Here is a 72,089-nt window from a genome sequence, read left to right as displayed (position 1 = left end):
GTTAAAAACCAGGTTGGGAAATTTATCCGAATACCCAAACCAAGCAACAATTGCGCAAAAAAACGCATGGATTATTAAAATAATTTGTAACTTCGAAAAACTTACGATACCTTTTAAAGGTGATTTTTAGTTGGAAGAGTATATTGAAAAACTCAAAAGTTGGAAAAAAAGGATTTCAATAAATGCAATAAAAGGCTTATACGCGTATTAAAATGTTATTTACAAAGCCGTAAAATTATGATACCGGGTAATAAATATAGTAAAATAGGCCGGAAATTAGTAAACGTTATGGAAATTGCAAAAGGGGAACCGCAACCGGTTATTATACAGGGCCGTAAACCAAACGAATTTTCGATTAAAAAAGCAAATAATCGCATTTTAATAGCTACCAATCCATAACACTTATATTCCACGCCGAAAATTGAATTTAAAGGGTTTAACCCAAAAATACAATTATCCTCTAACGTGTAATACGATTATACCCGCCACCGATTTACCGCTCCCGGGGAATAGCCGTTTGGTGGTATAAAGGCGTATAACGAGGACCACAAAAAAAAGCCCTGGAATTAACAGATAAAAGTTTAAAAAGAGCAATTAATTACGTACGAGATCCCCCAAACGTATAACCGCCCCATTACGGTATAAAATACCACCCTATATAAACAATTACCACCTGTTTAAATACCCAATTAAACGTTTCTGTTTACCATAATAAAAACTTTTATGCAAATTTGGTATTACGGCCAGGCATACATTGGAAAACCTCAGTGTATTAGGCGCTATCGACGAAAATTCTAAATTTAAAAGAAGAAAGAAATTACAATTGACGGTACGCTGGAAAGACGCGTTTAAATCCGGGGTCAATGGACCTTTTATCCGATCCCTGGTTCGGCGTAAAGCCGAATCGTGATTCTAAGGGTAGGTTTGGGGGCCTAATCCTTATAACTGCCTCGGTTTAATATGGTATATCCGCCTCGGTTTTTCGGTAGATTTGCGTAAAAAAATTTATTATAACCAAACAATGTATAAAACGTTTTAAAATAAATTTTAACCATACGTAATATTTTATTAGCTACAATTTGCGTTATTTTCCGTTAAAATGCTGGATTATTCAACCAAAAATTCATTTTTAACCAAAAAAAACTTCCGAAAAAGTTTTATCATTAAAGAGAAAAATATTAATAAACCAAAAATAAAACATTTTAATTTTGGATTTATTTTGGAATATTTTGCCATTTTTAAAACCATTATTAATCGACATTTTTTTCGGAAAATTTTTAGGGACTAACGTATTATTTAATTGCAAAAACTGCTAAATTACCAAAAAAATGTTAATTAAATTACAATTAAATGAAAGTAAACAGCGTTTAAACAACTTAAACAGCGATTAAACAACGATTAAACATATTAAATAACGCCTAAATAACCTAAACAGCCCTTAAATAAGGCGAGCCACAATTAAATAAGGATAAACATAGCCTGAACGCGGGTAAATTTTGCCTAAACAGCCTAAACAAAAGCGGGGCGAATTACCTGGTAAATGTTAGGGATACGGTGGTGCAAACTCGGCGCAAATAACAACATATATGGCAGTAAAAGCGTACCGAAGTATCGCATTAAGGAATATTACTATCCCCCTAGGTATAAGGATAAAAAATACACGACATATTAAAAACAGAATATTTCCTACCGGGAAAACAGGTATGGAAAGAATATAAAAAACGGTAAATATAAATATACCGGACGTAATATGTTTGGGATTTTCGGGGTTGCCTGGACATTTAATTCCCCGGACGAATTGGAAATAATTAACCCGCAACGGAAAAAAAAATTTAATACGAAATGAAATATTATTTATATTTTCGTTAAATGGAAAATTAACGGGAAAAAAATAAAATTTTGGGAAACGCGAACCTATATTCGACGATTATAAAAAAAAAAAAAATAGCGGATTAGGTTATTTACGATACGGCGTTTAAAACCGAAAACAAATATAAAATAAAAAACGGTTTGGGGCGTTTTAACAACCGGTCGCCGTTTATCGGTTTCATCCACAATATAATTAAATAAAAACGGATAAAATTCCTAAATCCGGTTTTACCAGTTTAGGAACGCGTTAAAATAGCAAATTAAACGGCCAATCCCATTTTAGCAAATGTTTCGATCGCCCGATTTTTTGCAATATTTTAGGTTTCCGGAAGTATAATTACGAAACCTACGGTATTTATATATCTAATCGTATTGGCCTTTTCCAATTAAATACCTATTTAAATAATTAATTTCAATCTTATAAAACTAATTCCCATATTTAACCAGTTTTTTAATTTTATATAATCCGTTCAGGCCTTTACCCCGGTTACGTTACCCATATAAATCGTACCTTTTATTTATTTACTAGTTTTAATACCTTTTAAACTCCCTAATATTTGGTAATTTGTTTAACATTTAACTATTTTATACAACCAGCCCTTTTTAATTATTTCGTTTTATATTAGCACTAGATAAAATTAATAGCCATATAGATTATTTAAATTCGTAAAAAAAAAAAATAAAGATTTTTGCCTTTTTTTAAAATATAATATTAATTTATTAAAAGCGATGGGGAACAAATATTAGAATTATTAAGATTGCCGATATTTGCAATTAAACCCCGTAACGAATTTATTTCCGTTACCAAAGTTTTTAGGAATTTTTGGATATTTTTTACATTTTTTTTTAAACTAAGGATTAAATCGTTAATTTTTTTAATTTTTTGCCGGTAATCCGAACGACAATTCTTTATATAAGTCGGACCCGAAAAAAAATATAATAATATTTTATTTTCGGAAGAAATATTTTTATTAGAAATAATAAAGTCGATTAGATTCCCGGTGCTGTCGGAATTATCGGAGCTAATTTTTTTAATTAGTTAATTAGTAAATTTTTGCCCTATAATTAATATACGGTCGCTTTCGACACCCTATCGTTTACTATTAAATAATTTGTTGGAACGTATATTTATTAATATTAAATAAGAATAATATAGCTGGTAAGGTAATATAATTGGTAAATTTAAACGCGTTAACGTTAAATACGTTGCAATTTTTTTATTAAATATTAAAATCGGCGGGTTATTTTATTATATAATATCCAACGTACTTTTAATTTGCGGCGCAATTACTAAGGCCTATTTTGGGGCCGTCGGCCAAAATTACCTCGATTAAAAATGGGTATATGCAACAATTGGATAAGGTTTTGGCCCAATCCCGGTTTTTGCGTTTTTGCCAGAATTTCGTCTTTCGAACCCTAAATTCGAATCCCCTATTTTTTGGCGGTCCAAAAACTGGTTATTACGTTTATAATAATATTAGATAATTTTTAAACCAATTTACGCTATTAAAATGTCGCCATATTAGCAAAACTATTTTGTAAAAACGTTTACATTTTAATATACCCCAATTTGGTATAATTAAATATAACTCCTATATAATTAAACCGATATAATATTTGTACTGTGGTTTTAACCTGGAAATAAATATAGTTTATAAGTTTTTTTCCTTTAAACAATATTTTTATTGCGAATTTTCCTATTGTACAAAAAGAATAATTTATATACCTATTTTCCCGCTTTTTTTTACCAATAATACCGGTAATAAAAAGCCAATTTCCAAAAATTTCTATTGTCTTTACCATTGTTATAGCCGTTATCGTTATTGGTAACGGCGCACCCATACCTATTAAAATTTTGGTTATCCGTAACGGCCCCGAATTTAATATTATACGCGCGGCGGTTTACGTAGAGCTCTTCCTAACAATTATCGAAATATATATAATTTTTGCTATTATTATATTATTAATAATTTTAACGGTTATATATATATTGGTTTCGTATATTGTACGTTTTTATTCGTGATTTTTCGGGTTAAACCCCGAGACGTCGTAAATTGTGGCCAATACATTTTTTAAAGCTATATTAAGGGACTTTTTAACTCGTATATATATTTTTTTACAGCAATTAATATAAAATTTAAGGCAATATATTTAATTGTAAAGCCGGTACGGGTAAATAAAATATTAATTGGGCTATGGATATATTATAATTTATAAGATTTTTACCGCCCTTTATATTTAAAACGGGTATATTTACCCCAAATTGTCCGTTTTATTAAAAATTTTATTGTTATTTTATAAATCCATTTAAAAATTGGGTTTTATTTTTGCCAAATTCTACCGTTTTAAGGTAATACTATTAAATAAATACGTAACCCGACGGCTAAATAACGGTTTTACTATTATAACCGAAAAATAGGCATTTACCGAGGTAAATAAAGAAAAAAACAGGTACATTTTTTTGGAAACGCTGGCCGAAAATTTCCCCGATATTATCGAATTTCGGTACCAAATTTTAAACGTACTATTCGCCGGTCCTAATATTACGGTTTCATTTATTAATTATGTATTTTATAACTTCGCGCGCGATCCGGCCCGGTATTTAAAATTGAGGGTAAAAAGCACGGGTAGGAATTTATACCGGTAAATTTGCTTTTTATTTTTGTATTTTTTTTTCGTTTTTATTTCGCGTTTATAAATAATAATTTAATACGTTTTTGGCCCGTTTATTTAATTTGGTAGAAGATTTTAAATTTGCCCCGGCCAATAGTCGGTATTAACCAAAATTACGTACGTGGTTATAAGGTTATTACAGCGATTCGACCGGATAGAAAATTGGGATTTAAAGCAAAATACGACGGTTATAATGTATTTTGGAACGGGGGTTAAGGTTAAATTATATACGGGGGGTATTTAAAAATAGGTTTTTAAGGTTTAACGCCACTATTCCGTTTATTAATTTTGAAATTTTATTTACAAACCAAAAAAAGGAAAATTTTGGAATATATTTAATATTGCAATTGCTTATAGCGGGTAGGTTTTATTATTATAAAATCGGGTTTTGAAATTTTTGGAATTAATTATCCAAAAATTCTATTGTAGCGATATAGTTTTTGTTATTTGGGTATATTAGACTATATTGTTTAAACGTTTAAAATTTAAAAATTTTTAACAGGTTATAAATAATTGGAATTGTCGATTATTCGGTAAAATTAACGGTTTTTCAAGGCGGATATATTTGTTTAAAATTTAAGGCGTAATATTAACGGTTAATATAAAAAACCGTTTTACCAAAATATCGTGCCGAATTTATTGGATCGCTTTAAATTACGAATTTGTTTACAATTATTATTTTTTTTAACGTTTACCTTTAAATTTAACAAACGAATGGCTATAACGGTTATTATTACTGCGGCTTGTCCGGGAGGACGAAAAAGACGAAATGCCTTTTTTAGGCTATTTAAAATAATATATTAAACGGGTTTTTAAACTGTAATTATTTTATAAATTTAAAATTTAAAATATTGGGTAATATAAAACTTTTACCGGAGAGTTTTGATAAATTATACCGATAGCGGAGGCCTAAAATAGGATTTGGTCCTATTTAAATAAATTCCCGCCAGATCCGCCGTGGTTCCGGCCATTTAATCCGTTCGAAAACATTTTTTATCGTATATAATTTATAATAGTTATTTGGTATAATTTAAATGGTAAGTAAATTTGGGTTTAAAGGTAATTAAAAAATTGGGCAAAACGTAAAATAATATAGGAATTTTCGCGTAATATAGCAAAAAATATAATTTTGGGGACCAAATATGCGAACGGGCTTTTTAATTGCAATTGTCGTTTCGTTTATATTTATAAAAAACGGGTAAATTTTGGAATTAAGCTATAATACCCGTTATACGCCACATTTTGCAAAATTAGTAATAAAAGTAAACGTTATAACGTTATTTACCGTAGCTTATTAAGGCATTAAAATACGGTTACTGCCTTTTGTTTAAATGCCTACAAATTGCAATTAAGCGAATTTTATTTAACCCTTTTCCGACTGGAGGTTATTCGTACGTTAGCCGGCGGGATGTTTTTTCATTTTTATTAATATTTATAATTACGGCGCAAATAACGTATTCCATATTAATAATACTTATATAAAAATTAAAGCCTACAATTAAATTTAAATAAAAAGTATTAATCGTATAAAAACCAAAGTTAAAATACTAATAGAGTTTATTTATTTTCCGTTTATATTTCGGATATATTTTTACAATTTATTTAAATAATATATCATTAGGTTTGGTAATTTATTTTTTATTTTCGTTCTTTTATAACCCGTACCAATAATATTACGAAATACGAAAGATTTTATTACGAACGAAAATAGTATTTTAACGGGGTTTCGGTGGCGGCGGTTTGGGTACCTTGGTCGTATTATACGCGTCGCGTATTAAATTCGGTTGGATAATTTATATAATTATTTTAGAAAAATAGTACGTATATACTAATATAATTAATAAAAAAATTAAACTTTATTTTTAAATTTTAAAAGGAGGTTTAAATTAAAATTTACCGTTTTTTTTGGCAATTTTCCCTAATTTAAAAGGTTTAAAATATCCGGTTTTCGTATAAAGGTATTAAACGAAAATAAAAGATAAAATAGGAGGGTAAAAATTTAAAACGAGATTTTGGAATAGATAATCCCGATAAATAGGAAACGTATAAAATTTATACAATTAAAAAATGCAATATATAAAAAAAAGGCGGACGATTCCGGATTTTACCGTAATAAGATTTCGTTGGGCATTTTAGCGTATTGCAAGGTTCGTTTTAAGGGTTTTAAGGGTTTAATACGCAATTGCTGTGCTTATTTCGTAATAAAGGAAAGTTTTAATTGGGAATTTGAAATTAAATAAAAATGGTAACAAAATCGTTTTTAATTATATATTATATTTATTAGCGAATAATATTTTTATTATAAACGTTTTCCGGGCCCAGGTTACGACTTTAAAAAACAAGCGAAAAAAATTATTCGGGAGTAGATATTAAGCGACCTTATTAGGTTAAAATATGTAGGGATTAGGGAAAAGTTTGGTAATATCGAACGATATGGTAAAACTATTTTAACGCAGGTATTTAAATTTTTTAAAAATTTTTATTATTTTCGAACCTTTTTTATATATTTATAATTTACGTTTAAAACCGGGTTGGTAAACCGTAAATTTTTTAGGGAAAATTTTTTTAGCAGGTATTGTAAGTAATATTTTCGTTTTTTTTATAATCGTTATTAATATGCAAAAGGGTGGGAAAATGGGTATATAGCTGGTTTGGCTATTTTTATATATTTTATTCGAATTTATTATCGAGCCTTTTATATTCGACGAACGTTTATTTTACGAGATGGTATATTTAAAAAGGATTTAAAATGGACCGACGAAGGGTAATTATAATTTTAAAATAAATAATTCGATTTGTCGTTAAAAGGTCGTTATTATATATTGTACCGGGCTGGATTATTTTTTATTTTAATATTATAATATCGGAAATAATTGTACATTATTATTGGATAAAATGAATTTCCCAGGATTTCGGTTAATAATAATATTATTATATTGTTAATATATATATATTTAATTTTAGGGGAGCTAATATCCGGATCGTATTTTCTATTTTTATTTAATTAATTAGGGCGTATATTAATATTAGGTTCCAAAGTACATTTTCTATTGTCCACAGGTGGTAATATGGTAATTTTAACGAACGGGTATTCGTAATTTTATCGTTCCGGCTAAATTTAATACGTATTACGTTGCCATATAAGTTGCCGTCGGCTTTGTTTAACCTGTAATGCCCGATAAATAAAGGCCTTTGGCAATTGTTATTTTATTTGCCGCTAACGTAGTTAATTATTCCGGTTATATAACGGGATAACGGTGCGTTTTTTAGTACCGAAACGTACAAATTTCGGTTTTTCCGCAAAATTAGCAAAATGGTTGGAAAAGGTTTTTAAATTGGCCTAAATAGGTCTTAAAACCACAAAAATAAAAACGAAATATTTAATTTTATTGGGGATTTTTTAAAAAAGGATTTGCCCAGCGTTTCTTTTTTTAAAATATTTGGAAAGGACCCGAAAATTTCCAAAAAAAATTAGGTATAAAAGTTTCCTAAAATAAAAGCAGGATTTCGAAACGTAATTTTAAATTATATCGAAAAACGGCCCGGGTAAAAATATGGTTATTTTTAAAATTTAATAAAAAATCGTATAAAGCAATTTATATTTAGTACGAACGTATTTTATAAACTTATCGAATAAGAAATAAACGTTATCCGAGATTTTTAAAAATATTTATTTTTTCTATATCGTTAGGTTTAGGACGGGTTTAACGTATTCGAACGTTCGCAATTAAAATTACTAAGGGCTATTATTAATTCCAAAATTATCGACTATTATTTTTCGTTAATGGTCGAAAATTATAAGTATTATTTATACGCGGGCGAATTAAAGCTATGGGGTATTATTTAGAAGGACAAATGGTCCGGGGCTAAGATTATAGGAACAATTACCAAAAGGTTAGGGTAAAAGATAAGAGGGTGGGTAAATATATATTATAATTGCGGAACGTTTTCGGTTATTAACAAATTTAATAATTTTAAAATACATTTACAAATACAATTGCCTACAGGTTTTTATTTATAATTTCCAATACCTTTTAATCTTTTAATTTTACGCGACCATTCGAAAAAATATTAAAAATTAAAACTGTTTAATTAACATATGGGTTATTCCGCGTTTAAATTAGTTTTACGGGGTTAATATTACGATACGGAAAACGTTAAATATATTAATTCGGTATGGATAAATACGTATTATTGGCCAATTAAATTGTCGTTTAAATATTTAAATCGGGGAATAAATGTAAAAGTTTAAATATTAGTTTGGGAGGCCCCGATAAAGGTATTACAATTTAAATAATATTAGGTTATTACATTTAAACGAATACCGGCGTAAATATAATATTGGGGCAGGGAGGTAATATTGGTATACCAATAGTTAATTTATTAGCTGGTCCAGTTTTTAATTTAGGAATAGCACGTAATATGGAACGTAAAAAACGTTTACCGATTTAATATTTAAAATTTTAAAGCTGGAAACAATTATAACTGGCGTTAATATAAATAATAGAAAAATAAAGTTTTACATTACCTCGGGTCCGAAAACAGGAGAAAAAACTTTAAATTCCTAAAATTAAATTGAAAATGTGGGCCCACGAAATCTTAAATGCCAAATTTTAGCTGTGAAATTTATATTAATTGTAAAAATTCGGTACTAAATTTGTTTTTAATTACAATTAAATAAATGGAGGGTGATTATTATTTTAGCCTATCGCGGAGTCGTTACGGCCCATTTTTGGGCCTTTGGTTAAAATTACCCCAACCAGAATCGGTATGTCCAGAATTGGGTAAGCCCTGGTTTAATTTCAGTTTTTCCATGTTCCAGGTTATTTTCGTCGGAATTCTAACTTTTTTTGGGCATTCCAGAATTTGACCATTTTATTAATGTAAATCCAAATTAACGGTAAATTGTTTTTGGAATTATAATATGGAGTTTAATAACGAGTTTTTCGTTTTAATTGCCTAATTATCTTTTCGGCTTTGTACATACCGTTTTAAAGTTTGTAAACTTTACCTAAAAAATACGATAATTGTATTTAGTTTTTCCCGCATTTTTAAAATAATTAAGCGATATTAGAGATTTAAAAGGCTAATTAAAAAGGTATATTCTCTTACTAGATTTGAATTTTAAGATTTATTTTTTAAATGTGCCGGTATATTATAACGGATTGTTAATATATATAATCCTTTTTTTTACTTGGTTACCGTTTTTGGAAAATTGGCTTATAGTGTTTTTTTAAGCTATTTTACACATTCCAAAATAATCGTGCTTTTTTATAATTTTTTAGGGTATTTTATATTTTATTATTTATTTAAGGAAAAATACCTTTAAGTACAATTTCTTTATATACGCAATTATTTTTTACTGTAATAAAAATAGAAGCAATGTTTTTTATAACCCGATTCGGTACAGGAGTTTTACGGGCAATTAGCCCTATATTCGTACCTGCAGGCCCAATCCCTTTGGTTAAAATAACCTGGTTTGTATATAAATGGCCGTTAATACAGCTATTTAGTTTTATTAATGCTATAATATTCGGTTATAATGTTAATAACGTTGCTAATATTTAAATACCTATCGTAACCGATTTTGGTAAAATCGAATTGCTTATTTGGGTCGTTATCGGTTATACAATCGTTAATTTCTGCGTCGTGCCGTTTTGCCGTAGGCTGTATATATTTGGTAATACGAAATGGTATATTTACATTTACGTTTACATTTGGATAACGGGTATTACCGTCGCGGGAATTACGATAAATATGAATTTTATCGTATTCGGAAGGGCGATTATTAAAATTAGGGATATTGGGTTATATTAAGGGTATTTTTATTTTTTACAGGTTATTTTATTTACAAAAAAAAATATTATTGTTAATTTTAATTTTAAATTTTAATATTATATTTTACAATTATATTTTTTTTACACCCGCCGAAACCCCCCGTAGCCAGGCCCTAATCGGTATTGGTTTTACTATCGGTTTATTATTTGGCCCCGTCGTCGGCGGCGCTTTTGCTAAAAATTATTCGATAATTTGGCGTTGGGCCATATATATTAATATTTTTGTCCTGGTGTTTTTCGTCGTCGGTTGGATTGTTTTTTTACCCGTTTTATATTTGGGTTAAATTACGGGCTATCCAGCCGTTCGGTTTTATAATATTAACCTTTTGGGCTGGTTATTATATAACGTTTTTTTTATTATGTTATATTCCAGCCTTATTTTTTCGGGTACGCGATAGAAATGGGGTTCGGAATTATATACCGCCGCGTGGGTTTTTACGGCCATTTTGGGTACGGTATATATGGCGTAGTAAATTTTTTGTATTTTTATTACGTTTAAAAATAGGATTTTTCCCGTTAGGGTATTACGCGAACGTATTTCGGCGTTATTGGTATTATCGGTAATTATAACGGCGGCCGCGTACGGTATTTCGCTATATTATACGCCGCTATTTTTTACGTTTACGTAGGACGTAACCCCGTTCGAGGCTGGGTTGGATTTTATACCGTTTATCGGGAATTTTATCGGTATTACGATCGTCGCCAATATTTTATTATCGCGGTTTAGGTTAAACGCGCCGCTATACGTATTAAAAATGGTATTATTATTATCGGTTCGGCGTTATAAAATTTCGTAATAGTAAATAATCCAAAATCGTTTATTTTAGGAAAATTGGCGGTTATCGGTGCTGGTTTGGGCCTGGTATTCCAAACGGGAAAAAACGTATTTAAAGCGGTAACCGTAAAAAATATAATTAAAAAAGGCGATTATATTACGGCGTTTATAACGTTGCAAATATTAGGCGTTACGTTATTTATTTTTATAAATGGTTATATTTTCCAAAATTTTGGGGTGAAATACGTACGCGAAACGATTAAATAATATATATATAGGATATTAATACCGAACGACGGGATTGTACGAAAAATATTGGCCGGTTTGGGGTCGGAACTAATAAGCGGTTAGCAATTAATTGTAAAATTACGGAAAAAAATGGCCAAAAATATTACGGAAATTATTCGTAAACTATATTTTATTATAATTATTATTAGTACGGTAATTTTATTATACGGGTATTTTATACCGTAAGGAAGGTTAAATTTTATATCGGCCGATAAGGCTAAAATAAATAAAATATAAGAAATGCGTGGAAAATTAGCCTATTTTATACGTTTATTTAAAAATCCTATGATTAACCGAAAGGTAATCCGTAAAGCCAGTTTGCGCAAATAGTCCAATAAAATCGCTAATTAATTAGAATTTTTTTTAAAATAATATAGTATAAATTCGAAATAGGTGGTTTATTATTAAAAAACGATTATTTTCGATATAGGTAAAAAATATATAATGGCCGAAATATTTTTTATATTTGGTTGCTTACGTATAATCCCAAAAATATCGTCATATCTTTATTTGGATTAAAATATTAACGAAAACATATAATATTGAAATAAAGCATGGATTGGTAGCTTATATTTACCGATATTATATGGAAATAATCATTAAATATTATTAATATAAACCGGCCTGGTAAAATTTATTATTGCTTTTATTTTATAATTTCCAATATAACCATTTGTTAACGTTTGCTTTTTTAGAGCGGTTTTATAACGGTACGGATAAAGATTTTCCACGGTAAGCGGTATAACGTATCGTTTATAGCCAATATTGGATAAAGATAAGGCGTTTTTAATAGGCGTAACGAACCTTTTTTATTTTTTTCTTGCATTTAATCGGTATTTTCGCGCAAGATTTTCCGCAATATTTCCGGTTTTTTTGTTTTATTGCTTTTACCCAATTAATTACGCCAAATAGGGTTTGGCGCGGCTAATTTTTATACATTATAAAATAATTTTAAATTTCGGCCGGTAAAAATATTTTTTTATTTATTTTAAAACCGAATTTTGCGGCCAATTTAACCAGCTTATCAGTTTCGGTAAATATATTAGGGGTATACATACGCCAAAATAAATTTCGGGCGTAATTTTTGGTTATATTGTCGAAATAAAGTTTTAAATCGACGCGGCCCGGGCGGATAAGGGCTTTATCGAAATTTGCGGGTTTATTAGTAACCAGGATAAAAACGCGACCTTTTTAAAATACCGTTTTATTAAACGCGTTAAATATATTATCGATTGTAACGCTATTCTTTTTAATAAGCTTTCCGCTGTTTTTTTTACTTTGTTTTAATTTTTTAACTTTAACGCGTTTTAAGCCGATTATATCGATATTTTCCAGCAAAATAATACACTTTTTAGGTATATTGTTGGCAAATTTCAATAAAATATTATCGGTTAAAGCCGGTTTAACGAAATTAATAATGTAAATATTAAATTTAAAAAAGCTTGCCAAAATTAACGATAGCGATATTTTTCCGGTTTTTGGGGGTCTATAAAATAGGTTGCCCTTACGTAAAGGTATTCCGTAATTCGCGTACCATTTTTCGCTTTTCGGATCGAAATAAATTTACATATCGGTAATAATCTTTTCTAGTTTTTTTTTATCCAGCACGATTATTTTTATGGGGCGGACCAAATTTTTGGCGGCTTTAATCCAGTTTTTTTACTATTTTATACTAGGTATGGAAATAATAGTTTTTCTAATAGAATTCTTATAGGATAATGCCGTAATATCGTTAAATAATTTCCGAATTGGCGCTGTGGAAAATATAAATGTGGAAATTTTAAAAACGTTTTTATACCTAATTATTTTTTCGTTTTTATATATTAAGAATTTAAACCATTTTTTAAATATAAAATACCGGTTTTTATACCGAAAAAAAAGGAATTAGGGGGAGAAATATATCGTATTATATATAAACGAGGCAATTATATTAACTGTAACCTAAAATTATATAAAATAAATAGACGATAATATTCGGGATTTACTTTTGCAATTTGGGAAAAATTTATACGTTCGTACCCATTTTCTATAAATTTTACCGGAATTATTTTTGCAAATTTATTAATTGTTTCGGCGGTTTTAAATTTCGAATTTGCAATTTTTCGCTTTTTAACGAACCAATCGGAAAAATAATCCAATAGCTTATTATTAATTGTTTATAAATATATTTGCAATCGCGTATTTAAATAAAAAATCGTACCAAAAAAATATCCATAATTGTCCTATTAAATGCCATATATACCAAAAGAATTTTAAAACTGCTACCAATATCGTCGGGTTAATATTAAAATAATTTATAATTTAATTAACGAATAAAAAGGTACGGTTAAACGATATAAATTGGGCTACCTTTTAAAGGGGTATTAGGTTTTCGACGCCGTAGTTACCTATAGGAAGATTTTGGGAAATGGAAATATTATTAAAGGAATAATTGTTTATAGTATTTAAAAATTTAAAGTTGGTCGAAGACGATAATAATACCCTAAAAATCCGATTTAAATCCATTTTTTTAATTTAATTAATCGTAGGAAGGTATTTCGATAAAAGGAAAGAAATATTATATAAAATGTTAAAGTTAATTTATTTATTAAAAATCCAAAAGTACGGCGAATAATTAAATTTTGCGAAAGAAAGTTTTATTTTTATATATCGTTTTTACAGTAAGGCCGCAGCGTTTTGACGCGGGAGTGTGTATTTTGGCCTGTTTATTGCCTATTTAACGGTGCCAGCGGTAATAAAAGGTGTATATATGGTAGGTTTAAATTCCAATTTTATTTTTTACCCGCATTTTGGGGTAAAATTAACGTTAATTTTTTTAAGGGTATTTTTTGCGACGTGCTCATTTTTATTGGCCTTCACCTCCTATAAAACTTAGGGTAATTTGGGGTAATATTTTGGCAGTCGATTAGGTTATTTCTATATAGATATTACAAGATTCCTCGCCTTAATTTTTTTACGAATACGGTTTAAGTTAATAAAAGGAGGGTATGCAATTTTTTAAAGGTATTGCCGTTTGTTATTTTTGGGCATTGGGCTAATATATAACGAATAATACCTTTTAAAGGAATCCAACCTTTATACAATCGTTGGCAAATTATACCAAAAAAAAGTAATTATTAACAATTTAAATTGGTTTGGGCGGTTCCAGGATTAGGTTTTGGCTTTCGCGGCTAATTAAATTTAAGCAATTTTAAAATAATACCGGATATATTTTTAAATAATCGTCCGGTTTCGCCGAAATTATATTGCCATTTTTATTTTTTTTCCATACAAAAAATGCGAACTAAACACGAAATTTTTACCACCGTTAATATTATTTTTAAACTTTTGGCCGCAGTTTTTCCGGACGTTGGCTCGTATAATAATATAGTTTTTGGTTATTAAACCTCGTTACCATTTTATTTACGACAATGTTTACGTGGAACTTATTTTATATTTGCGAAAATATTATTTTCGAGCTTTTCCAAAAATTGGTACGGTTATTTATCCGAAATTATGCTATTTTTATAACGAACCGAAATGGGATATAATTGGCCAAAATTGTAAAGATTTTATATTTGTACTAAAGGCGTTTGCCGCCGCCCTGGTTACCCATCCTTTTTTTCGGAATTTACGTCGGAAAGGAATATTAAAACGTATTAATAATAAAGTTTATATTTTAAACAAAAATAAAAACCGTAATTAATTTGTACGTTTAATATGTATTTTTCAATTTTTACGCGTTAATAGCCGGATTTGGCCATATTTTACGGAATCGTAAAAAGATATTTTTTACGGTAGGCGGGATAAATAATTTGGACATTAGCTACGGTTAATGGTCCTATTATACGGAAAAATTTACCAACCCAGATTTGGTAATACAATATTTTATATAAAATTTGCAATTACAATACGGGAAATATAAAAATTATTTGTAAAATATAAAAGAAATGTTTAAATAATGTTATAATCGCTATTTACCGGGTATAATAAATATATTAAATATTTATTACAAAAGACTTTTCAGGTTAATTTTCCGTTTTTATAAGGCCAAATTTAACCGCAGGTAGTTTTAGGCTTTTTTACAATTTAATTATAATTTTTTGTTCTTTTTATTTATTAAAAAATGGAAGTTCGCAAATATCGAATTGCGGTTACCAGCGGTTATTTATTTTGGTTCCAATTTTACCGGCCGGAAACGTTCGTTTTTATTACTAAAAAATTCGTCGTCCGATAATCCGTAATCTCCCCATTTACCAGTAAAAAATACGCATTTTTTTTAAAAAGAAATTATCCCAGGGATTAAAAACCAATTCGGAATATTGTAAAATATTTTGCGGCGTTTCCTTTGGGTGGTCGGGATTTTAACCTTATATTATATACCCCGAAAACGATAATTTATTGGGGGTAAAGGAATTACGGCGGCGAACCCGTATTTCCAATACTTTTATAGCTTATAAAAGGTACCTAAACATTGTAACGTTTTTTATTATTAATATTTTCCCGGTCGATATTCTCGAAATAGGCATAATTTTTTATAAAAGCTTTTTAATATAACTGCGGTTTTAAAAAAATTTTACCAAATAATATGGCTACTTTTGGTTATTATTTTGGTTATACGGTTCGATACCGTTATCGCGGTAAGGCGGTATAATTACGTTTTTTTTAAATTTTCGGATATTACCAAAATAGGTTACAAATAATATATCCGAACTCTTTAGCCATTTATTAAAATTACCAAAGGCGTTTTTTGGGTTATATATTTAACATTTCGTCTAATATTAGCCCAAAACCTGTTATTTTGGGAATATACCAGGTAGTAAAATAAGTTAATAAAACAAATGTTTTAATTATAATAATATATTAAAAATATAATATAATATTTTATTTTGGCCATACATAAAATTAAAAATATTTAATTAGGGGTGGCGGTTAAAAGGTATTTTAACCTATGCGAACAATTATACCTGTGGCGGAACCTATATCCCGGTTCGAATACAAAAACTCGCATAAAACAATTTTTTTTATTTTTTAACCTTTTTTACATTTTTATAACCTTAGGTTTCCTTACTATTACCAGCCCAAATTTTTAATTTATAATAGATTAGGTATTTCCCTTTTAATTTCCATTTTTTTGTTTACGTTACGCAATTTTCTATTTACCGACCCAATAAAAATTTTAAGCTAGCCATTTCGTTTTTTCCTATTACGTATAATTTATATTTTCGAAAAGCCGCAAAACGTTATTATTGTAAAAATATTTACTGGATTCGAAAAATTTGGTACAAATAGATGGGAAATATTAGGTATACAGGCATATTTCGAAATTTGACAATTTTACAAAAATATTTCGGAATTATTCGCAAAATATTTTATAATTAACTAACATATTAACGGTTTAAATAAACGATATCGAATTGAATATCATATATAAACCGGTAATTTTTATTATATATATCAATATTGGCGAAATGGGCGTAAAACAAGCTGTCTAAAAAAGCAAAAAACGACCAAAAAGTTAAAAAAAATAACTTTAAATCTTTTAACCAAAAATATTAGATTTGGCGGGGACGGACGATATAAACCTTCCGATATTAAATATTTCCGGTCCATATTTTTCCAAATTTATTTTATATCCGGTTTATACGTCGAATATATCAATCGTAAAACAGTTAATTTTGAAAAAACGGCCTAACCGCATTTTATTTATTAATTACAGTTATTTTTTGTCGGAAAACTTATAATAAGGATCGATTTTTTGGTTATAAAAACTGTTTTTAAGGCAACGCGTACGGCCGACAAAAACCTGGATATCGGTAAAAAGGTATACCTAATAATAATTAATACGGCCAAATATATTAAAATAATACGCGTTAATCGTTTAACGTTCGAAAAATATTCGCGCCACAATAAAAAAAATTATAATTAAAAACGCTAACCCGGCCGCCCATTTACTAAACCAAAAAGATTTTCGTATAGCCCTTTTTGGTTTTTAATCTTTTCGAAATCTTATAAATTTTATCGATAATAATAAAAAGGACGTTTGGTAAAATTTGGAAACGGTGGGTGGGTTACGGTTTATTAACCAATAATTACCAGTACGTATATTTTGTTTAAATTGCCGTTTACCAATATACTACGGTTAATAATAAATACGCGCCGGGAAAAATTATGCGGCCAACCAAAAAGGTATGTATTCCCTATATAATATAATATTACCAATTGCAAACTATGTTAAATTTAGTAAAAGGTTTTATTAAATTATTATCGACCATTGCAAACTAACGGTTGTTTTTATTTTTTCGATTTCGTAATAATTGTAACGACTATTACCATATATATAATGTAGGCCATTTGTAATTGTTTTCGTTAACCCTACGACCTGTAATTTAATTATAATATTGCAATCGCAAATAGAATTTCCGAACTATATACCACGAATTTGTCGACCAAAATATTTAGAGTTAAGGCGTCGAACTTAATAAAATGTTTATAATTTATAGTTATTTTCCAACAATATTATTACGTAAAAAGATATAGGAATTTGTCGGTTTTAAATATTTATAAATTTGGTATTTAATATATTACGGACAATATTCCCGTTCGTTTAATTTTTGTTTTTCCTTTTTTCCGTCCTTATACGAAGTAAAATTATTTAAAGGCATTTTTAAAATTTAATATATTCCATTTTTTAATTTTATTTAACGATTGCCAACAAATTTACTGCAAGCAATTTTAATGCGATGGATAATATCCAATTTGTTAGTAATTTTTTTTTAGGCAGATTTGCATTTTTTTTATTAATTAAAAAAATGGCAGGGCTTTAAAGCGCCCATTATAAATTTAATATTAAATCCCGAAAAAATATTTAGGCTAAATACCCACCTTCCCCGACGTTCCCCTAAATACCAGCGAACCATTTTTAAAACTAATTAAATATTATAAATCTTTAAATAATGGTAAAAATTTATTTTATTTTATTAATTATCGGAAATTTAGCTTTTTCCGAACCGTTAATTTCCAATTTTTAGCTTTTTTAACAGCGAAAAAAAACTTTGAAAATTCCTTATATTCGGGTTTAGCGACCAACGATAACGTTAACTCCATTTTAGCACCCGTTTCCAAAAACAGCTATATTATAGCTTTAAATTTACAAAAAACGGCATACCATAACGGTATCCGGCCATTACTATTTTTTATATTTATTTTCGCTTTTGTTTTTAAAAATAGCCGTATAATAAATTCGGACCGATTTTTTACGGTAATCGATAATAGTATATCGCTACGGTGGTTTTTCCAATTTATTTGGGCCTTTGATTTTAAAAACAACCGTATAACGGCTTTGCGTTTAACTCGAATTGCGTGCTATAACGCCGTTCGGCTATGGCGGTTTTTTAAATTTATTTTCGCCTTTGTTTTTAAAAGTAACCGTACTACAGTTTTAGAATTATAAATTATAATAAATATTAGCGGTATTTTACCTTTTTTGGTTTTAAAATTTGTTTTCGCTTTTATTTCCAACAGTAATTTTATAACGGATTCGGATTTACGTTTAGCGGTAAACGATAGCGGTATTCGGCCGTTAGTTTTATTATTTACCAAATTTACGTGGGCTTTCGATTTTAAAAGCAGCCGTACCAGGGCTGCGGATCCGGAATCGACGGCATAAAATAATAGTGTTCACCCTATTTTGTTTTTCCAGTTAATTATAGAATATTTACTAAAAGGTTTATCGTTTTTCCGGATATCGAACCGCAAATTAACGTCCGTACCAGCTTTTAAAGCCTTTTCCGTAACCAATATTTTCCCAATTACAATTGCCCAAATTAATACTATAAGCCTGTCGTTTTTCGAGTTTTGTCGGTATAGCTTTTTAATTGCCAAATAATTAAAATGCCGGCTGGTTTATGCGAAAACAGCAAAATCGTACTAAAATATAAATTTTGCTATTTTAAATTTAAATTCGTTAGGGAACGACGTTAAATTATATTTGGGCCCGTTGGGGAGCGATATTATATTATATTTAAATTCGTTAGGGATTGAGGATAATATTTTTTTATTTAAGCTAAAACCTTTATACCATTTTTCGATAATTCGTTGGATAATTTTACCTGATTTTTCTTTATACCAGGCTCCAAAATTTTATTTATCGTATAATAAAAACCTTTTTTTCCGAGCCAAAATAAAATTATCCTAATAAAAATACGTTTATATATATTTATAAAAATTGCGAAAATAATAGTAGTATATATAATCGCCAAATTTGCCAAAAATATCCCCGTATTTTTAGTAAATTTGCTCGAAAAATTTAAAAATACGATTTATAATAATAGCACAATTTAATTATCGAATTTGGAAATTAGCTTTTCGATAGGGCGTATCGCGTATTCATTACATTCGAATTTCGTATTTTTAATTATCTTTATCCTTATTTTAATTTATTTCCTTTTCGTTTTTATTTTTGTAAACCTTTGCGAAACGTTTTTCCAAATATTTTTTTTTAAATGGTAAATCCCATTTGTAAAAATGTTTTAAAATATTATATACCGTATTCGCCGCCGATTCGGTTTCGGGAAACCGAATAAAATAATCGTTACGTTTTATTATAGGTGGTCCAAAGGGGTTATCCGGAAAAGGCCTAATTAAATATAGGATTCGATATATAATAATTAAATTAATTGGATAGGATATAAAAAATTAAAAGATTTTTTATTTCCAAAATTGTGGATAGGCCATTAATTTTGGAATAATAAAAGTTAATATATTTGGGTAATTGTATTTTTTTAAACGTCGTATTTTGGGTTAAGTATAATTGTTTAAATAATTTTATTCCCTTTTTATTTTATTTTTTTCCAGAGTTTAGGAAAGAATATTAATTAACTTTGGACCGGAATAATATTAGGTTAATAATAATTATTTTACCAATTTATTTGGGGTAAATTTTAATATTTAGCCCATTTATAAAAAATGGGCTTTAATAGTTTATTGTTAAAATATAACCCAAATTTGATATTTTAGGACCATTTTGGATAAAAACGGAGCAAATATGCGAATATTGTTTGGATTGCCTATATAATACCAGTACGACAAAATAATATAAACCAAAAATAAAAAAACCCTAACATTATAAATTATTATACATACGATTTACCCTATTAAATGGTTTTTGGGTTAGGTCCCAGTAAATATTTAGGGATTGGTAATACCAATAAAGTAGGAGTTGGGAATAAGAGGAGAGGTAGGCGATAATTTAAACCGTTATAGTAAATATAGGTAACGTTACGCACCCCCTATTCGGCACCCCCCCTATTCGGCACCCAAAAATAATAACATTTTTATTTTTATTTTCCAACTTTTATTATAAATATCTCGATAAATCTTTCACTTTTGGATTTACTTTTTTTTAATCTTAATTCTCCATTTTCCAATAAAGCAATATATTAAAAAACAGCTTATATCTGCAATTAACGACGTTAATAATGGCAATCCAATTGCAAAAACCTCCCGAAAATGGGGAATACCTAGGTCTACACTTAAAAATTAATTTAAAGGTTCTTAACCTTATAAAAAAATATAAAGCCCTTTTTAAAGGCTTTTTACGGAATAGGAAAAGCATTTGGCTAATTAGGTATTTACCCAAATAATTTTAGGGCTTCCGCCAACGCATTAAAAATTACGCTTTTTTGCCGAACGAATTCTTTAAGCCGCCGGAAAGATAAAAGGCCTTGGAAAACGTTGGATAACTCGTTTTTTGGCTCGTTATCCAATCCTTAAAACCCAAAGGCCCCGTCGAATAAATAACGCCCGGGTTAATAACGCTATTACGGAAATAATTAAATTTTGGTAGCTTTATATTACCAACCCGGTTGTTAACGTTATTAAACCGAAAAACCGTTGGAATATGGACGAAACCGGTATAATAAAAAGTAAAGGATTTAACGGCCTGGTATTAAGGTTTAACGGGATCCGGCCGTTATAACGGAAAAAGCCCGGAACGCGGGGTTGGACGACTATAATCGAATATATATCGGTTACGGGCGTTGCCTTTTTTCTTTTTATTATATTTAAAGGAAAAAACGTATAATAATAATGGTTTCCGACGGATTTAAGCTTTTTCGATAATTGGTAATTTTACGTAACCGAAAACGGGTAAACAAATAACGAAACGGTTATCGAATGGTTAAAAAAGGTATTTATTTCGTATACCCAACCTTTAACCCCTAAAAAACGGTTATTAATTTTGGATGGCCATAGATTATATATAACGGACGAATTTATGCTTTTTTGTTTGCAAAATAATATTTAATTCCTATATTTACCCCTTTATTCGTTATACGTTTTTTAACCATTGGATTTATCGGTTTTTGGGCCGTTAAAAAAAGCTTATCGACGCCAATTTGGATTTATTAGCCAATTTTGCTATTTAACAATTATTGGAAAACGAAATTTCCTATTTTATTATCGAAAAACCAAATTAAAAGCATTTATAGCAAAAACCATTTAATTTGGTCGGCGTATAACGGGGTTATGGCCGGTAAATTTGGTTAAACCACTTTTAAACCCTTTTTTATTAAAAAATAACAACGCCAACGTTATAAAAAATAAAAATAACGGTTTACAAAGGGATAAATACCGGAAAACCCAGCCCAAAAAATTAACGACCCGTTTTTATTTATTTGGAAAACCCCTAAAACGACCCGAAATGTCCGATTTTAACTATAAAAACTTTCCCAATCCAACAAAACTAACGCTATTTTACGTCTTTTATTTGCAAAAGTCCAAAAAAGTTTCGAAATTAAAAATACCCTTTTGGCTAACGCCCAGCAAAAAATCAGCCTATTGGAAATATAATTGGAGGTAATACGGCCGGCTAAAAGGAAAAGGGTAATTCCGGATTTAAACGAGCTTTTGGTTAATAAACAAAACATTATTAGATTATAGGAAAATAATATAAAAAATTTGGAACCTTTAACTGATAAAAAAGAGGTTAATAAGCCGGAGAAACGTGAAAACGATTATATTTTTGTCCGTTAATAATTTTATATTTAAATTAATTTATAAAAGTAGGCATTTCGTTATTAGATTTTCAGGGTACCGAACAGGGGGGGTGCCGAATAGGGGGTACGCAACGTTAAACACAGGGGAGGGAAGGGAAGGGAAGGGAGCTTTTCCGTCCTACGCGTATAACGTATCGCCTTAGGCATATTCGATAGGTTAAATTCGCCAATGGGTATTCTTATACCTATTCGTTTACGCCTAATTAAATTCCGCGAAAAAAGGTCCAAATATGGTTTTTGGTGATTTTTGTAATAATAATTTTATTACTTTTAATTAATATTGGTAATATGTAAAAATAACCTATTCGGTATTTTTACAAGGATATAAGGTATATTTTATACAATTTTTAACCAATAGGCGAACCTATTAGTTTTTAAATAAACTATATCCGCGGTTGTAAAATCGAATTATAATATCGGTGGCCGATTTAATGTAGAATAAATAACCGATTTTTGAATAAAAAATATACGTCCTATATTTTGTTTTTTGTTTTTTTGTAAACGGTTTAGGTATAACGCCTAATATTTTGGCCCTATTATTTTTTTGTAATAATTCCCGTTACGTCGAAAAAAAGTAGGAACGCGAAAATCGTAATATTTTTTTATTAGTCCCAAATTTTTCGGTTTTTATTACCAATTTTGTAACGTTTAATTTTTTGCGGCGAAATAACATTTAAACGAATATTAATTACAATTCCATTTTTTCGAATTATATTACCAATATTTTTTTTTTTATCCAATACGGTAATTATTTCGGCGTTACCGTATAAAATTTATATTATATTACCAATTTTACGCCAAACCCGAAATTTTAGGCCGAATATTTATCGCCGGTATTAAAATAATACCAATTTAACCTTATTACGGAAACAAAAAAACGTCCAAAATTGTAATTTTATAATATTATTCGTTATAGTTATTTACATTACATTACCAATATTTTATCCCTATTTTGGTTACGTATAAGTAAAAATTTGCATTAAATCGTTAATATGCGTAATATATAAAAAGGTTACAATATAACGTTCCAATATTCCGTTAACGGTAAAATCTTGGGGTTATAAATCCTATATGGTGTTAAACGTATATACGTTCCGCGCAATATATTAAGGGTTTAAAGGATTATTAAATTTTTTCATTTGCCTTACGGAACGTATGGCGGTTTAAGTGTTTTAAACCTTTTTGCCTATGGAGAATGTTTTAACGCAAATAGTCGAAATGATATAAAGGTTATTAATTCCGCGGTTATATATTTTAATTAACCGCACCAATTTTAGTTTTTCCGAAGATTTTAAAATGAAAAAAAATTTTTACATTAAATCTTTTTGTAGCAAGTAAATTACAATAATAATTATCCCTAAAACGTTAGTTTGTTTCCGAAGCCTGTCGCGCCAATTATTATCGGTTCGTTTTATTAATATAATAGAAATTTAGCAATACAAACGGCCAAAATACGCCAATTTCGAAATAATTAAATATTTTAATTAAATTTACCTTTTTTTTACATAGCGAATTTTTTCCGTTAGCAAATTTACATTTATTTAATAGTTAGTTTATTTTACTTTTTTTAAAAAATACCATTTTATTAGCGTGTTTTATAAGAATTTTTAAGTTTATTATTCCTGGTATAAAAGGTTCGGTATTTCGCCGACGCGTTTTTATAAAAAGATTATCCGTTACCGCCGCGGTGGTTGGTACTTTAAAACGAACCAATTATTTAATACGGTCTTCCTATCGCTAGGATTCGACGTTATATTAGTAGGTTCGCGAGTTTTTAAGCCCTGCAACGGTAAATTCGGCGGATTTGTACATTGTATTAATATTATTAAAATCGGTGGCGTATATTATTTATTCGATATGGGTTTTGGTGGATACGGTCCACCCAAACTTGTATTATTATTCGAGGGAACGGGAGGTATTAAACCGAACGGTTTACAGTATATAAAATTTTAAACGGAAATGCGAATAGTAAAATAGGCGATTGTATAGCAGGTCGATTAGATTAGGCGGTTATAGGTATATTAATTCCGACGTGGCCCTGGTGAGGAATGGTAGCCAATATGTTGTTTTAATTCGGATTTTAAGTTCCTGCCCGAGGATATCGAGATTTTAAATACGTATAATATAAGCCGTATATATTTCGTATTACGTAAATTGTTGTTTTAGCGATTTATAATATTAAATGAACCCCTAATTATATTTGGGAGAACGAATATAAAGGATATTATAGATGGCGAACTGGACGGTTTTATTGTATTATATTAAAATAGGTTGAAATGGCGGAGGGAAGGGAATTTGAAATTAAACCTTAAATTCCGTACCGAAGCGGAACGTATTAAGGTTATTCGGTTATATTTTGGAATTGTTTTTAATAAAAAGGAGTCGGAAGGAATTAAGGGTATTATAAATAAGATTAGGGGTTTTTGGTTTGGAATAGCTTTTAACGATAAAACGATTTAATTATAGCCTATTTTGTGTTTTATATTTATTATGAGGGCCTATTTTAATTCTGTTTTAACGCGAATTCTTAAAATTAATTTTTATATTCTAGCTCGTATATTTTAAAACATTTAAGGAATTTTTTTTTCAATTGCAACGTTATATTATATGTTTTAAATCGCTATTAGTTAGACGTCCCAATTATTCGCCCGTAATATATGCTTTGTATAAAGTTTATTGGGAAGAAAGCCGGCCGCGGAAAGGCGAGTAGGCTATTGCGTATGTCGTTCGATTTTCGCTTTAACCACCTATAATATACCGGCGGGGCTTTCGGATACAATCCAATTAATGGAAATTCGTCGATTTGTAACGTGGTTTTTATATATTTATTTGTTTTTTTCGAGGCGTAATATATGGTTTGATGGGTTTATTTTCGTTATTATCGTTTTAATAAAGGTTTCCAAATAAAGGTTGGAGGATTTGTTAATAGGATAATATTTTATCCATTTAAAATGGTAATTGGCTAATTTTATTTGCCAAGGTAAATAAGGTAGTTTTTGTGGCCAAAATAAAAAATGACGAATAAAAAATACCAACAATATTTAATAAAATTTAAATTTGGTAATATTTAAAATAAATTCGAATAAAGTATTTTAATTGTTTTCTAAATAACGTATCGATTATTAAATACGTATCGGCGTTTAGGTTTTGCAAAATATTCGAAATATTACCAATTATCGAAAAAAGTGTAAAAAAGCAATGTGGGAAAGGTGTAAATAAAACCCCAAAAGATTATTAAATTAGAATAAGCGGAAATAAAACGTTAACGAGTTATAAAGCGCTTTTTACCTTTATTTTTTCAGTGTTGATTATGTGATTAACCAATTTATATTTGCCAATATGCTAGCAAAAGTATTATTTTTATAATTTTAAGGTTTTGGCCCATTCTTTATTGGTTATATCCCATATTTGTCGGCAAACGTTATTAAATTTAATTTTGTATAATTATTAGTATATAAAAAATCGAAATTGTTAATTGAAAAAATGGTTTAATTACCCGCGTTCCGAAATTTTTTTAAAATATAGAGCCCAAATGGTTTTAAAAGCAAGTACCGTAATATAAAAAACCGCCAGTGTCGAATATATTAATTTAAAAAAGGCGGATTACTAATCCGATTTTATTTTATGTTTAGGCCGGCCAAAGTTAAAGGTGGTTTATTAATACCAAAAATTAATATGAGCCGGAAGGAAATAGATGGAATTTTTATATTTGTTCGATAATTGTTTATATTATTTCGGTTATTTTATCGTTTGAGGGCCGCGGTTGTTTTTTAAATAAGCGATCGAGGGCCTTTATTATATTTAGATATTTATTAAGCAGTTTTTCGAATTGCGACGGGTGGATGGTTATAGGGTTTTGTTTATAATCCTGTTTAATTTTATTTTGTAGGTTTTGGAAATTAAAACGTAAGCCGAATTAACAAATATCGTTTATCGTTTCCAATTTTAAATAACAGTATTTTTAAATTAATTTATTTTAGGTTATATATATATATATTTGCCGTTAAGTCGTTTTATTTTTTTTTAAAGTTTTTGCTAATTTATTGGACCATAGTCGGGCTGTTCCACAAGTCCTTTTCCAGTCGTCGCGGTTTTGCTGCTTTGGCCAATGTATCTTTTCGTAGTCCAGTTAAAGACCCAGTCGTGCAGATATCTTTTGTTAATATATAACGTCCGGAATTTTTACCGCAGAAATTTATAATTAGGTTTTTTTTTAAAGTTTAAATTGGTTAAATAATCCGAATAAAAGAAAAACGTATTTAGGAGCCGATCGCGAAGAATATTTAGGGGAGTTTTAACCAATTCCGACTACGTTATACCATTACGGAGGTAAACTAACATCCGGCCCAATGTTTTTATATCGTGGTAACAAGTTGTTTAACTAACGTTAATTAAATATCGTTTATAGAAATTTAAGAAAAATTATTTTTTATACGTTCCGTTAATAGCCGAAATTAAATTAAGGCCAGTTACGTAAATAACGTTATTTTATATGCCGATGCCGATATAAAAATTGTTAGGTTTAATATTCCCGTGGACAAATAATCTTTTATATATAAATTCCAAGCGAAAAATTACCTGGTTAATAATAAGCAAAATCGATTTAAAAAATAATTAACTACCGTAATATTCGAAAAGGTTTTAAAGATTTGGCTTAAGTCTGGTAGTAATAATTAGGTTACCGTTTAGTTTAGGGTAATTTAAGTGAAGAAAAGGGATGCCAATTCCGCCTGCAAATAATTTATACGTTAAAATTTTACCTTTAAATCGGTATTTTTTAGGATTTAATTTTAGGTTAATTTTTTCGCCGGTAATTGTGTTTTTAGCGTTATAATTTTTAAAGTAGGAATATATAATGCGGAAGTTGTAAAAGATTTGATTTTTTATATTAATATTTGTAGTATTGGAAAAATTAATAAATTTTTTTTATTTTGCGATTATAAAAAGAATTAATGGGATCGAAATAAAAGTTAATAGCGGGTAAGGTTAAGGTAAAAAACTTTTATAAAAGGGAAATGGAATTTTACCAAAAAAGAAAGTAGGTAACCAGGTTATTAATATATTTTACGTACTTTTGGTTTATAACCTTTTTCGTTAATATTAATTTAACGACGGTAACGCGATATTTGGGTATGGGTAATTACGCAGAGGTAAACGAATATCCCTAAATAGGCATAATTATCCGGCTAGTTTTAATAATACGATTATATTAATATATGTAAAGATTTGCCTATAACCGCAAATATATTTATTAGGAAGCCTTTTGATAAATTGTACCTGTTGTAAGGATATAAATTGGGGAGTTATCGACAATGGAGTTACAATACGTGGGTATTTCGTTTACAAATTGTAAGGATATTTTAAAGATTCGGGCGCGTTGCCATTATTTTTTACCCCCAATAGGTCGCTATACATATATAATCAAATATAAAGTTGGTTGCGAGTTACGGGTTTATAACGAAGGATTGGGGGTAAAGTTGATGTTGGTTAGGGGCGCGTTTTGTGACAGATTCGTTCCTATTGGCCTTTCCTTCCACCGAGCCTTTTAAAAGGGTAACTTGGGGTGGCATTCCGGCAATTAGCTAGGAAACGTCGGAGAGCAACAGGTTTCGGCTGTTAATCTGTAAACAGAAGCTAAGCCGATGCAAAGAAATTGATGTGGGAGAAGGAGTAGATGGCAGACCTTTCGCTGGAAACAGATAGTTTTCGAGCCAGAACTCTTTGGTTAAAAGTACGGAAAATTACCACAGTCAGAATCTAGCAAGCTTCCCTATGCAAAACTTTGACTGCTATACTTTTAAGGCACATTAGGGGGGGGGGGGGGGGGGGACCTGCAAGCCACATCCGATAGACTGAAAAAATAAACTTTTAGCCGAGTTTACCGCTTGTCGTACTCGTCAAATAGCGCCTGCAATGCAACCCAACAATCACTAAAAGCGCCGGAAAAATTCTAGATTGCGAATAAGCACGGTGGTGTGATGTGATTGGCGACAGGACGAAAGTAGAAAGTCGTGGGATTAAAGCCAGGCCTTGGACATAATAAAGGCTGTTACACTGGTTCTCTTCGGTCAGGTAGGTTTCGTAAGGGGTACGGTGTATGCCGGGTTTGTTCCTATTTGCCTTGCCCTCCACTCAGCTTATTGGGAGGATGAATTGGGGTAACATTGCGGCAATCAACTGGGTTACATTATGTCAATCTGCACTTTACAAGATTGTATACCCTATCTGGTTTACAAATAAGGTACAATTTGGCAAAAGGAGGCCATGCACTGGGCGGATATACATTAAACTTCTTTGTTAACGCGCTGTAAACTTACAACAGAATTCGGCCATCCATTGTTGTTGTTTTTGTTTCTCCCCCACCTTCCTGATTTTGCTAGCTTTGGTGGACTTTACCTTTACGCAATAATACCGGGTGGACTAATAAACATTTCGTAAAAGGCTCAAACGTATGCATGGCACCTAATAAAAAGGCTTGGTCAATTCGCGAATAACGAGCGCCCAGTTCGCTTGTTTTCAAAGGTGCTTAGGGGCCAAAATAGGTATAACTGATTAATATTCCGGGCGTCCTGCGACGCAGTATCTCGATAACCATATGCCAGTCCTGTTGGCCGCCTCCATAGCCGGCTGTTCGAAAGCGGACGCACAATTGATTATAAAACAATAATCGAACTTTGTCCCCGACGAAAAAGATCTTGGGAAGTGGGAGGAAACTGTCGTCCGCGCTTGGGCTGTTATCTATGATGTCCAACCAGCAACGCACCCATAGATCTCCTCATTTGTATACAACGTTTTAGGAATCCTTGAACCCAAGACTGCGCCCAATTGAGCCCCCGACCTTTCTTTGGTTATAGCACTTTCAAATTTCTCGGGTGAGACTCAGGATATGCTGGCCTTAGGCTAATATCATCGTCTCAAACTGCCGCACTATGGTATGATTTAAGGGTAGTTTGCCAACCATGCGCTTGCTCCATTTCATTTTATGAAAACCGTGATTAAAATATCTTCCACATTTCGAGTTTATGCGAGGCTGAACCATTGTCCAAACACATTGTTAGGATCATAACGCTTCTTCAGCTCCTGGAAACGGGGTAGGCTGGAGCCATAAATGGCGGCCAGGTCTTCGTCCCCATGGGCAAAATTAATATAACTACAGCAAAAGGGGCTTTTGTGAGCTTCTGCCATTCCGAAACTAAGTGGGAAAAAAAGTGAAGAGAGCACTTACGCAGGGTTGCGTTTGCCGCCGGCAGGACCGCTCCAAATATCACGCACTTGGGAAGCAAAGTCAAGGGCTTGGCCATCGAGGGCCGCGTCCTTGTACCAAGGAATAACAACGGCCTGACCGAAGGAATTGAAGCGCAGCTCATCGTGAACGGCGGTAGCACCGCGACCAACGGACTGAGCCTTGGTAAGGTTGTAACGCTCAACAAGGACAGCCGAGTTCTGGGCACCGGGCAGCTTCTGGAAGCTGTCGTACAAGTCCCAGACGGCGGGCCAGGACAAGGCCTTCATGTTGGGGAGGGCAGTGGTGAAGGCGGGCTTCCGGTCGCCACGGGCACAGAAGAAATCGTTGGGGGCGTTCCAACCAGTGTACGGGGCGACGTGGGAGCTCTGGGTGAGCGGGGAAAGGGCATAGAGAGGTGCGAACGCCTTGCGGCCAGCCTCCTCGCTGCCACCGCGGAGGAAGCCAGTAACCATGATGGCCGAGTTGGAAAGGATGAAGAAGACGACCTGCTTGGGCAGGAGGGGTAGGTCTTCCACGGCCTGCGCAATCTCGGCGACCCTGGAACCCTCAAAGGTCAGAGTCATGAGCCAGGCGTTGCGGTTGGCGGTGGGGACGGCCTTATAGGTGGCGTGGGTGACGACGCCGAAGTTGGGGCCAGCGCCGCGCATAGCCCACCAAAGATCCGGGTTGGAAGACGGGCTGACATTGATCGCCTCCCCGGCGGCGGTGATCACCCGGAGGGACAACATGTTGTCGACGGCCATGCCCAGCTCGCCGATGAGGTTACCATAGCCACCGCCGAGGCCGGCGCCGAGTGCGCCGACGCAGTTGCAATTGCCAGTCTGGACGAGCACACCGGCCGCATCAGCAGCGGCGACCACGTCGGATATGATGGCACCGCCGCCGACGCGGGCAGTCTGCTTGTCTGCACTGACCACGACTTGATTCAGGCCCGCAAGGTTGAAAATAACGCCAGGGGTATTAAACTTGAGCGAAGCCCAGCCATTGCCGCCGTTCTGAGGGAGGAAGGGGACCTTGTTCTTGCTGCAGTACTTGACCACCGCTTTGATGTCGCTTTCGCACGTGGCGTTGACGACAACAACCGGCACGGGCGCGTCGAACTCACTCCATCGCTGGCGCACAGACACGCCCACGGTGGAGTACTTGACAAGGCGCTCTAAGTCGGTGGCGACAGCGCGATAGCCAAGTTCGACTGCCGCAGATGTTACCACTGTGATGAGCTGCAGGCCAGCCAGAAGGCGCTGCAGGTTCAAGACCGCCATTGCGCAGTCAGGATTTTCACGCGAGGGTGGAAAAGAGTGTATAAAGTCGGGATGGAACGAGCGTGGGTTGGTGGCCAAGGTACAGAGGTTGCTTTTGACAGAGGTGCTCCGGTGGTTGCGCTTTTGTGCGGTCCTTGAGAGGCACGGACTGTGTTGTTGGGGTCCCCTGGAATGGACACGGTTCTTGAACCGCCGCGAACTGACCAATGGTTACTGCGGAGACCCGTTGATACCTTTGACGGGGGACCCTTGAGCGATCCAGCCCAGCTGGTGTCTCGTTCGACGCTGTTCATCAAAAGGTACACTGTCTGCCTTGCCACCGACTGCAAGTTGAAGGGGGTTCGGCAGCGTCTGTCAATCCCGGATGCTACCAATTCTGAACTTGCCCTAATTATTGTCGTGCGTTATTACATGATACGAGATTCTTGGATTATGTATAGAGAGGGGATGCGCCACTTTTCGGAACCCCGTGGCACATTGCCTACCTAGACATTCCTGAAGTAATTACTGACGCACACTAACGTACACGTGCAGCCTGAATTATAAGGTAGGAGAGCCATGTATTGGGTTCAGTAGCGCTAGCCAAAAGAGCGTGGAAGCTCTTTTATCCTGCTCTTATCGCTGACTCAGCGCTAGCTGTCATGTGACGACTGAATCTATATGATTATCTAATGCGACAATTACAGTACTGCGCGTTACCAAGGCCTAGTCTACAGGCCTCTTGCCAGCAACCCCATCAGTAATCGTACATCGAGCCTACTCCCCAGGGCACAATCCAGCCTCACCTGACCGCAGGTGTGAAATGCTAGAGCTGCCCGCAAGTTCCACCGTCTGAGATATCACCGTCTCCTTGAGAATATTCATGCCAAAGGGCTGCCCCCGCCTGGAAGACTCGGCAGCATTGAGTTCCCTTTCATTCAGCTCCATGTATGTCTTATTTTTAGTGTTGTTCCTCCTGGGAACCTTCCTGCTAGAACCGTAGCCGAGCTCGTACGAGGTGTTCCCGGTAACAGTTTTCTTGGGATAAAAATGGGTCCAGATAGGTCTTAGCGTCGGTAGGCAGGCGCAAATTACGGCCATTGAGAGTTCAATGTTCGTCCAGTAAAAAACCGGAGCAGTATAGTCTGGTCATCCAAATATCAGTTCCCACGGATGATTCTGATCAGAGCAGTGGCTGATCTTACAAATGATATCGTTGGGATGTTTGGTATATTCCTGGGCGACGCCGTAGATGGCAATCACGCGGGTGACACTGACGGCGCAGGTTCTGTGAACAATGTGTCTTGTCAGTCGAGGCTTTCCATCCGACCACCAAGGTCTCTTGTCAACTTACGCGGCACCTAGACTTAGCATTCCAATGACAGCGATCTTGGTCTTGAGCTTAAGCTGGAGGCGCACCACCAAGGGGATCGGCAGGATCAAAATCGCAAAGTCGGCGATGACGTTGGTGTATAGGACCGTAAGGAACATGGCCGTCTGGTTAACGCAATTCTTGCCCTCGAAGAAATCGATAAAGGTCGTAATGGGGGAGCAGGTGAAGAGGTGCGAGAAAAAGAAGCTGACCGTCCATGTGATAACGTAGACGAGCATGCCAAACACAACCCTCTTAAATAAGGCGTTGGGAAAAAGGTGGAGGTATAGGACAAGAATGGACGACTTGACCAGACCGAGGCCGAGAATCGATAGCATATTCATGGCAAACTTAGACTGTGCAGCGGATTGATAAGTTAGTCATGTATTCGACAATGCGAGCAAAGGAAAATGGGAAAAAACGCAGGATAAACAACGGAATCGAGCTGAACGAACATCTTCAAAGAATGCTAGACCTGGATCGTTCATGTCGGCTGTTCCATCGGGGAGTAATGGCTGGTGAGCACCCAAGTGTCCACGAAAGGCCGCTGCGGGGGAAATCAGTGTCGTCCAAGTTTAGATAAACGTTCGGGCGCGATCTGCTCACCTGCCAACTGCAAAGAAGAGCAACAGATGGAAAGGATTTGCACATGCCATATTTAGCAAACAAACACAAGAGCCAGCTATGCGCATCTAATCAAGAGACGTACGAGTGCTCCTCCAGCGAGGTAGTCATCCAACATAAAGCGGCTGATCAGTAGCCTAGCCCATACTCGGAGTCCGTAGAATATTATGGGAAATATCATAAATACAACCGCCAAAGCGATCACCTGCTCCTTGGAGTATTCCGTAGACATGGAAACCATGGTGTCGACAGAGCGGGTCTTGGGGGACCTGGAATACAGGAAGAAAATTAAAAATTGACGTGTCAGTGCACGTTTATAGAATTAAGGGGGGATTTAGTAGAGGTGGGCCAACTAGAAAGGCTTGCTTAACGTTGGACAGCACGATGGTATTTCGACCATGACCTGGGAGCTTTGTATATAACGCAGATGCCAAACCACTTTTTAAGGATATATATCATCTTACTTGTTGGGCGCGGTAAGATAAAAGAATCCCTGTGGGGAAATATCCCGACTCGGGCTTTTGCTCATATCAATATATCATTCTTCAGAAGGCGAGGCCGTGGGAGGTTGACGTGATGACAATGCTTCTGTGATAGGGCAGGCTGCCTAATTTCAGTGGTGAAAAGAATCTCCCCACTTGCGAAGTCACCTTCAAATTTCAATTCAAACAGCGTAGGGATTCCTAATGTCGCAAGTGCTTTTTTTTTTTGGGGGGGTGGGGGGTTGTTATTGTATGAGAACTGTCTGGACCAATTTCGAAACCACCCTGGACTCCCGAAACTTTATACCGCTTGAGGGCCGAACATTGGACAGGATTTAGTGGAAACAGCTTTATATTAGGACATTTACTTCCAATCTTTCGGCTATGTCCGCTTCCCTTTGCCCCCTTTTCCTATTCTTCATATCTCTGCGCGAACAAAAACGCTTAAATATTACCTACCTCTTCCTCTTTACCTTCTTAAATATTTTGTTACTGTCGCTCACGCTTTTTTTTCAATCATCAATAATAGTAATCAGAAATCTATCACATTTACCAAAGTTACGCAAACCGCAAATCAAAATAAACGTAATCGATAAGGCTATTGGAGGGATCGTAATGGAGTAAATCAGGGCGGCGCCACCGGATGCCATACACAGGGACCAAAAACGGCAACGTAATCTCGGGGAGGCCGGAAATTGACACTTGGGAACACATCCGGCCTCTCTCTGGAATTACTTAAGCCCAATCAAACGCAAAAGCTATCAGTAAACTGCAGGCGAGGACGCCGTACAGGTGGTATGGTTATATGGGGCGTTACCGTTGTAACTTCAATTTAGACTTTTCTTTACCCTTCTCGACTAAAACAAGCTGCGGGAATCAAATTGAACCAAGCCACATAGCTGCTAGATCATCTTGATTCATTCCACTTCAGCGTCAAATAGCAGTGCAACACACTCTGCCATAGCAGGGAAAGTTTCGCGTGCACTGGCTGAATTTACGCGCAGGAGCTCGAGGTATGGGGGTCGGAAAAAGCCGATGCATGTCGCCGTTATATAGGTTCTTAGGGGCTCATTTTGGCGGGACATTCAGTATGATTTTCAGAAAGGCTAACAAAGCCAAGCTTAACGTTGGGCCCCACATCTCCGACCCCCCTAAAGTCCGGCCCCTAAAAATATCTACTCAGCCACATCAACCCTTTGTTTTATTTTATAAATATCTAGACGAATTTTTCACTTTAAAACTCGATTTTAAAAATTCTTGCTCCAAACCTTCCAATAAAACAGTACACTGAAAATCAGCTTTTTACTGCCATTTCTAACATAAAAAATGGCAAATCAGTTCACAAAACCTCGCAAAAATGGGGTATTCCTCGGAGTACCCTTTACGATCGTTTAAAGGGGACCCAATCAATTCAACAAACGAAAAGATTTTGTCAAAGGCTTTCACAGGAGCAGGAAACCTATTTGGCAGATTGGGTACTTGCGCAGGCCGCGTTAGGCCTTCCGCCAACGCATTAAAAATTACGCTATTTTACGGAACGAATTCTTCAGGCCGCCGGAAAAGGAAAAAGCCTTGGGAAACATTGGGTTAACCGTTTTATAACCCGATATCCAATTTTAAAACCCCAAAGGCCCCGGCGAATAAAAAATGCCCGGGTTAATGGGGCTACAACCAAAATAATTAAATCTTGGTGGTCCTATTTGAAAAATCCCGTTATCGATACTATAAAACCGGCCAACCGTTAGAATATGGACGAAACAAATATAATAAAAGGCAAAAAATCTAATGGCCTGGTGTTAGGGCGTAATAAAATCCGGCCATTACAGCGAAAAAAACCTGGAACGCGGGGTTGGACGAGTATAATCGAATATATATTAGCTACGGGGGCTATTATACCTCCCCTCGTTATATTTAAGGGGAAAAACGTACAGCAACAATGGTTTCCAGCTAATTTAAGCCCTTTCGATACCTGGCAATTTTATACAACCGAAAACGGGTGGACAAATAATAAAATAGGTATCGAATGGTTAAAAAAGGTATTTATTCCAAATACCCAACCTTTAATTCCTAAAAAGCGTTTATTAATTTTCGACGGCTACGGATCATACGTTACCGACGAATTTATGCTTATTTGCCTCCAAAATAATATTTAGCTTTTATATTTACCTCCTTATTCGTCGCACGTTCTTCAACCGTTGGATTTATCGGTTTTTGGGCCGTTAAATGGAACTTATCGACGTTAACTGGGATTTGTAAACCAGTTTTGCTGTTTAACGGTTATTGGGAAACGAAACTTTTTACTTTACTATCGAAAAACCAAATCAAAAGCATTTATAGCAAAAACTATTTAATCTGGTTGGCGTACGACGGGGTTATGGCCGGTAAATTTGGTAAAACTACTATTAAACCCCTCTTTTATTAGAAAATAGCAACGCCAACGTCGAAAAAGGTAAAAATAACGGCTTTTAAAGGGATAAAACACCGGAAAATCCAACCCAAAAAATTAACGACCAATCTTTGCTTATTTGGAAAACCCCTAAAACGACCCGAAATATTCGATTTCAATTATAGGAAATTTCCCGGTCCGAAAAAAGTAAGGCCACTTTACGGCTTTTATTTGCAAAAATCCAAAAAAGTTTCGAAACCAAGGATATTTTATTGGCTGAAATTCAGCAAAAAATCAATTTGTTAAAAGCAAAATTGGAAGCGGTACGGCCGGTCAAAAGGAAAAGGGTAATTCCGGATCCCAACGAGCTTTTGGTCAGCAAAAAAAAACGTTTATAAAACACAGGAAAATAATAGGGACTGTTTAAAGGATTTAAACGATAGAGAAGAAGTTAGCGAACCGGGAAAACCTGACAATAATTGTATTATTGTACGTTAATAATTTTACATTTAAATCGGTTTATAAAAGGGGTATTTCGTCGTTACATTTTCCAAGGGGGCCGGACTTTAGGGGGGTCGGAGATGTGGAGCCCAACGTTACTTAAACTAACGTTGCGTACCGCCTTTTCGGCACCCCCCCCCCCCCCCCCCGTTCGGCACCCCTTTTACACCAAAGATTACTATATTGGAAACGTTATAACAAATCGAATAAAAATCGCAACAATATTGCAAAACCATCGAATGAAAAGACTTTTGCCTCTGCAAGTGTTGGTAGGCCCCATCTCCCAAAAGAATATAAATAAAGCATCCCCAAGACTTAAATGGCCAAAAAGCACTGCCCGACCATTCTGCTCTCGGTGGCACCTAAATAATCAGCACAACTCTGAAAATCGCGTGGAAATCTCCTGCCTGGTGATCTCAGGGCCCGAATATCATGAATCATTGTACGTCCTCTTTTTTATCATGGCCGACCATCCCTTCCACATTACTCAAATGGCTTGGAAGCCGATTGCAATTTCTGGTGGCGTGCGCCCGACTTCTATACGCAGCCACCCAATGGAATAAAATACTACAAACGAACAGCTACCGCCGCCGATTTTATTTACAAACATAAATTGTCATTTTAAAGATTTGTTTGCGTCGTTCCCCATATTATCTCCACCTGCGTCGTAACGCGTTCGAAACACAGCAAATTGAAACGAAATACATTACTTCCTCGCTCGCAGCTGAGCGTCCGACCCGGCTCAGCGGAAAGTAAGTTGGTAGCTTCCAAAGACAGGACCAGCTCGTCACTGCCAACATAACGCGATATTTTTATTCGACCGACGCTAATTTCTGTGAAATCGATATGCAGCGACAGAAGCCCAAGTTGGAGGTCGAGCAACGGCAGGCTGTAATTGAAAATGACGACCTCGTACGGCAAATCGTTTTCCTTTACCTGCAGCGTCGCGGCTGGTGAGTTAGTTGTTCCAACGCCGGCTACAAATCCGGTATTATTGCATGGTCCATCCGAAGTTGATATTCCCACATCGGGGTATGGATTGCTCTGTGCTTTTGCGAATACTAATTCTGCAGAAGTTGTGCTCCCTGTTGGCGCCTTGACTGTGCTTGCATCAACGTAAGCGGGTGCGTTCGTCTTCGCAGTGCTGTTAGGACGGATTGTTTTCATAGATGTTGAGCTTGACCCCGATGCTATAGAAAGCAACGTTGCCGTCGACGGGCCAGATATGAGCGAAAGAGCTGGGCTTTCGGCTACTTGCACTTTCGCCCCCGCACCAAGCGTCTTCAGCTCATCCCGAACCTGCCGTAATGCGCGTGCAAGATCCTTTGCCTTGCTATGCGTCAAGCGTACCCCGTCTGGGACTGTCCATTTGGAGTAAAGCTTCCCGTGGCAAGCCGAGAGTGACCAGTGCCCAAGCCGGCTGATGAGAGCATGGCAGAGGAAGCAGGCCGACTTGCTGCAGCCAATCGCCCTGGGTGCAGGCGAAAGATTCCGAGATAAGTAGTGCATCACGAGCTGCACCTCTGCGTGGACATGCAGCTTCCGCCCGCCCGCCGGATCTCTGCAGGTGTCGGGCATTGCATCGCACCTCGCCACTATAACGCTCGAAAATAGGGGCTGGTAACTCTGGCGCCGTGCCAGCTTTGCAAAGTCCTTGCAGACGCCGTAGTAGCGTCCTAGTTTGTCCACCTGCCGAACAGCGGTCCTGCCAGCGAGACCCAAGCCCGCAGGCCCGCAACGCCTCAGTTTCTCCTCCAGCTTTCGTGGCGTCTCGGTAGCAGAGGCGTCGTAGGCTGCCAAGACGATGTTTTGGAGCGTCTCTCTTAAATCTTTGCTGTCATGTTTTATCGTATTAAGGTAACGTAGGTGTTCTCGCATCTTCTCCAGCGCATGGAGGGTCGTTGCAAACCGCCTCTGCAGGGTTTCAGTCAGCAGAGCCCAGTCATTGTCGAGACTCTGCAAGGGAGATGCCTTCTTCTCTAGCCGGTGTGGTTTCTTGGCCCAACATGGCCGCGTGCGTTGTAGTATGCGGGTGCCGCACAGGTTAATCACTGTGGCAAAAGCTTCTTCCATAAAGGCCTCGCGATGAATCTCTTTTTGCGCCGCAAAAGGTTCAGTTAAGTCTGATGCATAATTCAGCCTCGGACATATCAACTTACTACTACTGGCATAGTCGGCGAGACTGCTCGCTATCTTCTGAAGCAATTCCACTGTTTCGTTACCAGGACATTTGTTGCTTACTAGGCGTATAGTCAACTCATTGCGATATTCTTCGAAGCACACGGCAGAAACCTTATCACCGCCCTCCTCGGTACAAGCTAAAAATGCCAGGTTGTTGGCCAGCTTGAGCTCATCATATGGCGCCAACGTGTATTCTTGACAGGAATTGTTGAAAGAAGGAAGCCTGTCATACATTTTTCCATCGAACTGACGCTCGTGGAGATTCTCAGCTAGAAGGTGCAGGGAATTTTGAACCTCGGCAACCCAATAAGGTTCACCCATTTTAATTGATAAATATCAAATCAAATAAATCTACTACGGTATTTCATTCTGGTAATTGCGTCAAAAAGCAAGTGTGGTAAATGCAGTTCGACAATAAGGTATAGTAGGAACGTGGGAAATCAAGGCCTCACTACGCGTTGCCGCAATGGGAATGATTGGGTATCCAGCCGTAATACCATGGCTGGTGAGCCCGCATTGCAGGAAACCTCCAATGAGAAATGCTGCAGATGATGCGGAGAAGTCGGTTCTAGACTAGATAACGATAAAGTGCACAGCTTGGGAGAAGCTAATGCAAGACAAAAGGCGGGTAACAGCATGCTCCATTCTTTTGCCTAAACCGCTAAACCCAACTCGGAATCAAGTGGAAGAAATGCCCGCAGGAGCAGTCCATCAAAGACTGGGATTTCTGTTCTGGTTTTAGCGGCTTTTGTTGCCGCTGGCCAGAAAATATCGTCCGCCTTGCACTATGGATTCTGGCGACAGCTGCTATTCGCCATTGATTTATGGGCTCAATTCTCTGCCCTTGGGTCGCAAATGCAGGCGCCCCAGCGACCCGCCGTCGCCTCTCGGACCAACAGCAACGGACACAACCTTCGCGCCGTACCTTATCGGGGTTTTTATTGGGCCAACGCCTGATCCTCACATGGGGTGTATTTGCATGGGTGGGTTACAATTTGCGACATACCAATCTATTGGATGACTGGCACTCGCTGGAGGCTCGCCTGGCCCACTCCAGATTAATTGGTGTGAGTATAATCCCGGCTTCGACAGCTTAGTGCTTCTCCGCTCTCGAATCGAAAGAACCATTGTCAAATTTGCAATGCAATAGGCATTACACAGGAACCGTTTCCTATTGGTCTTGGACAAATGAAACCATGCCCTTCCTACACTGCAACCTTACCACACACCTTTCAGCCGACTTTGGCACACCTTAAGCACATATCTACATACAGTAGTGCGTATTTACACAAACGTAAATGTTTTAATCCAAATTCCAAGACTTTCAGTCAGCGGTAACGAAAATGTTTCCGTAAAAAGCGCAGTTTTTGATAGGTCGCGCGGTAAGCTCAAAGATGTTTGTGCAAGTACCCAGTCTACCAAATAAATTTTTTTGTTCTGGTTGGTCCTTAGTAATGAAGCACCAAATCCGAACAGTCCATACCAATGGGAAAAAAAAACGACTCCGGTTTGGCTTTTACTTGAGTTCAGGTGGAAGCATCTAAAAATCGATAAACGCCGCAGATATTAGTTGTATTTTTTCCGCATAGCCAACTCTTTACATATAGGGGCAATTCGGCTGACAAATAACTGTTCGCGGATTCGCCCATCGTCGGCCACGTCTTCTCTAGTGTTTCGCCAGGCACTTTTATCTTAAATGAGGTTTTTATGGAAATATCACAGCGTATCGCTAATTTAATTGGCTGCATAAATAGAAACCTGTGGAGTCATCATACGGCACTGGCCAATTGGAACCTCCGTTCCAGGTGAATTCTTGCGAGATGACACGTTTGAACCACCTCCAACTTTTGTATGGGCGCGGCGCCCCACCTACTTTCAGCTCGGAAGTGCGGAGAGTAGCATTTAGGGGGCATACCAGTAAGGATTAGATCCCATAGGGCTCAAAACTGCAGCATTGAGCAGGTTTGTCTCGCTACCGACTTTCTTCAACTGTAACGTGGTACGATATTACCCATGCTGTTAGGAAAATTAGGCTTATGTGTGCCTTGGCAGCATGGGTCATTTCCTTTTCCTAGACCCTGCCACTTTGTTTTCCGGCCCAGGCTGTGTCTCGTCTCCATCTGGGCCTTTTTCTGACGACGCTACCGCCTGTCGATGTAAACGATAAAGGCTTTACAGCGGCTGATAATTGGATTAAAACACTTAGTCCTATTTTATTGGTTTCTGCATTTGATTAAGCTGTTAGTTGTGGGTGTGACAATTTTTCATGACATTACTTTCACTTCTTGCATGTTTTACGTCTCCTTAAGGATTACCCGGTCTAAAGTTGTTGCCCCCGTGTCATCTCTCTAGGCTCCCATAGGACTCCCTGTGCTATAAGGAAATAGTTTCGACCTAAGATTTTAAATCAAGGTCTTACTCTTTAAAAGGGTATATAACGCCTGCTTGTGCGTTACCAGTTAAAAAATAACTTTGATAATAAGTTTTAACTTACAATTCTTAATCAACATTAACAATCAATTTTCTGCTGCACAACCACCGCTATTGCATATATCTTATCAACCAATCGACTGCTACTGTGAGACTTAAATTGGTATTCAGCACCTTCCTCTTATACGGTTCGACCGCTTACAAGCATTAGAATATGTCATACTATGTGTATTTGGTCGAATATCTCGGCGCTCCACGGAATCACCATGCTATATTCATCGAGACCGACGATAATCAATCTGGCTACCTGTACCATGTCAAGGGAACCATTCAAGACGGTATAACGTATAAGGTCAAGCACCGTCCCAAACCGGAGGAATCGACTACATTCGTGCAAAAGAAATACCTCGGTTAGGTAAACGAGGCCGACTATTCTCGCGTGAACGACATCTGCGGAGGTGTCTCGCCGCCGAAAAAGCAGTTCCACAACGGCAGGAGACTAGACCGGCGAATGCCCCTGAGACGCTGTCAGAAATGGACCCAGGATGCTATCCAAACGTTGAAAGATGGTGGTGTTTTGCAAATCCAAGACGAAATAGCCGAGGAATACTGGATTTGGAGCCAGGAACACAACGACCACTACCATGTTAACAGCGATAGAACATATCAATGGGCAAATCAAAGGCAGCAATCTTAGGGGATAAAGGAAACGGCGCAGGCACAGCTGGGCCCCAGGAACTAGAGGCAGCACGTTTATTTCCTTTGTATAATTAAGTTGCCATTCTCGTTTCCATATAAATATGACGGCGGTAAAAAAGCAGGCTTTCATCCAACTTAAAACTATCCTGGTCTGGCACGGTTTACCCTGCAAACATCTCTACCATATTTTTCAAAAGCGAATCCTTGCCATTTAAAGCAATCCAAAAAGAAAAATGTTACGAACGAATTAGGGCAACCGCTGCACCACGAAGCAAAAGCTTCAGTAATGACACCGCTGTCTCATTAGTTCCGATTCCACCCTTATATGCACGCACTGGCAGGGGCCAACTGCACAGTCGTAACAACAAAAGACAAGGGTTGTAACTAATTTTCCCGTCTAATCCTTTACCGTCCCTCTCTCTTTCACGGCTTACGTTAAAAGATGATTAAAAGACGATTATAAACTCACGTAAACTCTATTGATCATGAAACAAGCAATGACAGGCACTTTAACTCAACACCACAATTCATTGAACATCATGACCATCCAGCCAAACTCGTTTAGGTGCTCATCGAGCATTTTGGGGACCCAAAATTGCCAATCGTCGTTCCAATGGCAAGCATATAATGTGATCACATATTCCCAATAGCTTGGGTACCATGCGGCTGCCTCCCAATCAATAATAACCACTGTTCCGTCGCTCTTACGAACAACGTTTTTCCGCTGGAAATCACCGTAAGTGAAAACCGGGTTATGGTTTTTTATTGCCATAGGAAGGACCCGTGCGTAATATTCGGCCTTATTATAATTGCGGTTTGTCTATCGATACTTTTCAACAATGGCGTCGAGCATTTGCCTTTCCGAGTCGAATGGGCCTGAAAAGACCCGCCGAAACCCTTCGTCGTCGGTCCAAAACACCGGGTGATCGAACTGCTGTCTCCCAAGACCCCCGAAGTAGCCATGCGAGGGTATTTGACGCAGCTGTTCAAAGCACTGGCGTAACTGGCGGGCCATATCGCTTTTGGCTGTAGGATCGAAGAAGCTCCAGCCCGACTCCAGTAACTCTCCGGCAATATTCTCCATAACGATGTACACGGTAGGCCGTTTCTTGCCCTCTTGGTGGTGAGAATAAAGCGCGTAGAGTGTTGGCACAGGTACAGCCGAATTCTGTCTGACGAACAGCATGTTTTGGCCTTCTTTCAAGTTAACATTCATTCCATACTTGACGATGAAATGAGGTCCAATTCGGACGATGCGACGGCCGGTGCTTGCTTTGAGTAAATCCTGCGATGTGGCGATCTCTTCGATTGTCGGCAAAGGGGCAGGGAGGATATCAAAGGCTGCGAAGAATGGATAAGGTGGCGGAGTATAGTTGGGATCCATTGTTTGCCGTTGCGGACTGGCAATGCCAGACGTCGATTGCTATCGGCGAAGCTTGGGTGGGTGGGAAAATCAAATACGGGGAGATTCGATAGAACTTGAGTCTCGAATCCGGGTTCTAAAGGTTTCCGGGGCAAGGCGCGTGCTTTCAAGAGCTAGACGAAGAAGTATTTTTTTACAAGACAAGATTTAAAGAAAAGAGGAATGATTTCTTCCAGGGCAAACGCTGCGAAAAGAAATGGGCTAAGTTTTAGGTCGTAAAAGCCTCCTTACGTAGGGGGGCACGTGCTAGATAAGATAAGCGGGGAACAATTCCAGCTATATGACAGCGCAGGGAAAGCGCTCGACTCTATCAAAAACATACTGAAAAAGTCGGCGAAAAAAAGATTCGTGCAATGAATTTTTCAGCAACATTGACACCTGGAGATCAACAAGCAGCTTCGGGCCGCTAAATGCGAGTTAGGAGGCCTAACGTGGATGTACATGACCCCGGCCAGGACATGACCCCGGCCACTTTTCTGTTTACTATCATCTTTCAACTACGACACGTGTCTTTTCCACCATCAACCATGGAGTCGTCAAATTGTGACGCGCAAATCATTCATGCGTTCAATGAACTCCGATAGAATAAAAAACTAGCATTCGAAAAGTCGCTAAAACTTTCAATGTACCTCGCTCGACCCTCCAAAACAACGTTCGGCGCCGTTCCTTTGGCCGACCGTCAGTCTAATACTTAAAAATTAACCGAAAGCGAAGAGGAGGTGATTGTCTAGTATATATTGGACCTGAATTACCGAGGGTTTCCGCCTAAAACTGCTGATGTGGCCGCAATGGCCGACCATATCCTCGCTGCGCGGGACGCGCGACCGGTCGGGACTCGCTGGGCAAATCGCTTCGTCCAACGGCGTGCAGAATTAAAAACGCGTTTTTCTCATGCTTACGACTTCCAAAGGGCCCTTTGCAAAAATCCCAACGCGTTAAACGCGTGGTTTCGGCTGGTTGCCAATATAAAGGACAAATATAAACCTCCGTTAATAACCGAAAAATCGGTCCTACGGCCGTTAACTGCACGGAATCCGGAGCGAGTGGGTGGTGTAATAGAACTTCCGGGGCCGGTTTGGTTTGCGGGGCGTGGGGTTAATTCGGTATCGGTGTTTGAGCCGGTATTCGAGCCGGTATTCGGACCGATATTTAAACAGGTATTTGAACCGGTATTCGAACCGGTACTCGAATCGGTATTCGGTTTATATCCGGTTTAAATTCGATTTGCAAATCGGGGCGGTTTTTTAACGATTTTATAATAACCCGGGTTATTTGGTCGTGCCGGGCTATCCATTTCCGTTACACACCTTTACAAACATCTTCGTAACCGATATTTATCGTATTACCGCATTGGTTACACGGGTGGTCCAACGGTTTAAACGGGGCTAATAATCTAAATCGGAGGGCTTCCGTTATTTCCATATCCGTTAATTTTGTCGATTTATGGGTAGGTAATATATTAAGCCATTTTCGACCTAAATAACTAGCGTTTTCGGTTAACGCGTTTAATTTCGCAAGTGATAAATCGTTACAAATCCTACAACGTCGACCGCAGGCATTAGCAAATCCGATAAACCGATATTCTCTGAAAAAATAGGCTGCCTTATGCTAGAATTAAGGCAGTTATTTTTAGCCTTTCCAAAATACTAAATAAAAACCAAGCTGAAATTAAAGCGGGAAAAGCGCGGCAATGGCGGACCCCTTGCTAGGAAGATCTCGAAGCAGGATTTTGTCAAAGGTACCACAATTACAATTTAGCAGCTTCTCGGTGCTAAATTGTTAATTGCCATACTTTTAAAGCATATTAGATGTGCAAATTTGCAAACGATTATGCGGCTTTACGCCATCCTTACCAGGATTATTGTTTAATTACCTAAACCGATCGTTTTTAGTAATATTATACTTTTAAAAAAACAGTGATTTAATTCCAGCAGGGAAAAACGAAAAAGGATATAAATACAATTAGTAAAGGGTAGCTTCGTTCCGATATGCTTTTCTTTGGGTTTTGGTTTTGTATATATAACCACACAATTTCCTTTTTATATATAGGGATTAAAATTTAAACCTATTTTTATAAATAGAAAATTTTAATTTTTACAATTACCAATGGACGTTAAATAATAATACCAATATATTGCAGGTACGGCCACGTTTTAGGTCGATATATGGTCCGTTTGGATAAGGTATAAATATATCGAATATTATATAGGAATCGATTTTTATTGGTACCGAATAAGGGGTATACGCGCCTTTATTATACCGTAATACCAATGGATACCTTTATATAAATGTTCGTCGAATTTCCGCTCCAAAGAACCGGCGAATACGTAATACGCCTAAATATTTTTCTGTAACAAGTTAAAAATAAACTATAAGGTTATATTGCTGGTCCAGGTTTACATTTTTGCGCCGTTATCTAATTTGTAAAATAATTGGTAAAGGGTTTTAGTGGATTAAATATAAAATGCATATTAGAAAACTTCTACCAAATATTTCGGAAAAGGCGCCGCCCTATTTAATTAACCTGGTTAAATATAATAAAAATAATATTTCGACTTTTTACTAACCGAAAAAAAAATAGTAAGGCTAATATATATAATATAGCCGTTTATTTATTACGGGCCGAAACGTTACCGTCGGCGCGGATATATTTTTCGGTATAAGCTAATAGTAATTTTAATGCTAAAACCTTTTTCTTTATATATCGGAAAACCATTTTCGTTTCGGTTTATGGGTAATAATACGGGATGGATATCGTTATATAAGAATAAATTAGCCGGTAGGAATATTCCCGGTAACGTTTTGGGAAGTTAGTCAAATTTACAAGATAGGGATTATTTTTATAACCGGTAGGCGATTATATATTAAGATAGGCTTTTCGTTTAAACTGGGCAGGCAAATTTTTAACAATTTTACCAAGCTAATATTTATCTGTCCTAAGTTTTTTAATTGTTAACATCTCGTTACACCGCTTTTTTAATTAAGGCCTTCGTCCAAAATACCAAACATCTTCCACCATTTATAGGTTAGACCCACCTTTATTAGCGATTTATACCCAAATATACCAATAAGTTTAATAGTTAAAGAATTTTCGCCTTCCGGGCGCCGGTTATTATAGTTTTATTAAAGGTTTTAAACCGCCGCGCGCGTCCGTAAAGTACGCCGTAGGTTTTACCGCCGGGCCAGGCCAAATCGGAATACGTATTTTTCGATACGCGTACCGTTAATACGCCTAAACCGGCCGGCCGCGAAAGGTATTCCAATTTTCCGGCCCTAATTATTAAAATATTACAATAAAAGTTGGAAAACGTAAAAATAATTGGTAATTGGTTCGAAAAAGTTTTTGCAACCAAATTCGAAAATTTACAAACCCCGGAAAACGCCGCGTTTAAAAAAATTATTTTCGAATTTAATAATATAATTAACGGTTAGTTTTTTAATCGTATTTTCCCTAAAAAAAAACGTTCGCGTTTCCCGTCGCGTTCGCCGACCAATTTTAACGAAAAATGCAATATTTTAATTATAAAAACGGGTACGGCGTCGTCGGCTTCCAAAAATAAAAGCACGCCTATTAATAAATCGGTTATATAGGCCGAACGAGCCGTTACGTTATTAACGGCGGCCCTAACGCAAATATTAACCCCGGTTACGCGTTTGTACCCGATACGTACGACGCCCGGTAATATACCTAATAATTCCGTAGCTTTTTTCCAATTGGACCGGAACCGTTTCCAAACCTTAAAGCGTTTAATAGAATAACCGTCTAACCGTATTTTAATCCGCGTAAATAATAAATTGCGGATAATAACGAAAGAACTATACGCGGTAATTACCAAATTGGCCAAATTGGTTTCGGTATTATATAATAAAATTCCAAACGCCAAACGTATTTTTACGGGTTGGGGTATTACGGTGGTTTTTAAAGAAATACGGCAAAAATTTTTTAACCCTAACGCGGTTAAGGTTATTATAAATATATTAAACGCGCGAAAAGTTATTATCCCGATAATTTAATATATATACGCCGTTTTTGGAATGTCCCGAACGTTTAATTGTTTGGACGGAAAAAAGGACGTATATAATATAATCCAAAAAAAAATTACCGTGGTAATAAACTAATAACCAATTAATTGGTATATTTTCAAATATAAATATAACCCGTATACGGTTAAGGGTACGTGGATAATATTTTTTTTTTAACCCGTAAAGTTTTTTCAGCTTTTTGGAATGTCGAAACGTACGCGGAAGGTTAAAAAATTACGTAAAATTATATATTATTATAATAGTTACCAAAAATATTACGAAATACGTCGTTACGTACGGTAAACGCGTTACGGTATATATGGTAAAATAAAATATACGATAAAGGAAAAGCCGTATAAAATAGCCCCCAAATGCGTTAATTATTACGGCCATTTCCTATCCGGATATAAAAATTGCTTTGCCCGATTTTTGGTAGTAAATAGGAAATTTAAACGACCTTTATAACGTAAATTAAAAAGGATTTGTAAAATCGGACGTATTAACCGTACCGCGATTATTAACGACCGGGCTAAGGCGGCCCGCCGAAAACCAATATTTGTAATCCCGGTCCTAAATATTTTATCGCAATATTCGCAAATTTCGAATTTCCGATCGAATATTTTAAATAAAAAAACGCGGTTATATAAAACGGTAGGGGCGAATATCCGTAATTTTTTATAAATTAAATAGGAATACGTATACGATAAAATCGTTTGGGTAACCGAAATGGAGGAAGACGTAGCGGTTACCGAATTTTACCCCGCTAATATAATAGATTTGGAAATAATTTATCGATTAATATAACGAAATATTCGTTCGGTAATATATAACGGAAACGTTTCGACGTAATTTGGGCTAACGTAAATAAAAAAATGGGTATATATTTAAGCCTATTGGAGTTATATTACCAAAAAAAAGTGGACCTGGTTAACGTCCAAGAGCTATAATACGGGTTAAAAACGATTATATAAACGTATCCGGGTTATAATATTTTTACGCTAATAAACGAATGGTATGCGAATATTTACGAAATTATAATTAAGTTCCGGCCCCGGGTATTTATTTACGTTAAAAAGGGGGTAATTTTAGGGGCCGTATAATAACGGTTACCGTAAGGCCAAAATACGCGGAACGTATTTTGGTTCGAAATTAACGGAATATTATTTATTAACGTATATAGGGTTCCGGGTATTAAAACCGCGTTAAAAATAATATATAATACCGTGCCAAATAAACTTACGGTAATAGGCGGCGATTTTAACGTAACGGTTATTATATACCAACCAAACCGTACAAACGCACGCGGAAGGGATTAATTAACGGTATAAGCGTAAATCTAGGGTATATATTTTACAGGAAATATCGGCGTACCTACTTACCGCGACGGGGGTTTATTAAATATGGTTTTTTCCAATTTTCCCAATACGGTAATTATAATTAATAGTAGTTTTTATACAAATTTCGACTACGAATTTTTTTATACCACGTTACGGACGCGCGGCGTCCCCCGCCCGGAAGCGATTAACGTTTCAATTAAAAATAACCGGTTACCAAAATTCGCGGAACTATTTATTTTTAATATATAAAATATACCGGACCCGGGATCCGCGGCCGATAATTACGTATTGGACGCGTAAATAATTAAATTTACAATTTTATAAAAATAAATAACGTATATTATGGGTACGCCGGCGGGAAAAAAAGCAATTCGGTTCTTTAATAAACCGAAAATTACTAACGGTTTTAGGCCAAATTTTAACGGGTTAAACGGAACGTTATAAATAGGGCAAACGTTTTTACCGAAAAAAAAATTTATACGAAAAAAATACGGGCCGCGAAACGGAAATATTAAAAATTCCGGATTAATTAATTATACGACGATAAAAATTTATAAAATATAATAAATTGGTTAAAAACCGGATTACGTTTTCGGTCCCCGCCGTTGGTTATTAACGGCGAATAAATAAACGAATTTTTAATAAAAACGGAAATATTATAACGGGAAATATTTGGCCGATTTTCGGCGGAAGATAACCTGTAGAAAAACCTTTTAAAAACCTGGTCGGCGGACGAAATTAAAATCCTTTGGAATATTTAAATTAATACGGAAAAAACGGAACGTTTTTATATTAAAATTACAAATACGTTCCCGAGTATTAACGGAATAATCGTCCGGTTATTTAAAACCGGATAGGTTTCGTTGGCCGAACCGGTACGTAAATTTTACCAACGTTATTTAAAATTCGGATATTTTCCAACGTTTTGGAAAAAGGCCGAAATTGTAATATTACCGAAAACGGGGAAAAAAAACCGGAATAACGTTCGATTTTAACGGTTTATAACCCTTTTTTCCTATATCGGAAAAAATTTCGAAAAATTCGTTATACGCCGGATAATTTGGGCCATATACGATAACGGGTTTTTTAATTATACTTACGGCGGTATTTTATTTAAACGATTGGCGACGGATTTAATTTATATTTTCGCTTATAATATTAAATAGGTTTTAATTTGCGGGGAGGAAATTACCTTTATTGTATGCGACGTTTAAAGCGTTTTTAACGCCTTTTTCCATAGGCAATTAATACGGAAAATACGGAATTTCGGGTTTAATAAAATACTTTTTAAATTCGTAATCAATTTTTTAAACGGCTATTAGGCCCGAATCCGGTTAAAAGGTACGATTACGGGTTTTAAGCGGTTTGGGTACGGTATCCCGTAAAGGTTTCCCTTTTCCCCGATTTAATATATATTATATTTGGCGTATTTTGTTAAAAACGGTGCGAAATAACGGTTGGTATACGTAAATAACGTATTTATATAAAAATCGTTACCCTCGTTAGAAAAAAACGTACGTTGGTTGGAAAATAAATTCCGGAATATATACGAAATTACGGCGGAAAAAAAAATCCATTTTACAGCGGAAAAAATAAAGGTAATTTATATTATTAAAAAAAATACGGTCGCAACCCGGAAATTCGAATTAATGGTAAAACGGTTACCCCGGTCCAATTACCGGGCGGTTAAAGCGGATAAAACGTTTCCGGGGCCGAACGTTATCCGGATATACGTTAATTTGGTTTTTAATTTAACCGACGGTTAAACGGGCGCCGTTACGTAACCGAAAAAATTATTAAAATAATAACGGTCGTTATTTATTTTAAAGGTTTTGGGGTAATAAAATACGAATTGTTTACGGTTATATTTCGTAAAATAACGGTAATATACGTAGGTTTATCGGCCATTTACGTAACCGAAATATAATATAACCTAACGTACAAATAAAAAGGATTTTTTAAAATATTAAATAAACCGTTAATTTTAGCGGTACGGGTAATTTTTCCGGCGTATAAAACCACCCTTTTATCCATTATTTTTAAAAACGTAGGATTATTTTCGGTCCGCGTGGCGTTAATTTATACCCGTTTAAAATACGGCGTCCGATTAAAATTTACGGATAAAAAGTATTTTTTTATTAACCGTTTACGTAAAATACCTTATACCCGTAATTCGGGCCATTCGGTTACAATTTTATAAACGGCCGTATAATTTTTCCCGCGGATCCGGAAATTAAAATTATACGTATTTTATAATACCCCGGATTTTCGTATTAATCCTACCGGAAAAATTTTAAAAAAAAAAACGGCCCGCCGTTTTATTAAATGGTTGGATATAATATTATTTAATAATATTATAATATATACGGATAATTCGGAAAAATACGAAAATAATTGCGTCCAAATAAGGTATAAATAGGCCGTTTTTAAAACGGGTTTGGAATTTACCGCAAATTCCGTATTTATTACGCCGGAAAATTACGTTTTCGACGCCGAAACGATTAACGCCCTAAAAAGGTTATAAACAGTAATTAAAATTTAACCAAACGCCCGGATTTAAATTTATATAAATAATATTTTAATTATTTGGGGTTTTAAAGGTAATACGCCGCGTTCGATTTAATAAATTTTTTTTGAAATTTTATAATTTTATTAATTTATTCCGAAAATAAAATACCGAAATTCGGATCCGTTAATACCTTGGGTACCAAAAAATTTCGGAAAACGACCGGGTTAATAAATTGGCCAAAACCGGTTCCGCCGGACCGCCGGACCCAAACCCGAAAGTTTAATAAATTACGTATAATAGTACCGGTACGGTTTTTAAAACCATTTTTTTCAAATATAAAAAAAAATTAATAACGTAAAAAATTTTGTAAACGGTTTTCCGTATATAGGAAATAAAAATTCCAATATATACCGAAAAAAAAACCCGAAAAATTACGTTTATCAAAACCCCTATTGGGCTATTATTTGGTTATAAAAACCGGTTACGGCAATTTTAAAGCCTATTATAACCGTTTTAACTATTAAAATATAAATATTTCGTATATTTGGTATTGGAAACGGATTTCCCCTAAATATCCGGTATATTACCGTTTTTCGCGGGCGGTATAAAAAAATTGGCCGTAATTTAATAATAACCGGCCGGTTGGGCCGTTAAACCGCGGTTAACGCCGTAAATTTTTCCAAATAAATTTCGGATAACCGAAAAATTTTAAAACGTTTTCGATAATTACTAATTATTTTAACGCCCGCCCCAAAACGGTCCGTTAACGTTCCGCGCGTTACAAATATATTTTACGTTTAAAAATACCGATTATAAACGATTTAAATTTAAACGAAAAATAAATTTATTATTTCTTTATTTATATTTTACGGTATAAACCGATAAACGAATTTTCCGCGTATTTTAGGCACGGGGTTATATTAGTAAATTAACCCTTTTAAATAAAACCGGGCCCGAACCCGGTTAGGTATAATCCGTTTTTACCCTTTTTATTTTCCTTTTATATAAATAAAAAAGATAAAACGCGCGTCGAAATATTTTTCGGAAAATTGCTAACGGCCGGTTAATAAGCCGGGCCGAGCCCGGCGTTAAATAATATTATTACTACTACTATTATTATTATTACTAATATTGGACGGAATAACGACGAACAAATAAAAAGTGGGAATACTGTATCGAGCATATTGCCTGTTAAGGAGCTAATGGGTTATCAAGGCTTAATCTAGCAAACAATCAAGTAAAATTCGTTTACAAACGTCGATGTTTAAAAAAATGTAATGGAATAATAATATTGGCAAAACAAGGCGAACAAATAATGGGACTAATTATTTCCCAAACCATTACGTCGATATCCAGCTTACTCGCGTAAACTAATTTGTAGGGCGCATGTAATGCGGCCCCGTACCCCGCGTATTACAGGCGGCAGATGGAACAAAAAGCAACGAGAAAAATTTTGGGGGGCGGCTATTTATGTTGGGCATATTAGTTAAATGGGCGGTCATTTTTTTTTCGTTTACCTGCAATTATATCCCGATATGAAAGTGGGGAAAGGCGCGCCGCAGGGTCCGACAATTACGATTAACTAATTAAGTTACTCTTTCCGTAGATTTTGAGGAAAAGTTCCATGTCTGGCCAAGGGAATTTAAGGCCGGGAATTAACTAAACCAGGTTGTAAAGGAAAGCCAGCTGCTGCACATCGAACCACTGCGACAGGAGAAATTACCCGATAATTTGTATGCGGACTTTGAAGGAAAAGACCAAAATACCGCAAATAACAGGGTTTCGTAAAAATAAAAGCTGCTAAGCGCCAAATCGATTATTTTTATCGATTACGGAATAAGCATCCATTCTTATTACCAAAAAAGGATCTCTTTCGATCCAGGTCGCGATAAGGTTCCGTATTTTTTTAATTTCCAGGTTTCCTTTTTTAAACCAAAATTCCGGGTACGGGTAAATTTTGGATAATTTAAAATATTCGTCGATAATTTTCGCAATATATAAACCGTTTATACGAAGGTTCGCGGCGGCGTTTAGGCGGTAATAGCGAATAACGTGGTAAACGTCGAGGACGATTTGAAAGGCAAAGTAATACCACAAATTGAAATTTTTAATAGTGTAATATTCGACGAAATTGGCGGTAATTTCGTCGCGTACAGGTAAAAGGGCGCCAAAATTTGCAACCACGCAATATTCGGGAAAAAGTTCCAGCAAAAAAATTTTATCCTTATTAAATTTTTCGATAACGGACATTTTAAATCGATCCGTTTTAGCGTTATAATTGCCGTAATAATCTAATTTATAAATTGGAATATTGCCGTTTTTAATAACGTCGAAAAATAATTGTAACAGGACTCCGGTAGGAAAGAACGCAAATTCAGCGATATTTAACAGTTCCTCATTATATGGCAGGCCGCCCTATTGTGGTAGGGGTAGGTGCAATGAAATCCCTGCGAGCTGGGCAGCCACGGAAACAACCAATTGTTGCAGGCCTATTCCTCCTACAGGGAATTGGTGCTGGTGGTCCTCCAAAACATCTTGGACCAAATTTCGCGCCAGCTGCAGGGCGGTGTCTGTGACTACAGCGGCAGTCGCGAAATCGATTTTGGAGCAGTTATATTTAATCCATTAAGCAATATTAGAATTACGAACGGGCCCCAAAAGATGTACTGGTAGTGGTAGGATTTACGGTGTCGGACAAAAAGCGTTTCCAGTTTGACAAATTATGGAGCAAGCATAAAATTCTGAAAAAGGGCTGGGACAGGAAATCGTTATCAGGTTCCTTTGCGTCATTTTCGACAATTTCCAGCTGGATAACATTATTAATAGTTAACGTTGCTAATTCATTTTCAGCGTTTTCGACAACGAAAGAAGCAAACCAATTAACCCAAGCGGGCGCGGACGAATCGTAATTTTCGACTACGCCAATAGGTTTTTTATCGCGGTGGGCAATGCTCGTTAAGCCAAATGACGGCGTTGTTTCCCAGGAAAGAAGCTCGCAAATTTCTTCCAAAACCTGAATAAAATGGGCATGTCTTTTTTCGACGGCATCGCGACCCCGTCCTAAAAACCACAAAATCACATTTTTACGGAATGTAATAGCACGTTTGGCAACGTTAAGCATCCGGGAGGGCGCTTTAAGGCTGGTATTAAAAATAGCTCGCGCGAGCGTCAAAAACTCCCCTACAGTAATTTGGTATTTAGCTGCCTTGGATGCAGAGCCTGTGATTAAATAATTGTAAGCTTTTAAGCTATAAAGCTCCAAAATCCTGCCTTGAAGCAGCGTAAACTCAGGCGGTAAAAAGACCTAGGCTGACCGGCATCTTTTTTCTTCCTTTTGGCCGCTGGAATGGAAGAAAGACAGGCAGGTTCAAGGCCAACCTTCTTCGCAAAATTAACCAGCCATATTGCGAACCGGTTAGTGTCGTTTTTGTACTGCCTGTAACTATTTTGGAGGAAGTTAGAAAACATTGCAGCGGCTATTAAGCTCTGCGTGTGGGATGACTGCTTCAGTCTAACAGGACCCGATTAAAACTCGCAAGGTAAAAAAAATCGCGACCGCAGCGCGACCATATAAAGTGGGTATTAAGTTTACCGCATTAAAAAACCCCCCGTTTTTATGATAAGGTGGGGTTAAGGGGTTAATTATATTACGTTAGTTTGTATATCCTGGGACTGTGATCGGAGATTAGGTGTTCCAACTATATAATCGTTGGACCAATGTTACCTCGTCATACCACTTACTTGTCCTTAATACCTTTATTATACCGTAAAAAGTTTTCCAAGGGACTACAAGAGATACGAAATTCGAATCAAGTTATTGTCACGGCCAAATATACATTGGAGAACTTAGTGTATTAGTCGCTATTAACGAAAATTTTAAACTGAAAAGAAGAGAGAAATTACAATTAACGGCGCGCTGGAGAGACGCGTTTAAATCCGGGGTTAGTGGACCCTTTATCCGATCCCTGGCTCGGCGTGGAGCCGAGTCGTGATTCTGAGGGTAGGTCTGGGGGCCTGATCCTCACATTTAACATATTTTAATTATTACCTAGTTATCGATGTGACATTTGGACCATAAAATCACCAGACCCGACCCTAACCCCTGACCAACAACCCACCAGGGTGATATTTTCATCGACGTCGCGTTAAGCCCAAAATTTGTTTATTTGCTTTCTTCTCCTCAAAGTAAAATCTTCGTCGATAAATGCCAATAAACTAGCTTCCGTGTTATATTTACCCTGGCCGTAATATAATTCTATTTTTAAAAAAATCGTTGGCCTAGCGATTACTAAATAAAACGCAACAATTTATTTTTACGCCGCTGGCAAACGACGAAAATAAATCCGCACCCGATAAACCCGACCCGACCGGAGTTTAACAGGGACGTTAATTCCAGTCCCCGACCACGACCGATCCAACCTATGCCCATATTAAAAAACCATCCACCTGCGAGCAGAAAATTACAAAAATTAATTACGAACCAGGCGGAGCAAATAAACCGCCCCATTAACGACCCGACCCGATTAAAAAGCGAAACAAACTTTTACCCAGGCACCAATTCCAATATCGAGGACGAGATCGAAATTGCATTTTCTTCGCGGTTCCCGGAGCTTAACGTAAACGCACAAAAAATAACCCCAAAATAATGGGCGACGCAAACGACCCAACCAACGAAATCGCTAGGTTAAAAGCGGAAATATTTAGGTTAAAAAACGCGTTAAAAAACGACATATCCAGCCCCAAACCCTACAAAAAATTAAAACACCGAGAACGACGTTGCGGCAATTGCGGTAAACCTGGACATAATGCACGCACCTGTCAGGAGGATGCAGAAATGTCTGATGTACATATATCCGATTGAATTAAGGTAAATTGAACAACGCTGGCGTTGCAATTGAAATTGGAAATAGTATTGTGCAGGAAAAGTGTCCGGGGTCCTGATGAACCACGTTATATCTATTTCCGATTATATTAAGGTAAAATAAGTAATGCTTGCGTTGCAATTAAAGCTGGGAGTTGGACCGACCGAAAAAGTGGCCCGGGTCCTGATGAACCACGTTAACTATTTGTTTTATTTATTATTTGTTTTTAAAACAGAATAAACGTTTAAAACATTGGCAGGCGTTTAACGCTGGTTATTTATTTACTGCATATTTAATTACAAAACGTAGCTCTAATATATAATCCAGCTTTTTTTGACTGTTTAATCAAGCCCACACCTTTGTTACAGGATTATAGAGGATTGTTACACTGCCGATATTTGGGGCGTCGGAAGATGAAGGCACATATGGTCGGCATGGCGAAGATTATGCGGAGTAGCCGGATAACCCTCTTTTCTCGGTAAGTGGCTCTCGAAACAGTCCCCATAGCTTTCCGCCAACCCAATTTGAACCATGGCGAAAATGGTAATAATAGTTAGGAAATGCATTCTCTTTTAAAAAGGACCCCGCACTCGGTTTAACTGGTTAAAGATGGTTAGCGTATACGCGTCCAACATGTTTTATAAAATTATAATCCTGATATTGTTAGGGTGGATGGTATATGTTGGCAACATTTTAAAAGTGTTTTTATCAGGCTTACCTAATTTAAAAAAGCGGACAAAAAAGAGTAAAATCAAGGAAAAAGAATAGTCGAAGAACTTTATTGGCCAAACGTAAATTGTGTGAAAAGCTTTAATGGGAGGCGGTTATTTGTTAAAATAAATATACATTATTGAATCCTTTGCCAACTTTTACGAAGGTGGCTTTTATATTATATAAAATCATTAGGTATTTTTAAACCCATAAAAATTTATTCGGGCGTCGTTTGAAAGTGAATACTGCATTAATTAAAATGTATTAACTAATATATGCAATGTGCGTGAAATTAAATTTAATGCGGCATTAGGTGAGTTCGAACTTTAAATCCTCAACGTATTTTAATTATTACCTATTTATATCAGGTGTTAAATTAGAATCGAATTACCGCTTTACGAACCTTCTTAAAAATATAACACTCGCATTTTTTATCATATTTATAGTATATTATTTTTGTTTTAATAAACTTCAACACCTTTTTAATATGTTATTATTAAGGGTGTAACTTATATAAAAAATGTACATTTTCTTTTACCCAGGACGGATATTTTAATATCCGCTGGGGTTTTATAATTATACCGGGGCTATACAAATAATGTGACCGAATTTGTTTTATAAAAACTTGTAACGTGGTTCATCACCGAGTCGCGCATACCACCTGTCACGGCCAGGTATATATTGGAGAACCTCAGTGTATTAGGCGCTATCGACGAAAATTCTAAACTGAAAAAAAAAAGAAATTACCATTAACGGAGCGTTGGGGAAACGCGTTTAAATACGGAGTTAGTGGACCTTTTACGCGCCCTGGGCTTAGCGTGGCTGGTAAGTGGAATGGCGATTCTAAGGTTAGGTTTGGGGGCCTGATCCTCACATAATCCAGCGTTTCCCAAGGCGTTTTGTTTCTCCGGAGGCCTGAAGGATTCGTTCCGCAAAATAGCGTAGTTCTTAATGCGTTGGCGGAAGGCCTAACGCGGCCTGCGCAAATACCCAATCTGCCAAATAGGTTTCCTGCTCCTGTGAAAGCCTTTAACAAAATTTTTTCGCTTGTTGAATTGATTGGGCCCCCTTTAAACGATCGTAAAAGGTATTCCGAGGAATACCCCATTTTTGCGAGGTTTTGTAAACTGATTTGCCATTTTTTATGTTAGAAACGGCAGCAAAAAGCTGATTTTCAATATACTGTTTTATTGGAAAGTTTGGAGCAAAAATTTTTAAAAATCGAGTTCCAAAATGAAAAATTTGTCTGAATATTTATAAAATAAAACAAAGGGTTAATGTGGCTGAGTAGATATTTTTAAGGGCCGGACTTTAGGGCGGTCGGAGATGTGGGGCCCAACGTTAACATCAGGGCATTATTTAGGTTTGTTGATAAGTTGCTGGCTAACCAAAAAAAGAATGTAAAAGGTAAAAATAAAAGCAAAAACAAAAAAAAAAAAAAATGGAGACAGAATAAACATAAACACCAGTCAGTCGCACTAACCATCAACGGTGCGTAGTCCAGCTAAGGAAATTTGAACCCATGTTTTTAATCCCACTAGGAAACCGGAAACGACCAGGAGCAATATTGCTGTCGTATAAAGGGCAAGTTTTGAGTCTTTGGAAAACCCCATAACAATCGCAAGCCGCAGCGAGTTTCAAGAATTTATATTCTTATTCCAAAATTAATTTCATATGGTGTCGCTTTCGAAGAGGCAATAAGGAAATATAATAATGGAATTTAAGAAAATAGAAAGGTTTGTTTCGAGGTCAGCCTTTATATTCTATTATTTTCCCCTGGGTATTTCGAATAAACTGTATTTCCTGCCGTGCAATTAATTTGATAAAAAGGCCAAAAAAACAGATTGTCGATTGCGGGTTTTTGGTTTTATTTTCAAATTATCTATTCATTGGTCCACGTTGTATTATTGTGCCGGCCAGGCCGTTCCTATTTTTCTGACGGACGTTTAAACAAAGTTTGTATTAATGTACCCTGTGGTTTTGAAATCCTGGGCCGCCAGGCGGTATAGTTCTATAACGGTCGAACCTAGAATGTAAATACAAGGCTCTTAATCGCTGTTGTTCAAATATACGCGATTTTACCTTAGAAAAACTAAGTCGACCCACCCCTTTACGGTCACCCCCCTTCACGGATACCACGTTGGCCCACACCCGTGTTTCTATACGTCGAACGCGAACGCGAATATCTACACCATTTCGCGTCATTTTTTATTATTTGTAAGCTTATTTAATTGTTATTTACGCCATGTATCGATATACAGAAACTGATTTATACGAAGCCGCGGTAGAGGTTCGGAATAATGTCCCAATCGCTACAGCCGCCAAAAATCACAATATTCCGACCACCACTTTTCGAAGGCGATTCCAAAGCCACCCATCCCGCGCGCAGTATAATGAGTCACGCCAAAAGCTTTCTAACAGCCAGGAAACAATGCTAGCAGAATGGTGTTTGGGTTAAGAGATTTTGGGCTACCCTCTTACCCACAAAAAGATTAAGGAAATCGCGAACCGGATCCTCCTTACCTCTGGCGACGAGTCCGGGGTTGGGAAGCATTGGATTAACCGATTTTTGGCCCAGCATCCAATCCTTAGGACCCAAAGACCCAAGACTATGGATCACGCACGTATAAATGGTGCAATTACGGCTATAATTAAGGAATGGTTCTAACATTTCGAAACCCCCCTTATAAGGGCCCTTAAGCCCGAAAAGATCCATAACATGGACGAGTTTGGAATTATTAAAGGTATGGGAGAGAATGGGCTTGTTGTAGGATCCCGTTATACCCGTGGGATTTAGAAAAAACAGCCTGCAGGTCGTAATTGGACCTCTGGTATACAAAGCATATCTGCGGCCGGCAAAGCGACCAACCCGCTTGTTATTTTTAAAGGCAAAAGCGTCCAACAACAATGGTTCCCTATTATTAACTACGAGGATTTTTAAGGATGGAAGTTTACCGCTACAAAGAACGGCTGGACTACCAACGAAACCGCATTGGAGTGGCTTAAAATTATTTTTTTGCCAGAAACTACTCCAGCAAACCCTACAAAGGTGCGATTATTGGTTATGGATGGCCACGGTAGCCATACAATAACCGAATTTATGATTTTATGCGTACAGCATAATATTTATATCATTTACCTGCCTCCTCATACCTCTCATGTTCTCCAGCCTCTCGATTTATCCATTTTTTCCGTGTTGAAAAGAGAGTACAGAACACTCATTACGAATTTGGGTTCTCGTGTTGACAATACGGTTATTAGAAAGCGATGGTTTCTACGGTGCTATGCAAACGCACGGAAAAAGGCCCCAACAAAATCGAATATCCGGTCAGGCTTTAAAGCGGGTGGTATTTGACCTGTCAATATGGCCAAACCGCTTTTCAACCCCCTTTTGCTCGAAAACGTCACTCGACGACGAAAAAGGCTTCGATTAAAAATTATAGGGTTGTCAAATAGTGAAAATAATGTATCTTCACCAGCTTTAATTGACCAGGAAGCTTCTGCAGTCGTTTGGAAAACCCCGTCGGGGTTTGCAGATTTGAGGAAGTCGTTCGTTAAATATTATGCGATTGAAGGTATAAATTCAACATGCAGAACGTTGTTCCGGTGTGTGGAAAAAGGCATGGCCAACAAAAACGTCGAAATTGCTTACAAAACACGGCAAATTGAGATATTAAAAGCCAAAATTGAAAAGCTACAGCCTCGGAAGCGGAGGAAGGTCCAAACAGACCCAAATTCCACCTTTGCATCGATTAAAGGTGTTCGCGATGCACAAGTGCAAGCTGGGGCAATCGAAATCATAGATTCAGAATCTTCAAATGAAGGGGAACGAGCTGATATGTTGGATTGCATCGAAGTAGCTAGTTTTAGTAGTGAAGATAAAGATTGAAGTCCTGGTTGCGAATATTCACCTGCGCGATTTAAGGTATCCGTAAAGGGGGGTAACCGTAAAAGGGTGGGTCGATTTATGGAGGGCCTCCTGCATAATAAGCAGCTATACTGGGAAGCCTTTAAGATAAAATTATGCCCTAATTCCAGGATATACCGGGGAAGCACCAATAGCAAAAGACGCTATATTGCCTGGGCACCTCTAACAAGCTAAATTACAGGGTATTTAAAAACATGGGTTCGCCGCCGTGATTTCCCCTACCCCCAACAGGTTACCATTTTCGGGGCATGTGATTGGTTAAATCTACTAACCCTCGCCTTTTACCGGCTTTGAGGGGTAGATTTTGTGGTGAGCTTATTTCTATTGGCCTTCACCTCCACGGAGCCTAATAAGAGGATAATTTTGGGTAGTATTCCGGCATTTAACTGGAATATATTTAAATCGATTTTCGCCCTTGCTTTTTAAATTTTAACGTAGGTTGATAAAAGGAGGGCCCGTAGTTTTTCAGGGTATTGCCGCTTGTTACTTTTCGGTTTCGGTCAAAAACAAAAACGCGCCTTTAATTGTATTATTACTCGGGTATTACAAGCTTTTTTAATAAGCATTTACCACAGCTATCGAATGGCCAAATGCAGGAGCCCTCCATCGGTTTTTCGCGGCGGTAAACAAATACGCAACTCGATTGGCTGGCCTTGCAATGGCGTAAATAGCTTTTTGGGCATTTATAACCCCATTTTAGCAGCGCAAATTATAAACGGATTAACACAACATTACAAAAAACAGGCCAATTGGTTAGGCTGCGTTTGTGCGACATAACCAACCAATCGGATAAATTCCTTTATAAAGGGGCTACGTAATAATATTTAAATTGTAGGTGGCAAATTTATATAATGCCATTTTCGTAAAATTATAAAAACACCACTAAGGGGTATTTGGCGTTTTGTTTAGTAAACAGCGTCGAAAAAAAAAGTTTTGTTCAGGTTTCCAAAAAGGTGGGTAGGACGGAAAACCCCCGATAAAATTATTGGCAAAATTAACCCTGCGATTAGGCAATAAACCGCGCAAACAAAAATAAAGGCCTTTTTGCCAAAACAGCAGTTATACGATTACCTATTTTTTAATGCAAGGTTTACGTTAACCAATTGTAAATGCATTTTTTGGACGAATATAACACCGCAAATTGTCGGGCTGCATCTCGTTATTAACGCCCATAGCCTTTAGCACGGAGATTGGAAACTTTTGGCCATATTTAAACACATACGTGTATATAACCATTTGCTAAACGTTCATTCGGGCTTTCCGAAAATGCCATTTAAAATGGTTAAAACGGTCCAATAACTAATCCGACTTTTTTTTCAGTTTTTTGGTAATTGGTATAAACAGGGACGGGTAAAATATAAATATAAAATGGGATTTTAATAGGCACATTAAAAAAAAACAAAAAGGACAAACCAAATACCATTTATATTTCCAATTTAAAGCTCGGATTATTTTACAATCCAACCAAATTTCCCACTTGCGGCAAAAAAAAATAAAAATGGCGTTTCCAATTTGAAATAATTTACAACATTCCCACCGCATTTCGAAAAATAATACAGCTCTCCTTAAATTTAATATGCGGTTTAACAAAAATTTGCGCTGGTAATATATTACAAAACTTTCGGGGGCAACGGATTTAATTTCGGTGTCGTTTATAATTGCCACGACTAAGGGGGATAAAACGTGTTTAAAATTGGAAAATATATGGCGCTCGATCACCTAATTAGTAACGTTGGTAACAAAAACCTTCAACTGGACCTTTTTACGTCGCAAAATTCAGTAATAGTTTTTTATAATTCGCATATTTTTTAAAGCCATTACGAATAAATATAAAGGAAAAAAATACCTTGTAAATCGCGTGCAAACAGTCCAAAACCTCCTCGCAGCTAAATTTCTCCATATCGACATTAAATTCGCTGGTGGTTTTGGATAACGTCCCAATAACTAATTTTAAATCGAATTTGTCGTAATATGCGCCTCGGTTGCAATTTATATTGGAGCGATATTTAAATAAGGCAGGATTAATAACATTAAACCGCGTTCGTAGCTTATTTTCACCGGTCCTGTGGAGGTTATCCGTATAATAAGTCGGGACCCCCCCTAACGGATTACCCCCCCTAACGGATTACTCCCAGCCACCGAATATTCCCAACCACCCCAATTAATATTAACGCGTTATTTAATCAATTTTTTCGCGTTTAATCCCATATTTTGGATTCTAATTTTTTAATTAACAATACCGCGATATTTAAAATCTAATATTAATATCGCCTTTAACGTTATCGTGGCCGGCCAATTAATCCGGAAAACCTCGATCGAATACGGAATTTCATATATTATCTTCCAAAGCCAATATACCGGCAGTTAGTTTCGCCGTAAAGCCCAAAAACCGTTCCAACGTTTATTTAATATTTAAAAAGCCTATTTTTTAAATTGGATATTAATTTAAACCGTATTAGGGCTTTTACCGACCCACTAAAAGTTACGTAATTTAGCCGGCCGGATTTTAAAAGTTAAAAATAATTTAAAACCTTTAGGGAAACGATGGATCCAAGGTTTTTTAAATCGCCATCCCTTTTTAAAAATATAACGGCTTTTACGTATTAATTTACAACGTATTAATAACGTTATTACGGTTATTATTAGGGAATGGTGGTAACGGTTAAATATTTTAAAAATACGGGTTATTAAACCCCAAAATCGTTGGAATATGGACGAAACCGGTATATTAAAAGGCCAGGAATTTAACGGCCTAATATTAAAATCGCGATTTACGAAAATAATATTTAAAAAACAGCCTGGAACGCGTGGTTGGACTACGTTTATCGAATGTATTTCGGTTACCGGCCGGGCCTTTTTTCCTTTCGTTATATTTAAAGGAAAATCGGTAGAATAATAATAATTTTTTACCAATTTAAATTAATATAAATTATAGTATTTTACGGTTTTAAAAAACGGGTAAATAAATAATAATATTATATTATAATGGCTGGAAACGGTATTTTTTCCAAATACCAAATTAACCCGGCTTATAAAGGTTCGATTATTAATTATTAACGGCCCCGGATTATATATTACCCCCGATTTTATGGCCAAATATTTCGAAAATAACGTTTATATAATTTATTTACCGGTATATATATTTTACGTTTTTTAACCGTTAAATTTAACGGTTTTTTCGACTTTAAAAAAGGCTTACCGGCGGCAATTATTAAAAATAGGTAAATTTAACAATTTTACAATTATTAGTAAACGATTTTTTTTTGCTAATTTTTACCAAGCCCGTTAAAAAACTTTTACCGTTTAAATTATTATAAACGGTTAACGTATAATAGGGTTATAGCCCGTTAATATAACCAAACCGTTATTAAACCCACTATTTTTGGAAAATTGCAATTTACGTATGGAATAATATATTATTACGCCTTTAAATAAAAGTAAAAAACGAACAAAATTACCAATTAATCCGGGGGAAATTTTAAATTTCGACCAAAACGTTTTTATTATGGTATAAAAAACCCCAAATAATTTTAAAAAGGTTACGGATTAATTGGTTTATTATACCCAATTAATTGGAAATAATTTTACCCAACGGTTATTATTTTCCAAATTTCGAAAAAATTTTAAATCCAAAAATTTACAATTTATAACGGCCCTAATACGAATAAAAATATTGGAAACCCAATTGGAAATAACGGCATTAAAGAAAAAAAAGAGGGTGGTTTTAAACCCAAATTTTACGTTCGTTAAATTGCGGGAAATCCAATACATTTAAATAAAAGCCGGTACAATTAAAAAAATGCGTAAAACATTTTTAAATTTTAACGATTCCGGTAATATAATGGAATATATAATAGTCGAATAAATTGGTATTAATATAATAAATTATTATTGGTAATATTAATCCGGATCGTGATTTTTAGGGTAATTCGCTAGGGGGGGTAATCCGTTAGGGGGGGTCCCGACTTAATTTTAAATTAGAAATTTTTAATTTCTTATTTTGGTCGTATTTAAAAATTCCCGTACCACGGGAATATTTACCTGTAAAGAAAAAAATATGTTCCAGAGTTACTATTGGTTTAACGTACCACTAATTAAGCCCGTATTTAACGGCATATTAAATCGGTAGGTTCAAATTTAATGCGATGTTAAACAAAAGCCGGGACGTGGCGTTATTTTGTCGGATTGGGAAATTTTTTGCAGTTAAAATCGAATATCTCGGATCGTATAAAGGGTTTTCCAAACAAATAAAGAGGTTGTTAATAAAATCGTATAATCGCTGCGATCGGTAAAAATAATATAATAAATTAACCGTATTTTATCCAACCCCTATTTACGTAATCGCAAATTCTGTTGAAAATTCGTCTCCTGGTTTTTAACGTTACGTATTTACATACGTAATTTATTAACTCGCTATTTGCTTATAAACGAACAGGCTATTTTTATATTAACCGCAGATATGCCCCTTCCTAAACCCGTAAATAATTAACAAAGGAAATAATAAAGCAAATAATTATATTTAGTTTAGAAAATTATATTATATTATTAATCGGATTTTACCTTTTTTTTTACCATATATCGTTCTTTGTTTGGGGCTATAGAGCTGTATAAGGTATGGGGCCGATAGGAAACCAAAAAAAACGATGCTATGGGTCAAAATCTGGAAATACTACGCTTAAAAGTTTAATAATAATAACGGTTGGTATTTATTTATAGCTTTACTTTCCGTTAAAAATACCTACCCCTGGAATTGCTTAAACCTAATTAACCGCGACATCTTAGGCCAAATACGTCGTTAGGGGTTACCTTTATTTGCCATAATTCACCAATGCGGCTATACAAAAGTTGGGTTTTTTTAAAAATATTGCGGTGGGTTAAAATTTGTTATAGCTTTTTACCAAAAAAATTCGACGTATATTAAGCCAGGTTTAATTATAATAAAATAATTGGGGCGAAAAGTGTTGCAAGGTACGAATCGGCACAAATATATCCTTATTAATTGCCGGAATATTACCATATGTTATCCGTAAAGGTAAAGGCCAATAAAAACGAACCCGTTACAAAACGTACCCCTTAAAACCCAGCATTAAACCTCCCCCCCGAATTTCCGTCTTACCTTTAAACCTCCCTGTTCGAAATCGAAAGTCGGTAATTCCAACCAACCATATACCCCGAAAACGGTAAACAATTGGAAATGGGGAGATTACGGCGGCGACCCGTATTTTAGTTTATAAACGAGATTTCCAGGTATTTTAGCGTATTTTTTATTGGTAATTCCCCGGTATATATCTTTAAAACAGGTACAATTTACCATAAAAGCCTTCCAGTACAATTACGGTCGCAGGAGGATTTTACCAAATAATATTATTTTAGCCTATTTACCTGGTATATCCTTTTATCCGGAAAGCCTCCTGTAATTATGCTGAATTTTTTTTCCCAAAACGGCATTAGTCCGTTACCGAAAAATATGGGATAAATTAACTCCAGCAATACAATTAAATTAACATATTATTATATAATTATACGTAATTAAATTTCGGTGGGGTTATTTTTGTATTTTATTTACCTGGTTCCAAAAATGGATGGTGGAATTTTCAATCGCTTTTATTATATTAAATCCGGGATTTGGCTAATAGCGGTTAAGATGCAGGTGGTATTTTGGACGAAGGCCTTAATTAGAAAAGCGGTGTAACGAGGTGTTAACAATTAAAAGATTTAGGACAAATAAATATTGGTTTGGTAAGATTATTAAAAGTTTGCCTGCCCAATTTAAACGAAAAGCCTGTTTTGGCATATAATCGCCTGCCAATTACAAAAATAATCCTTATCCTATAAGTTTAATTAATTTCCCAAAACGTTACCGGGGATATTCCTACCGGCTGATTTATTTTTATATAATAATATCCATCCCGTATTATTACCCATAAACCGAAGCGAGAATGGTTTTCCGATATGTAAAAGGAAGGGTTTTAGCATTAAAATTATTATTAACTTATGCCGAGGGATATATCCGCGCCGACGGTAACGTTTCGGCCCGTAATAAGTAAACGGCCGTATTATATATATTGGTTTTACCATTTTTTCTTCGGTTGGTAAAGGGTCGAAATATTATCTTTATTGTATTTAACCAGGGTAATTAAATAGGGCGGCGTTTTTTCCAAAATATTTGGTGGAAGCTTTTTGGTATGCATTTTATATTTAATCTATTAAAAACCTTTACCAGTTATTTTACAAATTGGAAAACGGCGCAAAAATATAAACCTAAACCAATAATATAACCGTATAACTTATTTTTAACTTATTACAAAAAAATATTTAGGCGTATTACGTATTTGCCGGTTTTTAATATTTATAAATGGGTATATGGGGTTGGAATTTAAATATAAATATAATTTATATATAATTTTTTTATATATTTCGATAACAGACGGCCTTATTTTCCCCAATTATCAACTATTTTTAATTTCGAAAATAAACGTGCCGAAACAAAAGGGTAAAAATTTAAAAGAAGCGCAGGAAAAGGGAAATTCCACCATTATCTGCAGCTGCGGAAAATGTTTTACAGCAAAGTTTTTATTTGAACAGCATTGGAGGGATTCGCCCAAATACAAAAATAAGGTGTAACCCAACGACTTTCCGAAGGTTAACCAAAATAAAGTAAATATTTAATATAATATTATTGTTATTAATTGCTAATCTTTGCTTTCCATTTCGGAATTGAGAAATTGTAAAATATTACTAACTACTTCAAATTTTAGAACCAAATACGTAATTATAATAAAGTAAAACCTTTTATTTAAGTTGGCGTTTATCCTAAATAATTCCAGGATTATGGGCGCACGTATAAAAATTAACTAACAATAATACGTAGGCTATAAAAACGTCCAAAAAAATTATCGCGGGGGATAATACCGTTAAAACCAGTAAAAACGGGCCAAGAAAGAACCCAAACAAACGACGTTAAGAACAAATAGCCAAATATAAAAACAATAAAGCAAATTACGCGTATAATAGCGTTAATGGTATAGCTTTTTTCCCACGTCGCTTTGGCGGCTACAATTCTAGCCCTGCGCATTTCCCGAATTCTGGAAACAAAAATCGCATAATTCCAACAAAATCCTATAACGGAGGTTAATATCTAGTCGGAAATTGTAGGTATTATAGCCAATATTTTAACGTAAACCATCTTTAAAAACGGGTTAGGATAACAATGCTATTACGTACGGATAAGGCAGCCTGCTGTAACAGGAAACAAAAGCTTCGCCGATCAAATTTCTTTATCCCCTATTTTATACTGTATATACGCGTTAGCAGTAATTTACTGTATAGCCGTACCGCGCGTATATATATTCTGAAAATTAAAATATTTTCTGCTATCGTAATTGGCTGCAAATTAACAAAAGCTAATACCATATGGTTTTCCCAAATATGCTTTTTAACCATGCGGAAAAACTTTATATAAACCATATTGGCCCGTACAAAACATGGGACAAGGTGTATAATCTACTGGACAGCCGCTTTAACACTAATACGAACCATAATAAGTAGGCGCTATAATTTCTTTTTTAAACAGCAACCCGAATGCGGTGGCGATGGCGATCATATAATTATCGGGCTAACCAATCTCGCATACCGAAAGCGATTTGTAATAATAAATATGGTACCATTACCCTAAAACACTCCAAACGAGACGTTTTAACAAATACTATAAATTTTTAACAAATGGGCTGTTTTTAACGTATAATGGTTAAATTTTGATTAAAATTTCAAATGGGATGCGAAAATGGAGCCGTCCATAGCATAGAAATTAAATCATGGAATTTCGATAGTTAATCTGGTTTGGAAGGTGGCGCGTAATAAATATTATTAAAAAGACTTTAAATCGGCTCGTCCGGCGCCGATTAAATTAAAATTTAAAATTTTCCTTTTTACCATAGCAAAATAGTAATTCGGATTTAAATTTGGTAATTAAAAAAATCAAAAATTGATAAATTTGGGGTAAAATAGATTTTTATTAGCGAAAATATAAGTACCGATATTCCCGTTAACTTTAAATTTATTAAGATTTAAAAGCAATACCGTCTAAAATTACCAACCGGAAATAGGCCGGGATCGCTGCTATCGGCAATTAACGGTAAAATCCGTACAGTTTAGGAAACCTTTTTCCGGTCGGTATAAGCGACGTATAGGTCGCTAGCGATGGTTTATTTTACATACGCGGGTAACGGTAAAATTTACTTGGGTTTATTTGCCTCCTCGCTATCGACCCTGCGACGTTTCGGGTTTCCCTCGATAGGGTTAGTTTCCCTGGTAAGATTCCACCTAAGAAATCCTATTTAGTATAGAAACGAAATTAAAAACAAAAGGTTAATTACAAATTTGTAAAAATCGATATAATATATATCGGGTTACCAAATTGCTTTTCGCACTATTAATATTTACTACGTATTTTCCACGTATTTTCTACGATTTAGCAATATTATAACTTTTTTTCCAAGTTTTACACAATATTTGGTCCATCCCGAATGTAAAATTCTGGGAAAATATGGAAAACATTTCGAAAAAAAGGTAAATTAATTAAAAATATAGGTATTTCGCCCAAATTAATCGCAAATTAATTTAATATCGCCACCTTTGTTTTATTCCGTTTTATCGTTGGCCCGGCGAAACGAAAATTTACCATATATTCCTACTTTATCGTTTATTAATTTGCTATTTTAAAGGCATTGGTAAAAGGGGGATTTAAAGAAGTAATTAAATAATCGGTCGAATGGAATAACGTTAACGAGTTAATTTTCGTTAATTTTTGGCATTTTATTTACAACGGAAATTATAATATTCCAAAGCAGTTCGTTACGCCTATATTAAAAGTTTTTACCAATTCTATAAAGGCAAACGCGTTTAAAACTTAATTTGGTAAATATACCCAAATCGAGCAATTTTAACCTAAAATTTTGGACCCAGACGAAAAAAGGTTAATCGAACTTTTTAGGGTCGACAATTGGGGCTTTTTCGCGTCAGCCAAAAAATATTACAAAAAATGCAGATATTATAAAAGGAAAAACGCATATAAATGGGGTGAAAATATTATTGTTACATATACGGCCATAAAAAAAAAAATAAACAGAGAAATTTTATGGGATAATTTTAAACGGTTATAGCGTATGGACTTTTCCGGCTTTATTAAAAACGGCATATTTAATACAAAAGGCGGGCCGGACGCGGATATATTTATTTACCATTGCCAAATATATATTCTAACAAATCGCTATAGAATTATTCGATTAATGGACGTATTATTACAAAAACTCTACCAAGCTTTGGTCAAATCCAAAATATTTAAAAATAACCTTAACGATATTTTAATACTGTTACGATTTTATTATAAAGAGTTGGTTTCCGAAAAGTTAAAACAAATAATAATCCATTATATTTCCTATAACGTGGAAAGCTTGTAAAAAATTAAAGAATTTTAGAAATTTTTGGAGGAATATGGCGGTTTAGCAAGGGCATTTGTGGGGTTTATATTATTAAAATTAGACTAATAAAATATTACGATTAAAGTATCGGGTAACCTATTCTTATGGTAAAATACAGTGGATTAAAACAATTAAACGTTTATTTGGGTAACGGGGGATTTTTAATAATTGGGGTAAAGTTATAATCGATTCCTGGGTAGGTAGTAAATTAATTGCTGCTAAGCAATTTTTAAGTGATTTTATTTATATGGCAATAAGCGTGTCTTTATATAAACTATTTCCTAAGTATAATTTCCTTTAATCTGTATAATTTGTCTAATCTGTAATTCTCAATTTAAATTTTACAGATTACCAAGATTATTCTTTTTGGCAATTACGTAAGGTTACGTGACTTTTTTTATATTATTTTTATTCTGCCGGTCGGTATCTTTTCCTGGGCGAATGTCGTTAGGAAGGGTGTAACCCCACCTGCTCTTCCTGGTACCGGCCTAACCCTTTAATCGTAATATGAAATTGCATTTTTTAATTAATTACGCGGAATTGGAATCGCATGCGACCTTTCGATAAATTGCTATATCGAATTAATATTGGTAAATATAACTTATAGGATTTGCCAGAAAAGCTTTAGCTAAAAACTTCGATAGCTGGCTACGTATTTAAATGTATAAGCACTTAAATTTGCCAGAACAAATGCCTAAAAATACCATATAGGTGGTTTGTATTATAATATCGTAACGTGGTAAGGTTTTTTTCGCGATTTAGTTTAACCAAATTTTATTATTTTCCAATTTAGTAGTAAATACATATTTTTGTAACAATTCGCAAATAAATTATTAAATAGTTTTCCAAATATTATATCCAGGTTATTATACGTTTTATAACGATTTTCCATATAACCGCGTTATTTATACGGGCAATATTGCTATTTTACAGCTTTTTTCGTCGTATATACCGGGAAGGTTAAGTATTTTTAGTTTTAAAGGCGATTTACGTATTGAATTTGCAATTAGGGGAAACTATCCCGACGTTATTAACTACCTCGTCCGTATCGGGGACTGGTTAACGGCTACGGAAGGTAAGATAGAGTCGAGGAACGGTTCGAGTAAAACCTATTTAAGAAAAATAAAAGTTAGTAATTAAAGGATTTTAATTAAATTTAATTTATATACCTACCGGTTGGGTGGCCATTTTTGTTTAAACGGACGCCTGGTGCGGACGTTTGCGGGTTATAGTTAACTTACCGCCGCCGTTAAGTTTTTGGCCGCCTTAATATAATTGGCGAACCATTTTTCGATAGGATATTAGAAATAATAATTAAATTATAAAACCGGACGGAATATTATTTGTCCGATTAATTAGCCGTGTAGCTACCGGATTTGGGCTGAAAATACTATCGATTAATAAAAAAAACCCGTAAAATGGAAAAACCAAAAATGGCGCGAGGTGCCCAAATATCTTCAAATTTAATCCCCACTTACCCAATATATTCGTAGGCGCGGGCCAAAAATCCAAGCCCCAGAATATATTTCCCAAAGGTAATTAAACAAATTTCGTTAAATGATATAACGAAAATTACGATTAATTTCCTTTTCGTTGGTATTAGATTTCGAGACTATAATTATACCTTTTAAACGGATATTATAATTAATCGAGACGACCGACGAGATTAACGCGACTGCGGCCGTAAATAGGCCTAAGACCGCCGAGCTTTAGCTTTTATTTTTTATTGGTAATAGAAATGGTATTATATATATTACGGACGATAATAGCGAACCATCGTACCCGCCAGTTCTATTCCAACCTACAATTCCCTACGTCTCCAAACCATTTATTCCGGTTACAATTATCGCAATTTGGGAAGATAATAGCCGTAATACGAAAGATCCATTAACGCTTACTAAACGCAAATTTTCCGTATCCGCCCAGTTAAATAAGTCCAAACGACGTTAGGCGGTAAATACCGAAAAACCCGCAGGATATAACGGATCGCAAAGGCGTAGCCGCCCCAAAAAATAAATAGTTTAAACTATAGATTAAACCGAATTTCCAGTTTAAATTTAATACCTAATTCCATTTCGAACCCCGAATTAATTTCCGTCCCGCAAAATCCTAAATAACCTTTCCGATTATAATTTTCGGTAATTGTAACCCGGCGTTTCTGGGAGGTAGGCATAGTT

The 72,089-nt window shown here is 35.6% G+C and overlaps 6 protein-coding genes across 6 annotated transcripts; all 6 read right to left on the bottom strand.

Moving 5' to 3' along the window:
• Positions 1-29,273: 29,273 nt before the first annotated feature.
• On the bottom strand, positions 29,274-31,303 carry PgNI_12091 (uncharacterized protein). The gene is made up of 2 exons (XM_031132046.1): positions 29,704-31,303; positions 29,274-29,628 (listed from the first exon to the last, which is right to left on the bottom strand). Exons 1-2 carry the CDS (start codon positions 30,984-30,986, stop codon positions 29,499-29,501), a joined length of 1,413 nt encoding a protein of 470 aa, XP_030977132.1. The 5' UTR covers positions 30,987-31,303; the 3' UTR covers positions 29,274-29,498.
• Positions 31,304-31,742: 439 nt separating this feature from the next.
• PgNI_12090 (uncharacterized protein) lies at positions 31,743-33,332 on the bottom strand (the record flags this gene model as incomplete). Its single annotated transcript, XM_031132045.1, has 6 exons — positions 33,047-33,332; positions 32,944-32,950; positions 32,793-32,884; positions 32,320-32,693; positions 32,171-32,253; positions 31,743-32,110 (listed from the first exon to the last, which is right to left on the bottom strand). The coding sequence occupies exons 1-6, from the start codon at positions 33,200-33,202 to the stop codon at positions 31,743-31,745; spliced, it is 1,080 nt and encodes a 359-aa protein (XP_030977133.1). The 5' UTR covers positions 33,203-33,332.
• A 3,619-nt stretch (positions 33,333-36,951) lies between these two features.
• On the bottom strand, positions 36,952-38,832 carry PgNI_12089 (uncharacterized protein; the record flags this gene model as incomplete). The annotated part of the gene is made up of 2 exons (XM_031132044.1): positions 36,952-38,423; positions 38,490-38,832. The coding sequence occupies 2 exons, from the start codon at positions 38,830-38,832 to the stop codon at positions 36,952-36,954; spliced, it is 1,815 nt and encodes a 604-aa protein (XP_030977298.1).
• Positions 38,833-41,861: 3,029 nt separating this feature from the next.
• On the bottom strand, positions 41,862-43,024 carry PgNI_12088 (uncharacterized protein; the record flags this gene model as incomplete). The annotated part of the gene is made up of 1 exon (XM_031132043.1): positions 41,862-43,024. The coding sequence occupies one exon, from the start codon at positions 43,022-43,024 to the stop codon at positions 42,461-42,463; it is 564 nt and encodes a 187-aa protein (XP_030977297.1). The 3' UTR covers positions 41,862-42,460.
• A 9,708-nt stretch (positions 43,025-52,732) lies between these two features.
• On the bottom strand, positions 52,733-54,400 carry PgNI_12087 (uncharacterized protein; the record flags this gene model as incomplete). The annotated part of the gene is made up of 4 exons (XM_031132042.1): positions 52,733-53,347; positions 53,408-53,488; positions 53,619-54,151; positions 54,247-54,400. The coding sequence occupies 4 exons, from the start codon at positions 54,398-54,400 to the stop codon at positions 52,733-52,735; spliced, it is 1,383 nt and encodes a 460-aa protein (XP_030977317.1).
• Positions 54,401-66,040: 11,640 nt separating this feature from the next.
• On the bottom strand, positions 66,041-66,511 carry PgNI_12086 (uncharacterized protein; the record flags this gene model as incomplete). Its single annotated transcript, XM_031132041.1, has 2 exons — positions 66,041-66,089; positions 66,279-66,511. The coding sequence occupies 2 exons, from the start codon at positions 66,509-66,511 to the stop codon at positions 66,041-66,043; spliced, it is 282 nt and encodes a 93-aa protein (XP_030977303.1).
• Positions 66,512-72,089: the final 5,578 nt, after the last annotated feature.

This window comes from Pyricularia grisea (assembly GCF_004355905.1).
Source record: "Pyricularia grisea strain NI907 chromosome Unknown Pyricularia_grisea_NI907_Scaffold_8, whole genome shotgun sequence".
Classification (NCBI taxonomy): Eukaryota; Fungi; Ascomycota; class Sordariomycetes; order Magnaporthales; family Pyriculariaceae; genus Pyricularia; species Pyricularia grisea.
This window is presented reverse-complemented; position numbering and strand designations above follow the sequence as displayed.

What these genes read in the sequence shown, in the direction of transcription:
- PgNI_12091 (XM_031132046.1), bottom strand. Translation starts at nt 30,986, where the DNA reads ATGGCGGTCTTGAACCTGCAGCGCCTTCTGGCTGGCCTGCAGCTCATC. An exon ending in GGCGGCAAACGCAACCCTGC is followed by an intron (nt 29,629 to 29,703) that starts GTAAGTGCTCTC and finishes CTTTTGCTGTAG; the next exon opens with TTATATTAATTTTGCCCATG.